The following is a 72,089-nucleotide window of genomic DNA, read 5'->3' on the forward strand; positions in this document are numbered from 1 at the left end:
ACCCCAACAATCCCACCCTATGCCTGGAGCTTTGGCAGCCTTGGGGCCATGACCATTCCCTGGGGAACCTGTTCAGTGCCCTAGCACCCTCTGGGGGAGGAAAATTTCCTAAACAACCTAACCCTTCCCTGAGAGAGCTCCAGCTGTTCCCTGGGTCCTGTCCCTGGTCACACAGAGCAGAGGTCAGGGCCTGCCCCTCCTCTTCCCCTCCTGAAGAAGCTGCAGAACTGCTGTGAGCTCTGACCTCAGTCTGCTCTTCTCCAGATGAACAGACCGAGTGCCCTCAGCTGCTCCTGATGTGGCTTCCCATCCAGGTCCTTCACCATCTTACTGCCCACGGGAGAAAAGCTAAAGAGCAGAACTGGTTGGCTAAAATAGAGATGGAAATCACAGGACAGTGGTTTCCTCACTGAAGTGAACAAAAAGCATCAACAAGCAGGAAAGCTCAAGGACAAAGTCTAAGGGCAGCTCTTCCTGGCACTTCTGTGACACAGAGCTGGCTGAAAGGATGAAGCTCCCACCTCAGTCAATATTTTGTCTGCCTTCTGAGCTTAAGAGGATCTTCACCTCCACAAGGGGAAACAATTCTGGGTACGTCAGGTTAGGAAGGACGTTGAGACCCTTGAGCACATCCAGAGGAGGCAAGGAGGCTGGAGAGGGGCTTGGAACACAAACCCAGTGGGGAATGACTGAGGCAGCTGGGGGTGTTTAGCCTGGAGAAAAGGAGACTCAGGGGTGACCTTGTCACTCTCTACAGCTGAGAGGTGTACTCTCTACCTGAAAGGTGGCTGTAGCCAGGTGGGGGTTGGTCTCTTTCTCCAGGCAGCAACTGACAGAACCAGAGGACACAGTCTTAGGCTGTGCCAAGGGAAATATAGGTTGGATATTAGGAGAAAAGTTTTTCACTGAAAGAGTCATAAAGTTCTGGAATGGCCTGCCCAGGGATGTGGTGAAATCACCATTCCTGGATGAATTTTAAAAAAGACTGGATGTGGCATTTGTGCCATGGTTTAGCTGAGGTGTTAGGGCATGGGTTGGACTTGATGATCTTTAAAGTCTCTTCCAACCTAGTGGTTCTGTGAATTCTATGATTTGAGAGAGGTGAGAGAGGGAAGAGTGGAAACGTGAAATTTTGTTCTGTGTCAGAACAGTGCATGCAATAGGAAATGATTCTGCTCATCTCTTCAGGCCAGAGTGGCCATTGGGATCAGCTGCTCTGACCTCCTGCCCAACAATGCTGCTCGCCACAAGTCCCTGACAGGAGGGTGTCAGCCTCTTCTCCAGGGGAAGAAGGGACACAACTGGATTAGAAAAAAAAATTACTGAAAGAGCAGTTAATCATTAGGGCAGACTGCCCAAGAGACTGCTGGAGTCACCAGCCCTGGAACTATTCAAAGAATGAGTGGACATAGCACTTCATCATGTGGTTTTCTGGGCATTGTGATATTCCACTGAAGGCTAGACTTGATGATCTTGGAGGTATTTTCCAACCTCAATGATTCTGTGAGCAGCAGTTGTTGAAGACCATGCATCACTGCTCATTTCTGTGACAAACCACAGAATCACAGACTGATTTGGGTTGGAAAGGACATTAAAGATCACCTAATTCCAATACTCCTGTCAGAGGGGCAGGAACACCTTCCACCAGGGCAGGTTGCTCAAATCAGATAACCTAACTGAGCTGCAGCAGAGCTGGTTCAAGGCTTTTCTCAACATTAGATGCAATGCACTGTTCCAATGATTCCAGGGAGCTCATGGGAGTGAGGAATGACCACAGATTCCAGGAAGAAGGAAGGTCAGCAAAGATCTGGAGAGCTCTGGATAGGGAGAAAGGACTGGACAAGGTGAGCAGCCATTCCAGGCTGAGGGGGAGAGCAGTAACAGAGTTTGGTGGGGTTTTTTAAAGGGTGTGAATTTGCTCTCTCCAGACCAGCTTCTGGAGGGATATGGTATCCTCTGTGCCGTTCTACCCCACTCCTAGGACTTCCTTCTCTCTCCTCAGTCCCACAGAGGAAAAAACCTCCCAAGACTCACAGCTCCTCTCCTAGCTCTCCCTCCAACCCACAAAACCCAAGTATTTAGTAGTAAAATCACCAGGATTTGGCGTTTTGCACGTAAACATGCAGTATGGCAACTGATCTGGAGACAAGATATGTGTGAAGATCTTACAATTTCTCATATTTTTCCTCTTTTTTGGTTACTTTGCCCCCGGTACTTTCCCAACTACAGGTCTTGTCAGTCTTTTGCTGGCCTAGAAAAGTCAGACTCTTCCAGCTTCCACTAGCAAAGCACATTCCATCCACCTGATCATTCTTGCTGTTCTTCTATGCATCCTGCCTGACCAAATTTAGGTCACCAACAATACACACAGCATCCAGATGAGGCCTTGCAGAATTAACATTTTCCAGGTGTTACTGAACATTCTTGTCCTGAGATTTTCCAAGACTTCCACCTGTTTTGTTTTTTTTTTTAACTGAGCCGCTCTGGTGGCTCAGTGGGATTGTTCAGCCTGGAGAAGAGAGGGCTTTGAGGTGACCTCATTGTGCCCTTCCAGTGCCTGAAGGGAGCCCACAGGAAAGATGGAGAGAGGCAAGGGCCTGGAGTGACAGGACAAGGGGGAATGGCTTCACACTGACAGAGAGCAGGTTTAGATTGGATATTGGGAAGAAATTCTTCCCTGTGAGGGTGGCGAGGCCTTGGAACAGATTTCCCAGAGCAGCTGTAGCTGCCCCATCCCTGGAGATATTCAAGACCAGGCTGGATAGGGCTCTGAGCAATCAAGGTGTCCCTGCCCACGGCAGGGTGTTGAATGAGATGGTCTTTAGATCCCTTCTAACCCTGGCCATTCCATGATTCCACAACCATTCCTTCTACTCACCCTCATCTGTCCCAACTCCAGTGGTATTTTCCCTTACAGCAAACTGGTGATTTTACACAAAGCTTTCTGTCCAGTTTCAGGGATGGCAGGACTGACATCAGAAGAGTTAGATCATGTAAGTCCCATTTTTTCCAACCTAGTACTTCCTGTAAATGGAGACTTTGAAACCAGCAGATGTAAAGCCAACCTACCAGGACTACAATGATTTTCACATAGCCCTATCAGCAAAAAAATGTAGGAGGCGAAGAGCTTGTGTCCACATCTACCTCTGCCACCCTTCTGTTGTTCTGTTACTTATGAATTGCAACTGCATTTCTTCATCTTAAAAAGTTCTGTCTCCTTGGGAAACATATCCAGGGAAGAGGAAGCTAAGCTGGAGAGTGGTCAGGAATCCAGAGCCAGAAAAGGCTACATTCAACACCAGGAATTTGGTGGCCATGCATGCCCCAGGCCAGCCTGGCTCCTGCTCCAGCCAGGCACGTGAGTGGGGGGTGTCAAGAACACAAAAATGCCAAGCACAGCACGGCAGACAGGCACTCGCCCTCACCTTCTGTTGTGGCAGTGACACACCTTCCCCAGAACTCCAGAGCAAAAAGGGAGACAAAGAGACTCTGGTCCAATTCTGCTTTTGCTGGGGATAAATTTGGAGTCACTTCACTGACGTCAGTGGAGTTATTCCAGAATTGCACCAGTGTAAAAGAGGGCAGCATCTGCTTTCTGAAAATGGATGCCATCAAGCTAATTGAAAACAACAGATGCATCAAGGAGCAGCAAGAAGGGATGGTAATGTTCCAGTTTCCTTGTAAAATACCATTTAATTTCCCTCCAGAGAATGTAAGAGAATAAACCAATATGCACTCTAAAAGCTAGACCTTTTGTTGGTGTAAAATTTTATACAACCTTTTAGGTGAATGGACCAACATGCACCTACAGCACCCCAAAGAGATCCAGCCTAGTCATGTGCACTTACAGCCCTCTTCTTTGAGCCTGATTCTTCCCTCACACTCATTTAAATCAGGAGTCATACAATCCACCATCCTATGGAAACGTTTATCTAACCTTGGGTAGAGAGCAGAATTGAGGGCCCTCATTTTGTTAAACAGACAGTGGCTAGATTTGGTAATTAAATCAATAAATTTGTGACTTAAGTCACTTTTGGACTAAGGGTGTTCCAAAATATACCACTGAATAAATATCTTCATATTAATTTAGTGAAAATGAAGCCAAAGAAGGACTTGCTGAATTTTCTTTGTGCGAAGACAAAAGTTTCCCCTAATTATCATCTCCAGTGAGTAGTCAACAGAGCTTCACTATTTATGGTGACCACAAAAATGGATGAGCACTTTCCCACCTGCAAATCCTTTCTTTCTTTTCACTAAGAAGAAGTTTTACACAGCAAAGCTCAATTATTTCTTGGGCCTCCTCTTATTAATTGGCACTATGGACAACCTTGATATGTTCAGTGGTGAGGGCTCACCATTGAATGTTTTAGGACAGTACAACCCACACTGACCTCAGCTATGAGTTTCCCAAAATATAAAGCCATGTTATGACATTCAAACTCCTTGTGCCAGCCAACAAGCCCCAGACAGACTTCCCTGGAGCAAGGGAAAACCCACCCAAAGAGGGAAAAGCATGTGGAATTAACATGTACTGACTGCATATGCTGCACTGTTAATTAGCACAGTCGCTGTCTGCTTTCCCCAAAAACATTTTTCTGGATTTATCTCCCTGGGTAGGGTCTTGCAGGACCCCAGCCTGAACAAGAAGAGCTCCTTGAAACTGGCAGGCAGTTTCCTCAGGCACTGTCTTCGGTGGCAGCTAAGGACACACCGCAGCCCCTGGTTCCTCTCATCAGGGGATAAGTCTTTTCATCATGCCAACACTGCTCCCCTCCTTGTGCCTAAAGCAGGTGCCTGCAATTCAGGCATTCTCCTGCAAACCTGCTGATAACATGGCTTCAAATCTCTTCAGAAGGGATCTGCCTCTAGTGCAAGCTTCAAAGAGCAACCCTGAAGGGCTCAAGGCTGTGGTCTTGGTCACAGCAGCAGCAACAGAGATATCTTGTGCTCACAGGGCTGCCATGGAGGGCAGTATCTTCCAATTCCCCATGAATCTGTCCACATCTTTCCACCAGTGAGGAAAAAAATGCATAAAATGCTGCTGCTCCTAATTTCTGTCAATATAAATTAAGTTTAACTTAGCTCTGGTGAGTTTGGTAGGACTTACCTAGACTCGAGTCAGGTGGAAGCTTTTGGGAAAGCTGTGGTTGACTACTGCTGTAATCTGCAGATCTTTCCCTGATGTAAACAGGACCTCAAGAAAAGAACAAACAAAAAGAAGCAGTTTAACAAACAGTACATACACTTGGATTTGATGCAGAAGATTGAAGATGGAGCCCGATATAATCCAAGGCAGTTGTACTAAAAGGAATTTTGCCAGCTTGAATCACCAGATGGTGAGGATCTGGCTCATACTATATTTCTGTAGTTTATAATTATCTTTCTTTCTTCACCTAGAACCAGATTCTCCCTTTAGGCTGCAAATCTTGATTAGGAAATTCTTCCTCACTAATTTCAAAAAACTCTTGGTCATTAATTTCCCAGAACAGAAAGAAACCTTACCTATTTCTGCTATAGCAGCAGATGCTGGAGCTGTTTGTTCCTTTGCTTTTAGGGTTGATGCTGCTCTTTCCATCACCATGTGGAAGACACTTCAGTCCTTACCCTGCCTCTTGCTGCCCTGAATTTTCTTTACACTCACTCTTCTTTATCCCATAGAGACCTTGGGATGAGAGGACCCAGGAGAGAAGACCAAGTTCAGTCACCTTCACCCCCGCAGCTGCTGTAGCAGTGAATTTTTATCCATGGAAGCTGGATCAAAAGGCCCAAAATTACTAAAAAATCCCAAATTCCAACATTTTCCAAGGAGCAGAACAGGAATTTCATCTTGGAGGTAAGAGCAGGAGTCCAACAGTAAAACACCTCAGAACAGGTCTTCACGCCTTTCATGCTTCCAGACCTTTGTGTGGATAAAAAAATGGTGCCCTCAGTAAAATTCTTCCTTTCCTTCCTTCCTTCCCCACCTCCAAGGAGATGATTTCTGCCCTGTCCTGCTATGGTGAAAAGCATCCTGTGGGAAAATGATCAGGGGAACCAACTGTCCTAAACCAGCCAGGGGATCTGGAAGGAGCAATAGTCTCTTCCACGATAAAACTATTTCCTAGTGAGATTGCTGCAAGAGGAATTTCTGGATCTTTAATGTATTTAGCCTGTATTCCTTGTCACCAGGCACCCAGATGACTCTGCATCAGACCAGGTGCCCCTCAGCTCCCTGGCTGAGTGCTAGATTGTCCTTCACACATCCTCAAGCTCTCTGTGTGCAAGGATGGACAAATAAAATCTCTTCCCATCTCCAGGTTTACAGTCTCTGCTTTCAAAGGCTGAAAACTGCCCACCTGAAGTTGGACAGGGCAGCTGTCCTTACACGATATAAGGTGATGGGATCAGCTCCATTAGGCGAAGAAAACATCTGTAAAGATAAGGTGCTGATATCTGAACACATAATATCCAACGAGTGCTTTTGCTTGTAGCCACAATCACAGCACGGAGAGAAACAGTCCGGGAGGTTGTTATGGAAACAAGTCCCTGGAGGTGCCTACTTGGCTTCACAGGGATGTGCTCTACCCTCAGAAGGAAACTGATTCGCATTTTGAGCAGCTGGGGGGAAGTGCCAAGGGCTGAGAACTTGAGGTAAGGTTTTCGAAAGCATCTCTGTGCACGATTCAGTGGCATGAGACCTCTGGTAAAGTCAATTGGTGCCACTGTGTCATTTCAGTCACATGAAAAAAAAAAATCTGAAGGCCCCTTTAAAAAGGACAGATTCTACAAGTTCTGTAACATATAGCATTACTGATGACTCTGGGACTTCACTGCTTTTCAGGAGGTGCTTTGAGAAGGATTTACATGCCTCAAATGAGTCCAAGGTTACAGTTTCCATGCTTCTGTTGGTGGTCTGTATTTCTCTTAGAGCCAACACAGAAAACCCAGGGAGAAAATACCACTCCTGCTTGACACATTTTCATGTGCCCTTTTCTTTTCAGAACTGACTAACGTGGCTCACAAAAACTGCACAGAGCTGCCTTGCTCACCACAAAATTCCTTCATAGCTTAGGTGCAATCTGCGGGAGGGAGAATGCAATACCCACTAGAAACTCACTGCTGGATTCCACCTGGAAACACTGCTGGATCCCACCCAAGGGCAGGACACCTCTTTCCAGGAGGGTCTGTAAAAAACACACTGTGATTGTGCTACCAGTGATCTTTTTCTCTTGCTAGAGTCTCCATGTCCAGCTGTCTGTCCTGCTGGTCAGGAGAACAACCTGTTCTGGGCAGGGAGGGCCAACAGGGCCAGGCCCAGGGGGAGAAACGAGCACAGGAATTTTCTGACGTAGGCTCAGCGTGTCTCATGACTCCTCCTGAACTTGCGTTCAACCTGAGTTTTTTATATCTTACTTTGGGGGAACTTTTATCAGCTGATAGACTGAGGCATAAAATATCCCCAAACATGGGCATTCTGCTGCAGCCTCAAAACATCCCTCTTAAATAGCAGCTTCTTTTGCTAGTTTATAGCAATACAAAATTTGAAGACCAGTCCCTCTCTTGCCTCACAGTAAAGATTTCATTAAGGTGACCCCGAAACACAACTAACAACACCACCAAGACTAAGACACACTAAGAACTGGACAACTTTTACACAAAAATCAACAGAGATGCCACCATGCCCCTCAGTCCCATTTATTCACCAGGACAATTTACCCACCAGCTGATGACAGGTGTCAAGGGATGCAGAACGGTCCCCAAGGCTCAGACCTTCACAAATCTTTGCCTCAGTCCCATGAAGCGAAGAGAAATTAGGCTTTATTCAGGTAAACCCCTCTGAGCTATGAGCCCTCACCACATCTGATGTTGCTGACTTAGGGATGGAAAGAAAGATTTTAGTTTTCAGGTGGATTAGAAGGTTAATTTTAATGAAAGTAGCAGGTATTTTTATAATGTGATTTGTTAAGGTGATACTTGATTGGTTTTAAAGTAGAAACACCTCACACTATTGGTGCACTATGAATAGCACACTGTGGCAAACCATAACTATAAACAATGGTTACAGAAAGAGAGATAATAATGGTTTTAATTCTTTCCTCTAAGATTCCTAAGCTCAGCCTGGGAGAAATTATCTCTATTCTTTCTTTGACTGAACTGAGAATCTCCACACACATCAAACTTGTGTCTCCCAGACTTAGAGAAGTGGCATTTTCCTACTGATTTCAGCGAGAGAGAGAGAGCAGAGGTTTTAATATAATGGTTGTGTGCTGACCCCAAGGGAGATCCCTCCACACTAAAAACATTTGAGAAGGCAACAGCACTCTGGAGAAATGGAGTAGCTAGGATTTGCACAAACAACTTCTACCATATGAGCAGGGCCAGGATGGAGACAGGCCACAGTAAAAGCACTCTAGGCATGGAGCCATATCTCAAGAAAACTGAAAACAGGTAGAGTAATGAAGATGCAAGCAGATCCCACCTCATAACCAGTTCTATAGCCAGTTTTGACTATATTAAAGGGTAGGGCTCTGAGCAACCTGGTCTAGTGAAAGGCATCCCTCGTTGGAAAGAGATGACCTTTAAGGTCCCTTCCAACCCAGGTCATTCTGATTCTATGATATTCTTTAGCATTCTTAGTCTCATGGCTGAAAAGCACAGTATATATACAAAATCTATTCTCCATATTTTTGCACCTAGGCATTATGTCTGGTTTATGTATTACACGTGTCCCATGCAATATGTAGTACATTCCAATATGCATTTCATACAGTGTAATGCAAGACATTAAAGGCTGCCTTTGCTTTCATACACATGCAGACGTGTGAATGCAGAATAAACACTTAGAATTCAAACAAGAAGGATTTTTCCTTGCAGGAAAATCTGCTAGTGGAATCTGAAAGCATACATTTCCCTTTCTCACCTGCTGGCAGAGCTTGAAAGATTTTAAAAGTTAGGTGTAAGGCAGAGCTGACTGAAACTAATGAAATTATCTGGGAAGCAAAATGAGTATTTGAAGACAGAAATCTCCGGTCCCTTGGCAAACCTGGCACTGCAGGCCAAGCTATGCATATTATGCATGGCTGGCACAAACTGCCCTCATAAAACAATTACAAAAACACTGCTGTTGCTCCTATCCATGAAATACCAGGAACTGGCTAGGCCCGCAATACAGCAAGAGCATCTCTTCAGGTCTCGCTGTTTCTCCCCTCATTTAAAGGGTCTGGAGAATACTGCTGGCTTTGTGCAGACAGTTTAGGGAAGTTTGTATCTGTGCCAGTCTCAGTTTCAAATGTTGACACACTTGCCCTGGAGCATTTTATGCCTGTGACTTGCTAAACCAGCACGATCCTCACACAGCACAGGTGCAGAGCTCTCTGTGGTCGGGATTTTCCTGCCACATCAACATAACGTCAACATGCAAACTTCCCTCAGCTACACAAATGCTCAATTAAAAAAAGGAGAGGAGTCTACTGTTCTCACATGCCCAATAGGAGCTGGGTATCTAAAGCACAAAGCACATCTCATTAAACGCTAATGTGTGAAGATGATCTCTGCAGATAACAAATGAATTTACTCAAACACGCCTTGTATCAGAAGGCACTTACCACTATGAAGATTAAGTTGGTACTATAAAAGCCAATTAACATCAGGGCACTGGCATAAATAAGGCTGAGATAAGCTCAAAACACAGAGAATCTTCACCAAGTTTTTTGACTGCTTTAAGCCTGTTTTTGATACATGATGTATGGTCAAAAGTAGCAAAGAGCTTTTAGATTTATGCACCTTTTTTCTTTTTTTGAAACACAAACCAGGAGGATCTTTTAGCATGCCAAGGGTTGCAAAGAAGGCAGGCATCTGCTTGCTGGCTTTCCCCTACAGCTGCAGAGCTCCCTGTGATCCTGGCTGCAGCATTTCCATTATTCAAAGGCAATGGCATGGCAGGCGTGACTGATTCCACAGCCAAGGGCACCGCACTGGCACAGAGACTGAGAGCACAGCTCGAGCCAGATGTTTGTAGCCCCTTTAACTGTTTACACTGCAGAATGCTTCTGCTGAAGCAGTGGCAAGGACTTCTCTGCTAGTGGAGTTACAAGACTTGGTCTCGGAGCAAATGTTGGATTAAAGCAGTCATCAAAAGCAGAGAAAGAAATGCACAAGGGAGTGGGGATGACAGCTAGCACTCCACGGAATAAAGCAAGAAAATTTCTGGCTGCACACAGTAATGAGAAACAGCAAATCAGGCCAGAAGAGCCCATTATCACAATCATTCTGTTTACGGTATCACAATTCACAGTCTGGCATGTAAATGCTGAATAGATCCAGCTGCTTGTAGGAAGACAACTGTAACAGCGGCTTGAAGCTCCGTGTCTGGACCCAGGACAACAAAACCCATCACACCTCTGTCAGCATTTTCTTCTCTTTATATCCCTGGTTATTGGGAGGAATGAAGTTGGCATATTTCATGGACTCCAGGTCTTCTGCTTCCAGGAATTCAGATTTGCTGAGGGACTGATTACTGTCCCCTTTCTTGGGCTCAGAGAAGGGTGACTGTTGCTGGCCACATGTGACGTGGGTGTACTGGCACTGCTCCTCATGGTCAGTCTCTCGGTGGTAGAAGTAGTTGAAGTTGGACACGATGACAGGGACAGGGAGGGCAATGGTGAGCACACCAGCAATGGCACACAAGGAGCCCACAATCTTGCCACCAATTGTCATGGGATACATGTCCCCATAGCCCACAGTGGTCATGGACACCACTGCCCACCAGAAAGCATCAGGGATGCTGGTGAACAGCGAGTCAGGGTCATCAGTCTCTGCAAAGTAGACAGCGCTGGAGAAAAGGATCACCCCGATGAAGAGGAAGAATATGAGGAGGCCCAGCTCCCTCATGCTGGCCTGAAGAGTCTTCCCTAAGATCTGCAGCCCCTTGGAGTGCCTGGAGAGCTTGAAGATCCGGAAGACTCTGACCAGGCGGATGACTCTGAGGATGGCCAGGGACATGGCTTGCTGCTGGCCCCCATTGTTGCTGCTGCTCCCGGGCTGCTGCTTCTGCTGCTGCTGCTGGGCCAGCTCGGTGCCCAGGGTGATGAAGTAGGGGATGATGGCCACGATGTCGATGATGTTCATGATGTTGCGGGAGAACTCGGGCTTGCTGGGGCAGGCAAAGAAGCGCACGAGGAGCTCAAAGGAGAACCAGATGATGCACAGGGTCTCGATGAGGAAAAAGGGGTCTGTGAAGAACGGGCCGGAGCCAGCGGCGGGGCGCAGGGGCGGGGGGGTGCCGCTTGGCGGGGGCAGCGGCGGCAGCAGCAGCGCCTCGTCCCCGAGAGGTGCAGCCTCCCCGAAGCCAGGCTGGGGTCCCTTGGGCTCCTGGCGGAACTCGGGCAGGGTCTCCAGGCAGAAGATGACGATGGATATAAGAATGACCAGCACGGAGACGATGGCGATGGCCCGGGCTGGCCCGGAGCTCTCGGGGTACTCAAAGAGCAGCCAGACCTGGCGTTGGAAGTGGTGCTGGGGCAGAGGCTTCTCCTCCTCTGGGATGAAGCCCTCATCCTCCCGGAATGTCTCGATAGCCTCCTGGCCCAGCTGGTAGAAGCGGATCTCCTCCAGGAAGATGTCGAGGGGCACATGGACCGGCCGGCGGAGCCGCCCCCCGGACTGGTAGTAGTAGAGGATGGCGTCGAAGCTGGGTCGGTTGCGGTCGAAGAAGTACTCGTTGCGGAGCGGGTCGAAGTAGCGCACCCGGCGGCTGGGGTCGCCCAGCAGCGTGTCGGGGAAGATGGAGAGGGTCCGCAGCTGCGTCTCGAAGCGCAGCCCCGAGATGTTGATCACCAGGCGCTCGCTGCTGCAGCAGCTGCCGCCGCTCCGCTCCTCTCCGGGCGCCTCCGCCTCCGCCTCGCCGCCCGCCCGCGGGGCCGCCAGCGCCAGCGGCTCCTCCGCCCGCATCCCGCCCGCTCTGCCCGGCGCTGCCCTTCCTCGCCCGCCCTTCCCTGCCCCTCCGCCTCGCCCCGCTCGCCTTCAGCGCCCGCCGCCCGCCGCCATCCGCCTGTTGCGCCTCGGTGCAGCCGCGCTCGCCCGGCGGCTCCGCGGGGCTCCCGGCGCGGCTCCTCCTCCGGCCGCGGGGCTCGGGTCACCGTGCCGCCGCTGCTGCCGTCTCTGCTGCCGCGCCCGGCTCCGCGCTGCGCTCCCCGCGCACACACAGGGACACACAAACACACGCGAGAGAGAGAGCAGGAGAGGGAGGTGTGCGAGCACACACGCACGGTGTCACACACGGGAGAAGGGCACACGCAGACACAGGCAGGCATCCGCACGGAGACAGACACAGACACGCACGCCGCGCCAGCGCCGACACGCTCAGCTACAGACGGATGCGCGCACCCGCCAACGGGGGATGCTTGCCCCACCTCTCCCCTCGCCGCGGAGGACGCGGCCGCCCCAGCCCAGGGGCGCCGGCTTTTCGGGGGAGACCCTCGAGAGGAAGCCGCTGGGGGACCAGCTCTCCGGCCAGGAGCTTCGCAACAGCTGGTCCAAAGGGCGGGACCGCCGCCGCCCCTCTTTCGCCCACCCCCACCCTGGAGTCCTGCCCTTGTCCCCGCAGGCAAACCCCTGGCGGGGCTGTCCGACACCGCCGGCTTCGAGCAGGACTCGGAGCTCAGCCGTGGGACCGGGCTGACCTCGGTGTTGTTCCCGTCCCCGCCGCAGGCTGGACTTGACCTTGAGCCAGTCACTCCATGCCTGTGGCTCGTGGACCTCCATTTATAAATGTCATTGCCATGATGCAAGCACGACGGTGGTATCGGACCATCTACAGATGGAGACAACCTGTCACGGTGAACAGTGCAGTCGGGGAAAGATACAGGTAAATGCAGCTCCTCTCTTCATTTGGGGTGATTCGAGTTTGCCTCTTTTCCCACATACCAAACACGTGAGCTTGCTTTTTTTTTTTTTTTTTTTTTGTCCATCACCACACAGCCAGCATTAAGTCTTCCGAAAATCAGAATCTGCATTTCACAAGCAATCAGACTACCAGCTCTTTTTGTCTTTAGAAACCTGTGGTTTTGCCCTGTCCCTGTCACACTCGGCATTTGAAAGCGCAGAGAAACTCATGACACTGTACTTTCTCCTGAAAGAGAGAAAATGGGCTAACAGGTGACTCTGGTTCCATCCTTCCCAGGACAAAAGTCTGTCTTTCCCTTGAAAGCCCTTTGTCGGTGCTAAATGTTATTAACCAAGCTTTTATCTTCGCAGCATCTGATGCCTTTGCTGGCTGCAAGCCATGTGCTTAGCCTACATCATCTCTTAGCAGCACGGATCTAGAGGAAAACATTCCCCTTTTTATGCCTCCCTCCTCCCAGTCCCTCCTAACTAGCTGGCAATTCCTGGTTCAGGCTCTGGACATTTTGACCAGCTGACTGTGGCTGCTTTCTTTGTCTCTGTTCTCAGGAAGGAGGTGAATATGAATTAAATGTCACTTAATCCCCTTTCCTTTCCTGCTCATTAGCATTGAAGATGGCTGTTGCAAAAGAAAGCATGTTATTTCATTTATGGGGAGATGGCTGTCACACAAGGAAGTGTATTTTTACTTCTTATTAAATGTAATTGGGATATGGCAGCCAGATGAAATAGACTTTGCTGGAGAATATACCAATATACCTATTCTTTGTGAAAAAATAAAAAAAGCATCAATGTTTGCCTTTGTAATAGTAAAATGCTTCTTGCTGAAATTTCTTTTTTCAATTATTACAATGAATTATTCATTCCTGGGATTATTTGAATCATAATTATGATTTATTCATTTGCAGGGTTAACTGTTGAGAAATCCTTTCAAAACAGCTTTCAGGAGGGATGGGAAAGCTCCCGAGGTTTCTTAGAGGACATGCAGGGCATGTCTACATGACGAAGCTCACCCTGTGCTGGGTTTGAAGGAGCAAGCTTCAGTCAGCAGAGCAGAGTCAGCGTGGAGCTCCAGGACGGTTTGCAGGATCACACAGCCCACACAGACATTCCATGCTGCCACTGCTCTGGGCTCCCCGATACCTGGGCGAGCAGCGCTCCAGGCAGCCGAGGTGCTCCCGCATCCCATCCCTTCCCACCCTTCTGCCACAGCCCAGCTCCGAGCAGCTTTGGCAGCTCTGCACACCTGGGCTGCTCCTGACAGCCCTTCAGCAGCCGCTGTCCCTCTGGTGCGCTCACGGTGCGCTCGGGCTTGGTGTTAAAGCCAGAAGCCCTTGCGGTGTGCAACACAACTCTCCTCAGCACGCAGCCTGCTCCCGAGCCTGTGCAGCCACACCCTCCCTCACTTCTATATTGAGAGGCAATACCAGCTGCCACAATTCAGCCTCCCTCCGTGCAGATCCTGCTGGGCCAGCAGCTCCCAATGGCACAAAATTCGCAGAGCTGAAGACAAGGGAGACCCGGAAATGTCAGGAGGGACAAGAGCAGTGTCCCCAAAAGCCACGCTGCTGTACCATAACGCTCCCTGGAGACAGATTTGGGTGCTGGCTCTGAACACCACAAGGCCAGTGCTGCCTCAGGGTGCCATTAAGCTCCTCTTTGAGGCAGTAGCTGTGATCACATCTCCAGCACAGGTCTGGCTCCTCACTATGGTTCAAGAGTTTGTGATGACCACATCCTCACGCAAGCTGTATTGGTCATTAATGCCAAGGTGCACAAAAATCCCTTCAGAGATTCATGGGGAAAATCGTTCTGGCTTGCACAGGACACCCAGTTCTGGGCTCTCATCCTGCTCCAAAAACTGGAGGGACATGGTCCTTCCAGGCCTGATCCATACAGGCACTGTCAATTTGCAGCATAGGAGTTCAGTTTCAACCATTCCTTTGGATGCATCCGCAAACGTGGCTCAGCATTTTGGGTAACACTGCCACCCTTTGGATTTCCTTTAGCTCCGTTTTGCAGGATTGGATGTGATCAGCATTGCAGCCGCCAAAAAATTGTGTCTGAGTAGCATATTCTCAGGAAAGCCAAACCCAGAGACACTCACTCCAAAACCAAGATATCCCAAGTGGGATTCCAGGTTTGAGGTTAGGGCATGCAAAACTTCTTGGCCACTTCCTTGTCTTCCTGCATTTCCCAGTCACCCCATCGTCTCCTGAACTTCCCAATTTCCTCCTCCATGGCTCCTGTGCTACCCCTATCTTCTGCTTCCCACATTCAGGTACTTTTCCCAGTTATGGAGCTTCTCATCCCCATAACCCTAGTACAGTCTCTTCACTTGCTTGCAGCCCAGTAGCAAAATACTTTTCATATCCCTTTTCCAAAACTCCTTTTGGGGCTGAAGGCTGCCCAGTACGTGCTGGGAATGCTGGCTGGCCACTGGGCCTCGAGCAGAACAGCTTGACATGCTTTGCTCATGTGACATCTTGTAACTCTCACCCTCATTAAATGGAGACACAAGAACACCTTCCATGCCTGCAGTATATTTTGGTGATCAATGCACCTCCAAAATCATCCATCAGCACCCTAACGCACAAGCTGGGAGGCACAACAGAACCTCCCACAGGCTGGAGGCCCCGGGGTAGGATTCATTTCCCAGGAGCCAAAATATTCCACATATCAAACAAATCCCCACAGTCTAAAAAGAGCAATAGGCAGGAAAAATGAAAAAAAAAAAGAAAAGCAATAGCTGGCAGAGCATCCCCATTTGAAATGGTAATTTACACTTATGCACAGTACCAATTACAGCCAACTTCATACTTCCCTTCTTACTCAGAACCATAAATCTATAAATGAGAGTGCTGAACAGGGAAGGGAAGCAGAATAAGCTTGAGCCCTGGAGCTGTTAGGCACACCACTAGGAAACAGGAGTTCTGGTTTGTTCTCTCACCAGAAAGCAGGAGAAACCTGAAGGATATTTATTAATGTCCTTCCAGCCATCAACTGCTGTGGCATAAAATGTTCATGGTCAGATCCCTGAGTGCCTTCAGCCTCCTTATTCTAGTCCACGTAAAGGCCTGGGTTTGAAACATTGCATCTCACAGAATGACAGACTCAGGGAAGGAAAGAGCAGTGATTTCACTGCATATGGGCAATGAAACCTTGGCTTTCCTATTTTTATTACACTCCTAGAGAGAAGAAAGTACTCAAAGAGTTCTCAATTCATGTGACAGCAGATCTCAAAGAACCAGACAAGGTGAGGAGGGCTGGGGCATCTAACAATACCCACATATCAATCATGATTTCATGCATCACCACAATGAACAGGGATTTAAAAAATCCAAATTTTCTCAAAATAGAAGTAACCCTGAATATTCTCTGATGGAAAACCCTCCATCCCAGTCTCAGAATCATAGAATGGCCAGGGTTGGAAGGGATCTTAAAGACCATCCTATTCCAAGGCCCTGCCATGGGCAGCGGAGACATCTTCCCTAGCCCCGGTTGCTCAGAGTGCCATGCAGCCAGGCCTTGAGCATCTCTATCTGCCCCATGAAAAGGGTGTTTGTGCCACTGCTCACTGATGGAGGAAGAATTGCACTTCCACGAAGCGAAGGTGACAGTCCCATTCCCTGGATCAACCCAGACTATTCCTGGAATGCTGTCCTTTCTGTTTGTTGGATGAGGACAGGTGCTTGTACTGGCAAAAATAGATCATGACATAACTAAAGATTTTGTCACCATACTGGGATAAATGGGGGAGGGGAAGATGAAATAGGTTGTACCAGAAACTTTCACGCAAATATTTCCAGCTTTCAAGTACTTCTGTTAACCTAAAGTGCCTTCAATAGTGTGTTTATCTTGGGTTCCCCCCCAAAATTCTATCTACAGATGAGTAATTTTTAAACCTTTATTTTTAAGTCCCTTAAGTATTTCCCATGTAAATACATTGGGGTTTTTTCAGATGCCCTTTCCCAGAGAGACACTGTGGATATACTTCAGGGACTTCACATCCCTGTTTATCACAGGAGGAAAAGCATTCTGGCTTGTCATAGTTTTTAGGTTCACAACACAACCCTGAGGTGTGTGAGCAAACAAATGTGTGACAGACAGTGACAGCAGCATGCAGACCCCTCACCAGGGAAAGATGGAGGGTTTCACAGCTCTTTGATAGGCAGCTTAAAATGACTGAGGTGTACACACTGTGTCAGGTTTTGCAGCATCAGATGCAGCTGCTTGGTCAGCTCTGGTCATGTTTCAGCTGGACTTTGTCTTCTTGTGGGTCTGTTCAACCCCTTTTGCTCCTGCACTCCAATATTTAATTTCCATTCTTTTATTTATTTCCATCCTAGAGGCCCCGAGGTGGTCCCAAGTGTTTATCCTTATAACCTGTCCCTCAGCTCCTTTCCATGTCCCATTCTCCTTTCCATTGTCTATCTTCTCCCAGCCTTTTCAGTTTGCTGTTCTATCCTTCCTCATTTCCCAGTTCCTTCTGCTCCAATCCTTTCATTTAACTTTGGCTCACACCAAAACCCCAAAATTTCAATGAAGCCCTGTTTCCATGCAAGAGAAAAGCATTATTTCCAAAATGACAAGAAATTCTTGAGAATTCTGCTGCGGCATTTAGTCCCTCTACACCTGGGTGCCTATCCACTTCTTCCAAACATACAGTGAGAAAAATTATGTTTGCCCAAGTCCAGAATGCCCTTGCAAGGAGTCCTGCCTAAGAGCAGGTTGTACATGCTGCCTGTGGCACCTCTGATGGTTTTAGCTGGCGGTGCAATGTTTTCTTAAGTGTCCAGGAAATGATCAGTGCCTTATATCCTGTGTAAAGCTATGTAGAAGGAGAAACCTTCTGCTTCTTTAAGGCATCCCAGTCAAGGACCCTTTCAATGCAAAGAGAGACTCGTGACAAGGCCTGGAGGGACAGGACAGGGGACATGGCTTTGCACTGACAGAGTCAGTTTAGATGGGATATCAGGAAGAAATTAGAAATTCTTCCCTGTGAGGGTGGTAAGGCCCTGGCACAGGGTGCCCAGAGAAGCTGTGGCTGCCCCATCCCTGGCAGTGTTCCAGGCCAGGTTGGATGGGGCTCTGAGCGAGCTGGGCTAGTGGAAGATGTCCCTGCCCTTGGCAGGGAGTTGGAATTGGATGATCTTTAAGGTCCCTTCCAATCCAAACCATTCTGTGAATCTATGATTCTATGAAAGGTGATAATAAAGGGAAAAAAAAAGAAAAACAGAAAGAGACACAAAGGGATAATTGAGAAAATTCAAACACCAAAATTTTTCAGTAACTAATTTCAGTGGATGAGGGCAAGGAGGAACAGGAGGAGCCATGACAGCTGAGGGAGGGCTGTGAAACTATGGAAAACTTGGGGAGAGTTTAGGAGCTGCTGGCCACTGACAGCATCCCTTAACACCCATCCCTGAGAGCTTGGGATCACCCAGTGGAACTTCCACTGGGGGCATCTCTACAGTCATGTGCACTTGCAGCCTGCTTAAACTTTACTAAAAAGATAAACAAAACCAAAACAGACAGACAAAACCCGAGAGAAAACCAACCAACAGCAGCAAAAGAGCACCTCAGCTATGGAAATCTGCTACATTTAAATTTGTTACTTTGTTAGAACTTGTTTGTCCTTAACAAGTTCCAACAGTCTGTTAGATGTTGCCTGTATCATCGCAAAACTCACTTTATTTTATGCCACTCTCTCCTTTATTAAGAAGGAATAATAAAGAAAGATTTTAGTGAGATTGGTACCACTCTGATGTGAAGGGAACTCTGTTGCAAGAGAAGCCCCCATCCCTTGTGTGTCATGCATCCATCTTGCCCCCTCTGCCTGTCCAGAGTCCCCTGCCACAAAGAGGAGGGAAAGGATTTGGCCTTTCTGTGACTTCAAATTGCCCCTCACAGGGATTTCTGTTCCCCCTGGAATGGAAGTGATGAGACTTCCAGAGGTCACCTGGCTAAAAAAGGTTTAGGTGCACAGCTGTGAGGACACAGCTGACAGCACTGTGTTCCTTCTCTCACCTCAGGCTGCCTCTCCCTTCATCCCATTCTCTGACTTCTGTGCCCTTCCTCTTCCCAGTGTCCTGCCTGCAGGCATGGATGGCCCTGGAGACCCAGCTCTCAGCCTGCCACCTGTTATCTCATCCCTCCCTGCCAGGAGCAGCAGGTCTTGGCCAGCCAGAACAGTTCCCTCCCTGATACAGGAACATCTGGTCTTCACAGAGCTAAGAAATCCTCAGGCACTTCCATAGTAAAGCTCTGACAAGTCTCTGATGAAATAATGTTTTAAAAATGCATTGAGAAAAATTTCTTCAAGGATGGCAGAGAGCGCCATGATATCAGAATAGCCTCCCTGCCAAATTTTCTGGCTCTGCTCAAAAAGTAGGAGAGCTTTGTAGCAAAATGAATGTAATAACTTCTGACAGGCAGAGCAGAACATTTTCCACCAACGTGGTTTCAGAGACAGCCAAATCTTTTATTTTCCCTGGTTTGTTTTAGCAGAAGTTTTCAAAATAAAAACAAACAAGCAAATTAGCTCAGAGGTAGACAAGCAACATGAAACAAATCTCATTTGAGCAGTCTTAAGATCAGCAAGAAACCTTCCAGCTGGGGCAGAGAGGGCTTTACCAGACTCCTGAAAATATAACAGTAGCACGATCAATGAACTTAGTATTTTGGTATTATTATTATTACTGAATATAAACCAAATAGACACCAAATGCAATTAAAGCTCAACCTGATGTACAAAACTCAGTACCAGACCAAATCCATTCACACAGCCTTCCCACCCTTCCTGGCTATAAAGGGCAGAAATTACTTCCCCTCTTCTTGACCACTGGAACACAAAGTCAATCTTCAAATACACAGAAATAAAAACACATGTAAGATTAGCTCTGTAACAAAAGCCATCTCTTCCCCTGCATTAAAATTGCTGGAAAGCAGTGGGGCATTGCAGAGAAGCTGAATAAAAAACGTAAGAGTCACAAATAAGGCGAGGATGAAAAATATCTGACAGAAACCGCCCATGCAAAAATCATCTCTGTCTGCTCTGGGACTTTTTGGAAACCACTGGAGAGCCACAAGTTCTGATTCTTTCAGTCTGAATCAGATTTCAGGGCAAGAGGAACTGGCTCCATAAATAAACAGGCAAAAAAAGAGGAAAGCTAATACATAAATTGCTCAGTGAGGTAGGGAAGATAGAGAAAAAGGACAGGAGAAAATCTGAGGTGCTCACTGCTTTTGGGGGTTTTTCTTTAGTTTCCCCAGCAATGTTGCCTCCCTTGTTTTATCAGGAATACAGTGTTGTCTCATCCTTAATGTCCATTATCTAGAAAACAAAAGCCATTGACTTCCCTGGCTATGCCCTGTGCTAAAACTTAATGGAATCTGAGCAATGTGTTCAACTGCAATGGAAGAGAGCTATACTGCAAATTTGTCAGTTATGAGACCTCCAATTTTAGTTTTTTTCAAGGTTTGGAGCTTGGTAGAAGCACTCTGTGTTAAACTCTACTGTTTAAAGCCTTTTGTGTTAATCTTGGAAGCAGACTGGGGAGAATTTTGCTGTAAAACCTCTTTGAGAGCAAGGGTTTCCAAGGAAAGGGTGTTTTCTCCAAGCTCCAGCTGCTGCTTGCAGAACACACCTACAGCACCAATATATAATTATCTCACTGGGATATGATCAACTTGAGGCATGCAGGAAGGCTCCTCCAAAGGGGAAGAAGAGTTTCAGGATCACCAGGATCCAAGGAAAAAAGCTCTCTGTCCTAGTGTCAGGCCATAGAGATGGAGCTGGCACCTAGCACCAGATTAAACCAAGGATTCAAGCTCTATGCACAGCCCAAAGCGGTGAATCATGCTCTTTCCATGACATCTCTCCTATCAAATCTGTCTTACACACTTATATCCAACAGTTCCCTAATGCCTGCCAAGCCAGGCCTCAGCTCTTGGGAGGAGGAACAACAGCAACAACACTTTCATTATATTCTTTTTAAAAAAACCCACCCTGAACAGGCACAAGCTGCCTGTAAAACAAACCTTCCTAAACCACCCTTTGGAGTTTAATAAGAAATCCATAAAATTAACTTTTTATAGCATTGACTAGGTCAAGGCTTGCTGTGAAGAGTCAGCACCCAATGGATGGTGATTGTAAGGAACAAATACTACACGATCTTGGAGCCAGGAGAAGCCTTTTATAGGAACTTAGGTACTGTTGGAGGGACAGGCATGGGAGCAGTTTTCCTTGGCTGGTGGAATCCCTCTGACCTCTTTTGGGATCACTGGGAGGGAGCCTGGAATGTCAGTGGAGCCAGGCTCTAACGCTGCTGAGGGCTTTTCTGACGAACATTTCTGTAAAATGTTGTTCCAGCACAAGGGTCAAACAAAATTCATTCATTATCATGTTGATGCTCACCTGTTTAGAAAGAAAGGAGTGGGAACACCTCCCTCAGCCTCAGTTCTCTCTCCGAAGACTGACAAAATTTTAACTTTTTACTCTAATAACCAGAACTATAAAAGCCTTTTTCCTCTCAAAATATCGAACATCTCTTTAATGACATGTAATGAAGAGGATGTGGTTGAATAATGCAATTCCTTTGCCCCAGTTCTAATACTTTTTTTTTAGAGTGCTCATCTAAGTCACTAAAAGGGATTAATATTTTATTGCTTTCTATGAAAAATACATAATGCCTTTCCCATAGCAAGGTTTCAAACTCCAGTTGCTTCTGTTCAGACTGGATTTTTTTTCTGATTTTGCTCTCACTGAAGTCAATAATCCTCTGTGGGAAAATACCTAAATTATTTCCTAAAAGATGAAGAGGAGCTTAAATTTATCATGGAAGCTGTTTTTGAATTTGAGCCATAAAGTTCCTATGTTTTAGTTCCACAGCCCTGAAACCCCAGAAATTTCATTTCCTTTTTGTACACATCATCACATGCTAACCTTTTCTAGAACTCTGCTTTGAGTAGCCTCTGATTTTTAGGAAAAGTTTTCTTTACAATACATATCATATCCCAGTCTTTTCCTGTTATAAATCCCTGCCTTTGTGATGGGCCAGTCAAACCCTTGGAACCAAAATATTTGCAAACAAGACTTTATCAGACTGTCAATTAAGCAAACAAAACTAAAACTGACAGGTCTGTGGAATCAAAACTACTCCTGGCATCTTGGTGTTGAAAGAAAAACAAGAAACCTCACTTGAATTTAAGAAGAGCTTAAGCATCCCTAAAGCAACCAGCTTCACTGCCAAACATCTAAAAATAAATGAATTATTCTAGACTTTTAAAAAGAAAACAAAACTCCTCTTCTTTCCCAGTAGGTTCTCAGGAGCAGCTTCTCTAGGATTTTTCCCAAGGGAACCATTTCTCCTGAGGAGAGGGATCCCAATCCTTCAGGTTTTTATCCTGCTGAGAAATGCTCTTTCAGCCATTTCAGCATAAGTAGCACCTAGCTTAAGGAATGGATTCACTAAATGATCAGGAAATGTGGAATTCTGAACTTTGAATAATTTGTGGAGACATTGCTATTAATATTTAAGAATAATAATTTTTAAAAACCCCATAGATCAGCTCAGGACAGAAATAGCATTAACTGCACTTCATTTTGTGAGGCATTTTGAGCTGTCATCAGAGCCAGCTATTGGAATGGAGCCTTAAAGATCATGTCTATTTTTGTAAGCCCAAAATGACCAATAATTCTGCAAATGCTGAGCTAATTCTGCAAATCCTGAGCTCTTTGCAGCACCTGATGCCCAGGCTGTGGAGATCATTGCAGCCCAGTAAAATGCTCCCTGCGTGATCCCAAACAACATAGCAGGGAGGTTACAAAAGAAAAATATTTGCCAAGCCTTCAGAGGAAGACTCTTGCACAGATTTCTTTCTCTGCAGCCAAGCAGTGCTCTCTCCCAAGCACATCCCCCAGGAACACTGGAAGGATCAGGCTGCTTTCCACTGCAGTGGGCCCCTTTGGCAGATGTTTCTGCAAAGGTAATGCAAGAACATGTTCTGAGATAGGAGCTCCAGCCTCCTTGTAGGGGCAACACTGACCTGAGAGTCCTTCCTCTGCTGTACTGTTAGAAGGACATTGCTGCTACTGAAAACCCACTCAAGAGGTTTGCTTCCAGCATTCCTTCAATTACATGTAAGCCTACCCAGCCTGCAGTAACAGATTCAGAGGTTTCTGTGGCCGTGCTGTTCCTGCTCTGAGATGTCTCATCTGCTGATTATATCTGACTTATGGGGACATTGCAGCTGGATCCAGCTGAGCACTGTGGCAACAAAGCAACATCAAACTGCTCGGCCCTCCAGCACCTGAAGGGAGCCTACAAAAAACACGTGGAGAGACTTTTTACAAGGAGATGTAGTGACAGGATAAAGGGGAATGGACTTAAACAGAGTAGGTTTAGATTGGGTATTAGGAAGAAATTCTTCCCTGAGAAGAATTGAGGGTGCTGAGGCCCTGGCACAGGTTGGCCAGAGCAGCTGTGGCTGCCCCATCCCTGGCAGTGTTCCAGGCCAGGTGGGATGGGGCTCTGAGCAACCTGGGATAGTGGATGATGTCCCTGCCCATAGCAGGGGGGTGGGATGAGACAATCTTAAAGGTCTCTTCCAACCCAAACCATTCCATGATTCTATGTCCACTCCTGCCTCATGTCAGATGAATTCACCTGACCTCTGACACCCAAGGAAATGATAACCTAAAGAAATGATAACCTAAAGAAACACCATCTTCCTGTCTTCCACTTTTTATCAGCTCACTGAACCAGAAATACACCTGTGGAAATTCAACATGCTTGTCATTAAGGGTTTGCTGCCTTATGTATACATTTCTTTCTTGCCCCATTTTCCCTGCCTGCTCCTCAGGAGAAAAAGGATCCAACCGTGGCTGTTTGTAAGAACCATAAGACTGAGCAACAGCCTCCTGTGTCTTTCTGCTCCGCCCTTTCCCAGTGCCTGGCTTCCAAGGATGCTGCTGAGTGGAACAGAAAACAAGGTGGCTGCAGTTCATCCCCACCTGGCAGCTGCTCCTGAGTTTCCTCTGAGCAGAGAAGCAAGGATCATTCCCTATATCCATCCTTGAGAGGGGGAAGTAAAAACTTTCTTGTCATTAAATTTCAGCTACTGCTGATGCCTAATAATATGCATTTTCCATCAGAGAACTGTCCTCACAAAGGATTCTCAGACAGCCTTGGTTAAAATGTAATTCCCCAATCTTTGCAAGTAAGGAAGGACTACCATCCTCATTGTTTGAAAGGAGGTTTGTCTGATCACCAATTTTTACAGGAATTAAATTCACAGGAAGACAAGTGGAAGAGCCTCCAGTTATCAATCATTGCTTCTGAGCCCGAAGTATTATTGATTATCCCTGGGTAAACATGCAGACGTTTGCTGGCAGCCATCAGGATTGCATCAAGGTAATTGAGGTCCAAGGGACCCACAGGACACTGGGATCTCACTTCCAGGATGCCAAATGTATGCAGAACTTTGTCCTGGATCAGAAGAGAAAATGAATGGACAAGGACCTTCTAACAGACACAGGTTTAAAATTAAAATATAAACTTGATAGTTATTTAAGCTACAGAGTTGCTCCTTTAAAGGGTATTAAAACAGGTCGAATTTGTGGAAAGAGAAATAAACCTAAATACTGCTGAGGGATGGAATTTGTGCACTCCACAATCTTCTCAGTGGGTGAACTGCACATAAAATCAGAGGCACAGACCATCATGGCAATTCAAATAACTGGGTGAGGAACAAAAAATTAGGGACCAATCAAAAAATGGATTTCTCTCTGCTATTCCCAAGTGATCGCCACTACTTGCACCAAGGACTTCCATGAGCTCCAAGCACTACAGCATGGCAAGTCATCTCATATTGACTTCTTAGGAAGCCAACCATTATCTCCACCTCCTTTCTTTTCCTTCTGTGCTTATTAGAGACACTACGCTCAATCTCAAGTTCAAAATCTTACCCCAGACTCAAAGAATATTGCTTCCAGAGAAACTTGAACTTATGTGCGAGCTTGTTATTTCATTTCCACAAGAAACTGCTATGTTTGTGTGGTTTTGGTCCACCTTGGAAAGAGGAAGGTAATTTTCCGAGCTAGTCAAGATAACACTCTCTGAGGTGCCTGACTGTGGACATTCAATGTTAATGCACTTCTGAATCATTAATCCATTTTTCAAAGGAATGAGGTGCACAGCTCTTCCCCAGCTAACTGACATGAGAAGGAAACGTTCTGCTGAATACAAAGACCTTCAGATTGCATCATAAAGGAGGCAAAACACTTCACTAGCAAAGTGACAGGAGGTGAATGCCTCAGGCTTCATGTAAAACAAAAAGTGCATTGAGCCTGAAGCATTCAGATGAAAGAATCCTTTCATTCCAGGGTGGTTTGGGTACAAATTAAGTGAGTAGGCTCTTACTTAGAACAGAACCATCTTTTCTCTCTTTGTGACATTCAGTGCTGAAACTTTGGTGTCTGCAAGTCCCAACTTTTTAAGGGTCTTCTTCAACAGAATGATTCCACGTTTCAGTAGTGCCTTCCACCCAAACTTCTTGACTCACCCTTAGAATTTTTGTCAGATTCACCTTTACTCTTCCCAGATATGTGGGCAGTTATTAAAGCCAAATAAGTGCAAGCTTTGTACAAATCTTTAGGTATATTTGGGCATGTTTGCATGCATATTTGGTTGCAGGGCTGTGCTTTTTACATAATTATCCCCCGGCTGTAGAAATACACGTCCTTGTAAATTCACATGTGACAATGTTATTGAATCTTTTAAGGAGTTTTTGCATGATGCATCTGAAAATGCACCTTAAAATCTGTTGCATTAACCTTTTTTTTTCCTCATGGATGACTTTCCTGCTTTAGTGGTTTCAGATATTGGAGAACAGGCGACCAATGCACAACAAGAACAGGAAAGGGGGCTAATCTTCAAGCAAATAGTTCAGAGGCACTGCAGAATAACATGAATTTAACATCTGCTTTTCACTGTGAAGTTTCAAATATTTATTTCAAGACAGATCAGGACTGGATTGCTCCAGAGACCAAGGTACTTTTTTCTATAATTTACAGCTCACTGAGATTTAAATCAAGGCTTTAGAAGATGAGCAGCTTTGTTTTTGGTGCAGGGATGCTCAGCACCCTCCATTAATTGGCCCTATGGAATCTTCTCCAGACAAAGCACAAACCCCTAAATCTTTCCCTTAAAAGGGTATGGCTTTGTAACAGGCTTAGTGGTGGGCCCTGTTTTGTAGATGGGGAAGAGGCACAAGCTGAGTGTCCAAAGACACAAAGCCCCAGTGGCAGAGCTGAAGTTATCTTGGAGTTATCTCTGCTCAGTGCAGTGCTTGAACAAGCCCACATCCATGTGTGGCAATGTACCATCCCTCTCTTGATATGCACAACACATCTCAGGTGGTCATTCCTGAATACAGGCAGAGGTTTGTGTCCTCAAAGTGGACTTGTTTCAGAGGAAAACTTATCCCAAAAATATCCTATCACTGATCCTCCCTGCTCTTTCCCTGTCCCAAGTGCCCTATTCTCTTTCTGAAGGTCTCCAACTTGCATCTGGCTGTTGGGAAGGGAGAATGGAAAAAAATTGGAAACCTACAAATAATCTTTTCCAACTGTTAATGCAAGCAGGGAAAGTGAAGAAATGAGCTATTAGACACCAGGTCCTGCCTTGAGGGGGAGATGCAAGGCTTTTCCCATACCACAGAGGACTCCTGCTCAACATCAGGCAGGAGCAACCCACGTGCATTGAGCAGAGCAAGAGCTGAACCCACTGAACACAGGATCAGATCCTGGTGCTCTTTGGAGGACAAACACAATCTATCCCGAGGCTCAGCTCCCATTTCACCGCAGCCGGATGGGAAAGAAAGCCAAGCCGAGCCTGCCTCACTGCTCAGAGCTTCAGACACACTGGAGGGAGGGTGAGAGCACCAAGGAGAGGTTTGTAATTGAATTTCTGTTTATTTTGGTCCAAGGTTGAGGTCAGTGCACAATGAGGAGGTTATCAGATGACTCATATTAGCCCGAGCACTATGCTGGGATAAAGTTAGTACTGTGCCTACTGGGAAGCCAGGGTACAGCCTTATATAGCTCATTTCTATTCCTGAAGTGATTTTCTTGACCAAGTCTGAGAAGAGAAGGAACATTATTTTGTAGTGGCATGAGGGGTTGGAATCCATTTATTCTTAATGTGCTCATCTGAATTGACAGGAAAACTCAATATTAACATACATTACTTGCACTTTTTAACATTTACCATGATAATAAGACGTATGCAGTGATATCCAGGGTCTTTTCTCCTTGAAGAACCACAGATGTGCATTTCTAAGAAGCATTTTCTTGATGTTTTGCCTAATTAATGAGACAAGTAGTAGGAGTAAGACAAATGCTTTTATTTCATTCAAGTCCAAGGCAAAACCTCTGTATTTTCTCTGTGGCACGACTATAGGACTTCTTGGGTGTCATGGGAGAGACACAAAATTAAAGAAATGACCCAGACAGAAGGTCAAGGGGACACAAAACAGATGCTGTGTTCATGTATCTGTGCACAGGTCTGTAGGAAAGCCAGTCAAAATGTTTTAGCCAGGATTATCCATACTTTTGGATGAATCATAAACCACTTCTAAAACATGAACAGCTATTTCAGGGAGTCTTTAAAAGTAACCTGGAATGATTCAGTGGAGTGGCACCAAAGTTGTCCAGCCTTGAGAGTTCGTCCTGTGAGGAGAAGCTGAGGCATTGGAGCTTGATTACACTGAAAATAAAACTCTTGGGACACGTTAAAGCCACCTTCCAGTCCCTGACAGGCTTTTGCCAAGGCCAAAGAGCAGGGATTTCACATGCCAGCTCCAGAAAAACGGATAAGTGTTCTGAATTTAAGCAAGGGGAGCTCTTCCTGAACATGAGGGTGGAGAAAAAAGGCAGAGGAAAATATCAAAGCACAGGAACAGGGTGCCTAGAGATGTGGTGACGGGCAGTCTACAGCGCTAAAGGTTTTTAAGACCCAACTTGACACATTTCTGCACAACCTGACCTCACTTCAGATAGAATTTTGAGCAGCAGGCTGGACTATGGAAAACCAGAAGCACTTGATTAATTTGAGTAATGCTGTCATTCTGCCCTGTGGCCCTGAATTATGCCGTAAGATGGTTGTAGCTCAGAGGCCCGTGCAGCTCTGACTTGTTTTGTGCAAACACACAGAAACTAAAGAAACTAAAGAACAGGATGTGTCACCCTGTCCTCCAAGGCTTCCCCAAACTATCCCCAGGAAAGGCAGAAGATGGAGACCAAGGCGTTTCTTGAAACTGTGAATCCATAGTGGAGAGAGATTCTTGACAAGGGCCTGGGGTGACAGGACAAGGGGGAATGTCTTACACTGACAGAGGAGAGGGTTAGATTGGATATTGGAAAAAAATTGTTCCCCGTGAGGGTGCTGAGGCCCTGGCACAGGGTGCCCAGAGAAGCTGTGGCTGCCCCATCCCTGGCAGTGTTCCAGGCCAGGCTGGATGGGGCTCTGAGCAACCTGGGATAGTGGAAGGGGTCCCTGCCCATGGTAGGGGGGTGGAACTGGATGATCCTAAGGGCCCCTTCCAACCCAAACCATTCTATAACTCTCTGATTCTATGAAAATCTCCTATATTGGGAAAAACAGTTAAGCTTTAGAGCTTTTAAAAGACAGGAAAATATCTGAGCCATTCAGTTTCTGAATAATTAACTCCCCTAACCCATTCTACATGTCCTGATCTCCAATTTGAAGCCTGATTATCCTCAGGATCAGTGGAACAAAAGCCTTTTAATTTTTTCTAGAAGCATAAGTGCTAAATATAGAACCAGCTTAAACTATTAAAATATAATACACCAAATCATTTGAAAGGCAACAAACCAATTAATCTTTATTTCTGCAGCTGTGGGCACATTTTCTCTCCTTTACAGATTCCTGCAAAGCTTTTGTGGGGGATAAGCTAACACAAAGGACAAGGTATCATTTTCAAGGGCTCCTGTGTCACAGAAACTTCATCAACAAAAGCCTCCAAGATCCAGACAGGCAAAGCCGTGGCTGGTGTGACCTGGTGGCAATTTGCCCTTGCAGGAGGATTCCCAGCGGTGCCCTCCAGCCAACACTTCCATGATTTTTCAAAAGCTCCTCAGCAGAACTTTGGCAACTCGCTGGTCATACAGAAGTGCATATAAAAGTCACATTGAACAGACCTCTTAAAACTCTCCAGCCACTCCACTTATCATCCTAATCACAGAGAACCTATTCACCTCGTGAGTTTTCCAGCAGGAAGGTGAGGAATCAAATCTGCATGGAGAAGGATCAGCTCAGGAGTCAAAGGACTGATACCTCCTCATGCAGCCTCTGTTAAAGAGTCAGACAGAAAAATGGCTGTTCATCTCAGCTTGAAAATGGTCTCCTTTTTTTGGCCCAACTTCCTAGCTGTCAATTAAAACCCAAAATTTTTTGGAAAAGCTATTTTAAAAGTCTCTAGGGTACACCTGTTTTGTACAGATTATGCTTCTTTTTTATTAACTTCAGATCAAAGCTCTTTAAGTAGGGAAGCAAAGGGATCAGGTAAAGTAAATATCCTCTTTTCTGCAATTTCATATGCAAACACTGAGTTTTCAGGCTGAGAAGACATAATTTAGTAGTTTTACTGCAAAAGAAAAATCTGCATTTATACTCTGTCTTTCACAGAGATGACTTTGCTCTTTCTCAACCTTTTTTTTTTTTAATGTGATGATTATACCTAACTAGAGAGGTCATATGAATTAGTTCCTGGGTTCAATACAGGAAAAATTAGATAACATCTCTCACCCATCATCATTAGGCATGTTAGATAGTCTATTCTGTGCAAAATGAAGAGAGTGGATACCTTAAATCCCCATTAAAACATTTCCCAAAGGCAGCCTCCAAGCTATATTATGCTGTACAAACACTGCCAGATATTTTTCCTGCCCCAGCCAGTCATTCACATTCAAATCCCATGCAGCTGAGCTCTGTTACACACTTATTTTGAAACTTGTCTGCTGATGAGAGGTGCACAACCAGTTTTGCTCCCATCAGCTGCCTTAAAAATAAGTTTGATCCTGAAGCCAGGCAAACATTTTTGTACCAGTGGCCAACCTTAAATGAACTTTAAGACCAAAACTCTATAATAAGAACTTCATTATGAAATTTTACTCCACCAAGACCTGCGGCTTTTCTCACCTGGAAGTTCTATACAAGTGAATATTTGCACTCTCACACCATCATGAAGAGGCAAATCCAGGGAGCTGGATTTATTAATAGGGGTGGGGGGGGGGAAATAATAAATTTCAGACATATTATCTGTTAGCAAAGTATCTGTTCCTCAACTTTTTACTATTTTAATAATAATCTGCTAAGGAGAGAGAGACTATTTACATGAGCATGTAGTGACAGGAGAAAAGGGAGTGGCTTCACACTGAAAGGAAATTTAGATTAGGTATCAGAAAGAAATTCTTCCCTATGAATGTGGAGAGGCCCTGGCACAGGTTGCCCAGAGCAGCAGTGGCTGCCCCATCCCCAGAAATGTCCAAGGCCAGGCTGGATGGGACTCTGAGCAGCCTGGGGTAGTGGAAAGTGTCCCCGCCCATGGCAGGCTTGGTTTATGTCAGTATAAACTCAGTTAGAGTAACTGAGCCTGTTTATAGTAACATTTGCAAATCAATTTCCCAAACTGAATAGAAGTGTGTGTGAAATTTCCCCTTGTCAAAGAATCTTGAGGTACCAGCCACTGACAGCTGAGCTTCCACAACTTTTCCTACCTGTGAGATGAAAATGACTCCCCAGGAGCACTGATGCTCCCCCAGAGGACACAAAGGTTCCTCTAAGCCACTATCAGCAGCACCTGAATCAAATCAGCCTAAGAAACCCTCACCAGCTCATTCCCTGTCAGCTCACATGCCAGCACATCTATCAAGAGGCTATAAAACACAGCCTCGGAGCAGGACCTGTGCTAAAAGTGTCCAAGAACTGCTCTTTACTCAAGTGCCACCTGATTTCTCTCTGCCCTAGCAGCTGCCCTTGTCTCTCTAGCAGTGCCACCACTGCCTGATTTCAACTAAAAGCACCAGAAAGCCATAAATCTCTGATACAGCAAGTTTCCACAGAGGAGAGAAAGACTAGAGATTCCCCTTCCAAAGGGAAAAAAAACCCCTCAACATTTGTTAACAGAGAAGAATCCTTCCACAATTCATCCCTGTGCAGGAAATAAGATGTGATCAGCTCCAGTGCTCAGGTGTCTCCTGATTTGTGCCCTGGGTGTTTGCACACACATTGCTCAGGAAAATGTCAGGTTTGCTGACACAAGGGCTGCTGAGCAGGGGCAGCAGCACAGAGCCTGCATCTTGATCTGTGTCTGAGAAATTCAGGAAAGGCTCTTCCCAGGGGGTAGCCACATGTTCAGCCTGCTGGGAGCTCGTGCGAGGGCTCTGTTAACATTTTGGAAAGCGAGGGAGACACATCTGGGGCTAAATCCTTGCCTCCTACCTCACTTCATGCTCCTGCCTTTAATCAGGAGGTGAATATAAACAGAAGGAGAAAGTGGGAAGAGATGCAGCTCAACTATTTAGAAATCAGAACCCTTCTCTGATGAATTATGCAGATTTCTCCATTTGCAAAAAGTATTTACAAGGAACAAGTGGAGTTGCATTTCTTCAACTGCAAAGACCTAAGGATTTGGGAAGACGTTGTACCACAGGGGAAACAAGAGCTGAAACCCCCCCAAGACAGGCAGATACTGATTTCAAGGCTGCGGGAATGACTCCTGAAACACAGGATATCACTTGGAAATTTTGTTTTTCTGTAATAAAAGGCTTAGTTTCTCATCTACAGCATTGTTTAGGAGGGAAGAAAGGGGGGATTTGACTTTATTTTAAAATGGTTAAAATGAGATTTGGAAAAGTTTAACAAGGAAAAAAAACTACAAAACTTCATGGAAAATTTGGGGGGAAAGGGCACTTTTGTATGGAAAAAGCAAACAAAGAAATCAGCCCTACCATCAATGAATTTTGAAGCTCATGTGGAATTTCTTGATTGAACATCTCTCCTCAGGGTCCATGCTGGAACTAAGGAGATTTGCCTGGAAGTTCAGCCAGGTGCCTTAAACCTCCAGGATGAAAAAGCACTTCAACACTGAGCAGTCCTAACTCACAGCTCAATCCTTACAAATCTCAAGACAAGCAGCAGCCGAGGCAGAGCAGTCCCAGGGCGGTTTCAAATGATTAAAAAGAAACACAAACAGCCACAGAGAAAAGAAAATCTCTTAAACTGAAGAGGATGGCTGATCAGCTCCTCCTCTCCATCAAATCTGGTTTTCCTTGGAGGGAGCTTGAGAGCCCTTTCAAAGTGCAGCGCTGGTCCTGGCTTCAGGAGGAAGCCAGCAGGCACAGAACTCCAGCTCCTGGGAGAAATTCAGCCCCCTGTACCCCAAAGGCAGGTCCCAAAGCTGTCTAAATTGTGATCTAGAGATATCTTCAGGCTCTTTTTAGACTGGTAACACCTTTGGGTGCACACCACCCACACACAGAGATGGAGAGGACACTGCCTGGTTCCCAGTGATCCAGCATAGTAACCACAGCTTGGACTAGATAATCTTTAATGTTCCCTTCAAAGCCAAGCCATTCTTGATATGATTCCATGAAAAATTACCTAGTTTTGAGACTCTCCAAGGATGAGGACTTCACTGTCTCTTGGAGTTTTACCAACAGTGAACAACTGTCATGATGAAAACCTTTTTCCTTGTATCACATCAGAGAAGATACAGGAGCCCTCATCACAGACCTGAAATTGCAGGCTCAGAACTTTTTACTTCTCACACAACTATATCTAGACTAGAGCTGTGCACAGCTGCAAACCTGGACAAAAATCTAAAATTAGTAATATCTTCTCTAATTTCAAGCCTGCCTGGAGACAAATCTGTAGGTTAGGAAGGAATTCAGGTAATGCAAAACTACCAGAGACACAAAGCAGCAAGGCCTCTGTTTTCTGAATGTTTCCTAAAGTCTTGCAACATTTCAGTGCTTGGCTTTGTGTTTACTGCACTTGCACTGGACTCACCTGGCTGAACCACTGCCTCACATTCAGCTAAACTCACAGTGACCTCAAAACTTGTGTCCCTTTTGGCAACTGGGGGACTCCCCCACTTGGCTGGTAAGAGTCCCCACTCTCACAGCTCCACACTAAGGAATGCATTTACCTTATTTCCCATGTTTCGCCCCTGTGAGCTGGCTTGAGGCTGCCCATTGAGCTGTGCAGCATCCATCTGAGAGCAGCAGCTTCTCACACTGTCCTGAACCTTACCCAGCTCTGAAGGGCCTCATGGTCAAGAACAGCACAGGTTTTCTTCATCCAAAACCTCCCAGGGCTCCTGCTGTGAAGACAGGAATCAGGAAACCCCCTGCCTTTGCTCTGGACATAAGCACAATTTTGGTCCAGAGCCATGCTCTGCAGGAGCCAGACTTCAAGCCTTGAGACTGGGTGGAAGAAAATTTTGCAAAAATCATAATTCCTTCTAAAAATTCTCAGTCCTATTGACAATAAAATGAAATGTCCTTGCCTGTGGACTCCAGAGGCACTTCATTCAACCTTGAAACACACTCTCCCTAAACACCAAAACTGGTTCAGGAAGGTGCCAATTTGTACATTTCCTTAACCTTATTTTCAAAGCTGAGGACCACCCTATATTCCCACCTGAAATGGAGACAAACTTTTTCCTGCCCCTTTTATTCTTTAAGCAGTTACATATTTTCAGGGGTTTTTTTTGTTGTTGTTGTTTGTGCCCCCCCTCTCCCCCAGTGTCTTGCATAAAACATCTATTATTTCAATGGAAAAGACAAGGACATCTGCCTGCTTGGTTTTTCATTCTCATTGCCAGAAATAGTTGATGGTTTCTACTCCAGATATCACTTCTAAAATGCTGCTTATATAGCCATGACAATGAAGAGCCGTATCACTAGTTTGTTAAATCAGATTTTTCCAGAAAGGCTGGGAAATCAGTCAAAAATATTGGGTGACCTAAAGGACTATAATTATAGAAATCACATGAAATACACCAAGTAAACAATGTCTATGCAGAGATTGAACAGAATCTCTCCTCTGTTATGTGTTCAGACTGAAAAAGAATAAAGGCTCCATTTGCTGCTTGATAACAGGATGACTACGAGAGATCAATAGGACAAAACTATGAAGGCAGTTAAGAAAATCCTTTGAATGAAAAGAAACTAAGAAGAAAAAAAAAAAGCTTACTTTGTCTTGCCTAAGAAAATGAAGTTCAAAATTAAATTGCTAAGAAGTTGAAGTTGATGGCTTCTTTTTTGTATTTTTCAGGAGGGAAAAATACAAAGGAGAGAAATTCCTAAGCTAAAAGACAATCCTGGCTTAAGAAGAACATATGGACTTGTTTATCTCCACTCTCTGAGGAAAGATGTGGGTTGAAAATTGGGGAGAAGTTTCTAAGGATCAGAACTATGAAATTCTGGAACAGCCTTCCATGAGCAGGGGGCAAAGGAGCCCTTTTTGGACATAGAGCTTGAGTGGTTCTTCCATTGCAAGATTTATGGGCTGTGTGCACTGTGCTTGCATGAGAAATTACCCTAAACAGCATTATGGGAAACTCCTACAGATCAGAGGTATGAAACAGTTGCACAGGCACTATTATTATTATTAATTTTTTTTCTTTTGGTCAAAGTTTACTGAATCTTTCCTGCTCCTAGCAATCTTTTTTGAAGTGATGAAAACACCAGAGTTAAAATACCCAAGGCAGAGAACTGTCCAACCTGCCGAGGAAAGTTTTTAGCTAAGAATGATGGAGGAGGGAGAGAGGCACCAGCTGTTTGGTGAAGAAATGGTGTATGGGGTTATCAAGCAAAGAGGCTGGGATGGTGTGAACAGAAGGGACCTTACTTGAAGTGAGAGGCCCACAACTGGGCACAGCACTCCAGGTGTGGCCTCACCAGTGCCAAGGGAGAACCACTTTCCTAATTAACAGCATAGGCTCCTAAATCCTGGCATTGCTCAGTGAAATGCAAAACAACCAGCTTCACAGTATTTTAGGAGGGTCTGTGCAAACGCAATCTGCCATAATTGCAGCAGCAAGATGTGAAGGACTCCTCCCTTTCAGAGGGAAATGTTGGCTTATGTTTCTGAACACTTCCAAGTGCGGACAGCTTGACACAGTCCCTGAAATGCTGCACTGTTGCAGCATCCTGCTTACGGAAACAGCCCATCTGTGGAGGCTTTGAGCAGTCAGACACTTCTAAGGTTTCTGTCTTGAAAGGAAGAGGACGAACAGGATGGGAAATAAAATTTTTAATGCCCACTTTTTCATCTCATTTCACAGAGAAGGATGGAAGGATTGCTCTGTGGAGGACTAAGTGACATACTTACAGAATCATAGAATTGCTTGGGTTGGAAGGGTTGAATGATCATCCAGCCCTGCAATTTCAGGGACGCCTTCCACTAGACCATGTTGCTCAGAGCCCCATGGATACCTCCATTCCAAAATATTATATTGTTTAAAATAAATAACGGTAAATTAAGGCTCTTTCATATTTGCTGACACACAAAAGCAGCGCTCATCACAGCTTTAAGGCAGATTAAACATGCATAAGGAAGATACTTTGAAGACAGATATTGTTGCTGTTCATTTGGGGGATCCCTGGGAGGCCCCCTAAGCTGTCTGTTCGCTGGTAGCAGCAGGCTACCCCACGGCTCCTGAGGATGCTAATTAGATGAGGGTTTATTGGGGGTCCCACCTCCGGGAGCAGCATGGTTTCTGAGGGAGAAGGGGAAAAGGGGGAGGGAGGTGTTATAAATGATTGAATCCGCAGCCAAATTAAAAAAAATGGTCAAAGATTTTTTATATTAATTACAAATTATCAAAAATCCGCCACAGCCAAGACAGCGTCAATTCCGGAATTTGGCGCTGGGTGAACCTGGATCCGACTGACAGAGGCCAGCGTTTCCCTGGAGGTTCACCCCGACCATCTCGTACAGCCAGCTTATATACCCTGTATTTTCCCGGAGGCCTCAATAACACAGGATGTCCCTTGTGTTTGTTCATATGTAGAGTTAGAACATAGGGATGCAAAAGTCAGTCCCGGTGTTTCTACAGTCCTCTCTGTCCTTCCTGGATGTTCTTTTCACATGGATAACTGAGTCCACACGGATGCAAAAGGTGTGCCTCGATGTCTGTATAGCTTTCTTTCACATGTACTCGGGTGGTGCCGGTGCTTCGGTGCTTCGGTGCTTCGGGATGACTGATGTAATCTGTTCCTGGCCTGGCGGTCCTTTCTCCTGAATAGCTTAATCATCGCAAAGAAGATCATGTTCATGGCCTGGGAAGGCTTCATTCTTAGGCTGAGGACTTGATATTATCTTTAGCGTGGTCCAGGAACTGATTGAATAGAAATAGGACAATGCTCCCAGCCAGAGTCGTCAAGGGCATGCAGCGGATTCATGTAATATTTTATACGTACACATATTTACTTATAGCATGAATTAGCCATACATCTATAACAGAGGGGAAGACAGGGAGAGCCTAGGGAGCAAAGGGCCAAGAGAGAGTCTCTGGTCTCCCCCGCACAGCCGAACAGGGAGATCCAAAGCGGGCACGGAATGAGCCTTGGGCCGATGGGATTGCAGGCACCTGGTACTGCAGGGGAGGATCCAGGGCTTGGAATGAACCCTATCTTTTCGAGGAGTGAGACAGAGCATACCATTCCAATAAAATGTAACACCACAAGATATTTTGTTAAATAACACATAAGAACATGTTTACCCTGTGCGAAAGTGATTCACCTCATGAGATATTGACCTCATTGTGGCTTTCCAGGGCCTGAAGCTCTTTCCAGGGAGCCTACAGTAAGACGCAGAGGGACTCTTGACAAGGGCCTGGAGTGACAGGACAAGGGGAAATGGCTTCACACTGACAGAAAGGAGGTTTAGGTGGGATAGTGGGAAGAAATTCCTCCCTGTGAGCGTGGTGAGGCCCTGGCACAGGGTGCCCAGAGCAGCTGTGGCTCCCCCAGCCCGGGCAGTGTGCCAGGCCAGGCTGGATAGAGCTCAGAGAAACCTGGGATAGTGGAAGGTGTCCCTGCCCATGGTAGGGGGGTTGGAACTGGATGATCTGTAAGGTTCCTCCCAGACAATCCGTGATGGTCATGTAAGACCTCACAATCACAGGTCCCTCAGAACTCACACACTGAAATTTCTACTCTGCTTACCCCATAGCTCTAAGTGTGTTTGTCATCATCATCGTGTTCTCAGAGCTTTCCCCCTGCAAGCCCAAAGGCTTATTTTAATTGGGGGTGTTCCCCACTGACATTTAATAAACACTAATTACTTGAGCTTTAATCTGTTCTGCAGGTTCTTTTAAGAGGAACTCGAACCTGCAGAGAGAAAATCAACTGTTATGATGCTTTTCTGAGCTATAGGCAGACGAGGTTTTTTTTGCCCTCCCTAAAGAGCAGCAAGCCCTGTCACAGTGTGACATAGGTAGCAAACTGTGAATCTAATTAAGTGTATAATTATGCAGCAGATTGCAGCACAGTGTGCTATTACTTAAACCAATGGACTTGCCTGCCAGTCCCAGAGACATGGAACTCGATGCAGACTGAGCTGAACACATTAGGGAGCATTTCTAGGGTGGGGTAAAGAAGGAGCCAGCCTCAGTTCATCCACACTAATGGCACCTGCACCCCTTCAACAAAAAAAAAAGAAACCCAGCAGACACACAAGTTCAAAGTCTAAAGGAGGTGCAAAACCAAACCTGGGCAACTATGGAGTTGCTCATAAAGGTTTGCAAATAATTGTTTCCACCTTTTTTTGGATGTGGCTGTCAGCGTGGAGCTCTAGCACAGCATCTTGAATTATACTAGTAGCACTACTCCTTGAATTATAGCAAATTGGTAATTCCTCCTCAAACTGCCTGTGTCTGACAAGAATTTCCCCTTTATCAAACTCCCCACAGAAGCAGAGGCTGGAAGAAGTGTGCCATTGCACCATGGAGCTCCCAGGCTTGAGTCCTGACACTTGCATAAATAACACTTCCAGGGAGAATTCCTGTTAAACAATCCACACAGAACTGACCTACATTTGCAAATATTTTTTGAACCACTGCAAGAGGAATACAAATGGAATGAGAAGCCAGCACTGACTTCAGAGCTCCGTGTGCCCGCCACAGCAGGGCTCAGGTAAGGTATGGTGTCAAAGCTGCTGTCATTACCGTTGATCCTTTAGGCACTTGGAAACAGATGGCACATTTCTGGGGAATTCTGCAGGCAAGCACACACTGCCAGGTACCATTTTGCCTTGTCTGGGAGAACTAGGGACTCCAAGTAGATTCACAGTGAACAGATGGAAGAACATGCTCTGAAGTAACGCCGAGTCTCACGAAAAATCAGGAAAAACACGGTTTGAAATCTAATCTGAGATTACAGCCATGACTGATAACTGAAGACAGAATCTGCGGGTGTCAGGGAAGTATGAAACAATTGCTAAAATCACTTTTGCTACAGAAAGTTGAGCTGCACACCCAGGTACTGTCAGTGCTTGGTTTCAAGCAGGGAGCTCCATGCAAAGCCCCAGATTCCAGGAACAGAGGATGGGATATGACCCTGATCTGCTCTGTGGGATTGATGGACCCTCCCTGTCACTGGCAGTGTTTGGTCTTCCACAGTTTACTGAGGGCTTTTGGGTGGCTGACCGTGAGGAGCTCTGCCCTTTAGCCCTCCTAGTGCTGGTAATTAATTGCCAAGCTGGTGGATGTCCTGTCCTCACCCTACCTGGACCTCAGCACAAGGGAAAAAGGCTCCCAGTCTGCTGAATATTCTAAAAATCCCTCAGGTGATGTACCAGAAAATTAATGCAAAATGCACTGCACTGGAAAATGGGTACAGGGAGAGAGATATACAGCAGGTTAAAGAGCATCAGCAAAACCCAGGAACATCAACCAAATTTAAAAAAAAAAAAAAAAAAATTGAATCAGAGAATGAAGGGACCTACCTGTACTTTGTATAGGAATGGAATACTTTATTCTGTGATATGGACAGAAATAGAGACAAACAGGTGAAACCAATAGTAAATTATCTAACTTTCTGAAAACTACCATTTTTCTTCTCTTGCTTTTAACAAGTGACAGATGAAATTCAAATAACAATTTGGTTCAATATTGCCTGCTGGTCCTGACTGGGGCACACTTGATGCAAACAGGGCTCTATACCCCATTGATAACAAGCACACTTGATGTTTCAACAGGGCTGCAGTTTCACAAAGAGGGAGGAAAAGGAAAAGGTAGATCTAAATTTATCTCCTGACTTTAGAGAAGTCAAGCAAAAAAAAAAAAAAAAAAGTGAATGAAAGCAGTGTGGTTTTTTTAAAAAAAATATCTTATGATTGATTATCACAGTTTCACCACACAAGGTTTGACCAGAACTAATCAAATCCCTCGGCAACAGATTAAATGATTGTCTGTTCTCTGAGTTAGTTTTCCCTTAAAGAAACTGACAGTTAATAGGCCCTTAAATAGCTCCTGTCACCAGACCAGCTCTTCTTTCTATTCTGCTGGACACTACTGAATAAAACCTTTTCTTCCTTTTCAAATTCTTCCTTGCAAGGTGGGTTCCTGCTGCACACACAGTAAAACCAAGCAAGCTTGAGCACACAGCCAAGGAGGGAAGCATTTCTGAATGTTTTCCTTTTCAGCAAGAATTTATTCACAGAAAAGGTTATCAAGCATTGGGATAGGCTGCCCAGGAATCATGAGTCTGTGGTTCTAAAATGAAGTCAGTGGCCTGAGTAAGTCAGATTAGGAATTTCAAATAGACTGAAGCCAGTTTTTGAAGACTAGCATGAAAAATTTTAAATATTTAGAGTAAAAGTTAATTAATAGGGAAGGGGATTGTTCTTTAATTTATGCTTTATAACTAGATTTTTCTTGTTTCAAGAAAACACAAAGATGTGAGAGTATCTTCTTTTTCTGGTATAGATTCATAAATGCACTGAAGCTCAGGCTGGGAGAACTCTAAAGGCAGCAAAAGAAAGTAATAAGGTGGTCTGGGCACAACAAAGATGGAAAAATGAGTGGCTCTTTCTTTCCAACCCAAGCCCAACTTAAGGGTATAAAGCATGGGGTGTATGTGGGAGGAAAAGGTTAGAAAAATGCTGGAAAAACTGGAAATGGGCAAACATCTTTTGTTTTCATTTTCACTCAATTGTGTTACTAAATTATTGCTCTGACACATTCTTGGGATACAACCTCCGCTTTGCCCAGGCCGTCCTCAGACTTCAGAGGCTCAAAAAATGCAGTGGCAGCATCGGCTTTATTTTAATTAACAGCAACATTAGCTAGAGGTGAACTTCCTAAGGAAATGGTACCCACAGAATGGGTGTACGTGCTCCTGTTCTCCACCCTTCCCTCAGAAAGTCCTGTTGGCCAAAGATGGGACAAATTCACAGAGAACAAAACCTGCATTTTACCCACTCATAGAAAGACTAGAACATAAATTTAGGCCTTACACACCAGTTAAGTCCATAGCAGAGAGACAACACAAACACCTTAATAGGGACAAAATGAGGCACTGATGCCATTGTAGCCCTGAGAAGCCAAGCACAAGACACAAACCCAGAGGAAACAAGATGTCTCCAGGGGAGAATTCTTCAGCTGCTCACTGAAGCTCCAGCTTGCAATACCATCCATTCTTGAATCTGAAAAGCCCACAACAAATATTTCAGGTAACAAAAAGGCAAAAGAGTGACTTGGCACAGGCACTGCTGGCTGAAGGGAAGCAGCAACTCCCACAACCACCACTGCCAAAGACAAACCAACTCCTTACCACGCACCTACCTCCCTCACCCCCACCTAGGGCTGCTTTAAGCAGTTTGTGGTCACCTTTGCCCCCATTCTTCCCTCCAGCCACACCTGAGCACGCTTGAAAGGCTCCTCAGGTGCTGTAAGGGATTTTAGACAAATCCCTTAGAGCACCTAAGGTGCACCTCTGGCAGAACTGAGACTCTGTTTCTTGGTAGTCCAGACTGCTTTGCCCAGGGAGATGAAGCTGAGAGGCATCTCCTCCATGTAGAGGGTGTTTGCAATAGTAGGGTTCAGGGATAATCTCAAGACAAGTGAACTCAATGGTTTTAAAGCAAGGAACATGCACCTCCGTTGGCAAAATCACAGAATGGTTGGGGTTGGAAGGGTAAAGATCATCTTGTTCCAATCCCCTGCCATGGGCAGGGACACATGTCACTATCCCAGGTTGCTCAGAGCCCCATCCAGCCTGGTCTGGAACGCTTCCAGGGATGGGGCAGCCACAGCTTCTCTGGGCAACCTGTGCCAGGTCCCTCTGGATGGTGTCCTGTCCTCAGGCGTGACAACTTTGCTTTAGTGTCATCTGTAAACTTCCTGAGGGTACACTCGATCCCTTTGGCTACATCATTAAAAAAGGTAATGAAAAAGTATTAACTAACACAGGTCCCAGCATGAACTCCTGAGGGACACCACTTGTCCCCGATGTCCATCAGGAGAGTGAGCTGTTGACCACTCCCCTTTGGATGTGTATACACAAGAAACTTTGGAGGAAGGTATTTAATGGCTTTTTAATCAGTTGTATCAGCCCAGAGAATAATTGTTGGGGAAGGAGGTACCCGAAAAGGTAAATGGAAAACTGGGATCAGGATTTGCTAAGCAGCAGCTCCGACTACTGGCGATTCAGTGCAAGCCAGGTCTGTGTTGCTAGAGATGTTTTCCCAGCTGTGGATTCCATGTGCTGCTTCAAACCAGAATCTCGACAACAAAATACCTAACATGCCCTAGTGACAATGGGAAAGGCAATTTCCATTCTGTAGTTTGCAACATGCCCAACTGATGTTAAGCTTTTCCAAGAAGGAATGGTGTTCAGGGAGTAAGTTGCCGGAAAGAAACCCTACAGCAGCACACCATCACTGTTCTCAGTGATGTTCTCTCTGCCACCAGCTTCCCTTTGCTTTTTTGTCAGTGCTCTTCACCTTCTGCTCCCCTATCTCAAAGAAGCTGCAATAATATTGTCATTAATTACTCAAAATTTGAATTGCTTTAAATATATTAGTCCTCTGATCTCATCTCACGGAATTGCATCCACATGCATTTCTTAGGGCAGAGGGAAAAGAATAACAGCAGGGAAAGAGAACTACAGAATAATTACTGCCAGCATGAATGCTCCTCTGAGTCATTAAAATCTACCCTCTCAGCAACTGGAGAAACCCTTAAGCATTTCTCAGCCTGGAGAAAAAAAAGGCTTGGGTGGACTTCCTGGCTCTCAACAACTCCCTGACAGGAGGGAGCAGCCAGGGTGGGGATAAGGCTCTGCTCCCAGTAAGAGGACAATAGGAAACAGCCTCAAGCTGTGCCAAAGGAGGTTCAGGTTGGATGTCAGCAGGAATTTCTTCATGGAAAAGCTGCTTAGGCATTGAAAGGGGCTGCCCAGGGACACTGTGGAATTCCTAGAGGTGTTCAAGAAACCACTGGGTGTGGCACTCAGTGCTCTGTTCCAGTTGCCAAGGTGGTAACCCAAGACTGGACTCAACAATTTTGGAGGTCTTTTCCAACCTTAGCAATTCTATGGATTACAGCAATTCTGTACTCAGAGCTGTATTACAAAATAAAGGAATTGCTTCAGGAAGGCAACTAAGGAGAAATCACAGAGTAGTTTCTGCAAGGTGGGAAGGGGAAGCGCTGTGTAAGGCAAAGTATTGTGGTGTGATGCTCCACTTTACCCATATTCCCGATGTGGAACAGCTGCTTCAAGTAAATTTCTCAAGGATATTCATCCCTATCCCACCCTCTAATGGCTGTCTGAATTAAGATCCTGCAGGAAAGCTCAGTGGTGCAACTGGAAAAGCTGTGCTTTGAATGAGGGGAAAATAAATCACTGCACCAAGAAAAACATTTCCAGAACTGGCACCTCACATTCCAACACTGCCTTTGCCAGCTTTTCCTGCAGCACTTTGCTATCTGAAAATGGAAATTGCTTGTTAGCTGTGCAGGGCTATATGATAATTGCATCTCTCTGTACTCTTCTGAAGCAGCTCAGGAACACGAGTGCTTTGACAGCAAGATGTGAGCAACGTGCAATAAATCAAGATCAGGGCCGCACTTAGCAAATGAGTGCTAATGAGACTAGAGAGTTAAGAGTCTGATAGAGAAAAGTTGGCAGTCAAAAATAATAAAAGTTTATGCTCAAATTACTAACAATATGCACTTCACTTCCAGTTTACCCTAGCTTTTGAACTTATCAAAAGAAAAATAAACAATCCATCAGAGAGCCAAATTTAATACTTCCTTCAAAGACAGGACCAAAAAACTCACAAGAGCCCACCTCTTTCTCACAGAATAAACATTAGCAGCAGCAGTTTTGATGTGGAAGCTCTTGAAATCTGAGAAACACTTTGCCCAGGAGTTTCATTGTACTTTGGCAATACAGGAGTGAGAGATTCTGTTCTCTGTGTACAGCAATCAGCTGAAGGAGCTGGGGGTGTTTAACCTGGAGAAAAGGAGGCTCAGTGACTTTGCGTCTCTCTACAACTCCCTGGAAGGAGGCTGACGGTTTCTTTAAGAGCCGTGTTCAGTGGAAAAAACCTAGCTCCTAAGAGTCAAAAGCTTAAAACCAGGGCTTTGTCTGAGATCTCGCAGTCTGAATAGGCAGCATTCCCAGCAATTCCTACTGGAAAGGGCATGTTCTGGATTACCTAGTCCCAAACTGCAACACTCTTGAAACTATCTGAGCACCTAAAGCTCAGTGATACATTTTCTTTGAGAGCCAAGGGAGAAAGGGCCAAGTGTTATGGCATATTCCCTCTAGTCCCAACCTTCTAAACATTACAAGGCTCACCAGCTAAGCAACTAAGTTATTTTCTTCTGTGGCAGAGAGAAAATCCACATTGCAGTGACAGTCCCCCCTTAACTGAAAAGACAACACTGGTGAAATACAGTTTACATGATTAATACATTTTACTCAGTATGTACACAGTTCTCCAAAGAAGTTGGGTCATCCAAATGCAGTTTACGAAGCTTTAAGTATCCCTCTTGCCAGCTGTTACATGGGCTGTGTTTTTGGCTTTGCTTCCTCCAGCTCAGCGTCCAACCAGCGGAACCTGCGGTGACGGCGCAGGACTTCGATGGCTTTTTGTTCCAGGGGGGTTGGTTCAATCCCCAGCTCTTCAAAACCAGGAAGGTCAGGAAATGTCATGTCTGTTGTGTGAAACTTCAACAAAAATGGGGAGGGTAAGGAAAAAAAAGATAATTCATTTGAAATGAACAGCTTTACACCCAATGCAATTATTCTCCTGCCAAAAGAAGTAGAGGAAGAAGAAAGATTCAAAGAGAACTGTGGCATAATTACACAAGGTCTTGAGTACCAAGACTTTCAACAGGAGGTATTCTGCATCCAGCAAGGAGTCTTCCAGGCTTTAATTCAGGAATAAATACCTTGCAGAAAGTGCCTTCCTTTATTCTCCATACATTATCAGGGAGGTTACTGCATCACAACAGCAAAATTAAGTGGAACTCCAAGACTATACTTGAACTCCAATTATGGATATTATGATTTGTCAAGAAAATGCATTGAATTATCATCTCTGGTAGATGATTTTGCTCTATTTATGGTTTAGAACATGGCTCTGGACAAATAGTTGATTCTATTACCATAGTTAATTCTTATTACCATGTATGCAACCCATAGAAAACAGAGATTTCTCTTTGGCTGGTGTTCCTTGAAAAGGTCTTTTGAATCAAACACATCTAATATTGTACAGATTATTTAAGGAAGAAAAGCTTGGAAAGAGGAACAATCAGACCCAGAAGTGACATGGAAAAACTCCCTCTTACACTACCTATGTTACAGCTGACTTGCAGCAGTTTTAGTGATTTAGTGCAGGCTTATTTTATGAAATGTAATGGAAGAAACTATGAAGGCAGCTGAAGAAAGGCTTCTGGAGATGTTATAATTATATCCTGGGGGACAATCAGGTTAAGTAGGCTATTGATATTGTGCTGTAACAAAATATATTGAAATTCCAATGCTGCAAAACAGGTGGAAGAGTCACTCCATAATTCAGAAAGCAGAAGGTTTAGGAAATGTACATGACTATCTTTAATACTTGCCAATTCCTACTTTTTCCTTGCTTGCAGTCTGTTTTTTGAAACTTATTTCTCCACCCCCAATGAAATACTCTGAGAAGTCAGGAATAAAGATGAAGCAGCAACGTTCTCCCAGGAAACACACTTCAATGTTAAGTGAGATTTTGAAATGTGTGCGGGGTGTCAGTTCAACTTCAGTTGTTAAAAACACCATTCCCTGGATGATGGTAGTGATTTTAGTGCATCTAGAGGTACATAAACTGACAAAGAGTGGGGAGCACTGCCCCCCTCACTTTGTTCATCCAACCTCTACTTTTGGCTGTTTTCAATTCCATGTGGTTTTGGGGAATGCAACACTGCAAGTGGGAGTTACAAATGCACAATGAAACATTTCCCAAGAGGGATTTTTGGCTGGTTCCACACTTACCCGATCCACCTTGTCCCGTGTCAACCATGGTTCAAAAGGATTCATCTCAAAGAATCTTGCAACTAAACTGTGAACAGAAGAAATATTGTAAAAGTGTGGTCATTTATTCAGATCCACAGAAATCTGGTAAAAATTATTTCAGACTTAATAGATGGTGAGCAACAGCTTGTTCTGAAGCTGTTCTTGCAAGCTCTGAGTTCATTAAAGCACTACATGTGCCAGCCACCAAGTTCTTAGTTGTGTTTTTGGTAATTAACTGTTCCTGAATTATTGGATCTTGAATTATTTTACTTTGGATGGACTGGAGAAGAAGATCTCTAGAAGTTAAAATAAGCATTAGTGGGTGGGGAAAGTAACCCCTATCCAAATCCCCCCACACCAGAGGGCTGAGTCTTGCCCCTGCCTTTCATTCAAACTCTGTTCCCTGCCGGTGTAGGCAGCAATCCAATTAGTCACGATGTTGGATTCAATGCCTCCAGGAGAAAATACACTTGCTGACAATTAAATGAGTTATCAGCAACACAAACAAGCTGGTGGAATCTGGAGCAATCTATAAAAAGGATGAGGATTCGGGTATCGGCAGTTTTCACAAATGAAGTTTCCCTTGAAATAAAGGAAATCTGAGAGGGAAAAGAAAACAATGCTACAGTTCTTGCTCAGTGTCTTGGACGAACAGCAGACTCTCTCAGTGAACAGGCAGGACCTCTTGCTGAAGTGCTCACCTGGCAGATTAGGGTGTTACTGAGTTATTGCACATAAACACAATCAGGCTCATCTGCCTTTTAGGTGCATTCTTTTTTCAAAAATATGAACTATCACTTAGTTTAGCCCATACATAAAAAAGCATAACATGGACTGCAGCAAATGTGAATGAAACTAAGAAGCACCCACACAGCACCTTTCTAACAAGCTGCTCTGTGTCACCAGAGCTGTGCGCCTGGTGCCTCTTGCAGCCAATACAGAAACAGCCACAACAGTTTAGGATGTTCTAATGTTCTAAGTGTTATCCATCAGCATTTCCATGGATCCAATGCTGAGTCGTACTGCTAAGAGGGTTCTAACTCTGGTGACTGACTAAGCTTGGTAATTTCCATTGTACTAAAAATGAGGAGGACCAGTATGCCAAATAATAACAAAGCCCCATTGTGCTGAGGGCAACTTCTGAAGCAGCATTTATTGTTTGGGGTAACTCTTCAAAAAGATGTGATTACTCCCTAAGGATCAGGCCCAGGCTCAGCAGCAGATCCTTAAGATTGTGCCAAAAAAAATCTGTCAGGGCCTGCAGTCAGCAACATACACACAGATTTTCCTTATGGTATTGTTAAAAATCATTTGGTTTGCTACTAATTTTATTGAATTTTATTGAACCTTTTGCTACTTCTTGGCTCAGCAAAGACATTCAATCACAGAATGACTTAGGAGAAAACCTCCAGGATGATCAAGTTGAACCTTTGCTGATCACCACCTTGTCAACCAGACCAGACCACTGAATGCCATGTCCAGTTGTTTCTTCAACACCTCCCTGGGCAGCCCATTCCAATGTCCAACCACCCTTTCTGTGAAGAAATTCTTCCTGATGTCCAACCTGAGCATTCCCTGGTGCAGCTTGAGGCTATGTCCTCTCATCCTGTCCCTAGATGTCAGGGAGAAATGACTCTGGAATGAACAGTTAAGCTCACTACAAGCATGCATTTTATGTACCAGCATGCCTGTCCCCAAGCTGAAGGCTCAAAACTGGCTAACAAGTACCTCAGGAAAGGCAACTTCTGCAGTCCCACCACTTTAATAACAACTGGGCAGATTAAATAACCCATGCAACAGGAACTTATGCTTCTGTGCTGCCAAGAGCTTTTTGAATTAGGGTCCCACTTACTGATAGAGAGGCCGTGGCAGTGGGTAGGGAATGAAGGGATGGTGGGCAACGGCGTAGATGTACTCGACCATGTCGTACAGGAGGTACCGGTGAGGGCTGGAAGGGAACGCAGCAAACATCACACCTCAGTCAGCTACACTGCAACATTAGCACCAAAGAAAAACAATTTTAAACCCTCCACCTCCAAGGCTACAAAGAGCCTGTTTCTTCAATCCAAATAATTTGCCGCAGAGATTCCCCTGTGGCTCACAGGGAGGAGGTTTATCCTGGAGGACTGCAGCCTATGGAAGGGCCTGGAGCTGGGGAAAAGCACCGAAAAGATTCGGCAGAAAGGAACAGTGCGCATTTGGCTGCTGGCCAAGGCTAACCCACCACAACCGCACTGGATGAAGTGTTTCTGAGTGCTTTGAAAGCACACCTGAATATGCCTCCTTTCATGCTGGCTCCAATTCTGAACTGAAACACTTCCAGCACTGTGACCAGAGTTTGTTCAAGCCCACTTGGAAGCCAGAAATCAAATGGAGAATTAAGGATGCCTTATTAACAAGACATCCCATCTTTGGTAGGAAATGGCTGCAGGGAGATTGAATCACTTGCCTTTACTTGACTAAAGAGTATCTTGTTCTGTTTAAAAGCAAGATGAACTGTCCAAAAAATGCATTCCCCCTCTCTCAAGACAGAGAGAATGAAGCAGTCAGTCTTCCATCCACTTGCCTGAGAGTAACACAAACCACTAGGAATTCTGATTCCTTTCTTGTTCAGATCCTGTCTTGGCATTTTAGGCTCTCTAGATGTGCTCAGACTGAGCTGTCAGGTATCTCCCCTGGCCTTCCAGGCAATTTGCTGCCATTCCAAGACATTCTGAAAAGCTCCATGACACCACAATAGCACACTGCTGAACAGTTTGAGAAATGCAGGACCTTACAGATGACAAGGTCCAATGTTACAAGCATGAAAACTGAAACTTCAACTGACATGTTCTCCAGAAAAGTTCCAAGAGATCAGAGAGCTATAAAATAGTTTGGGTTGAAAGGGACCTTAAAAACCATCTCATTCCAGCCTCACCTTCCACTGTCCCAGGTTGCTCAGAGTCCTGTCTAACCTGGCCTTGAATGCTTCCAGGGATGGGGCAGTCACAGCTTCTCTGTAAATCCAGTTTCTAATTGTAGATCCACTGCCTCTAAGCCATTTCAATTCCAGGTGGTTTCCACACAACTTCACCAGAATTTTCCCCAAATCCATACTGTCTAGCATGTTTCCTGAGCTGCCTACTTCTTTGTGTGCACATACATCACATGACATGCAGTGGGGCCCAGATTAGGATTTTCAAAGTACTCACAGTAAGAGCTTGAGCCATTTTTCCTCCCAAAAAGGAGGTGGAATTTATTGCAGCTCAAACTGTGTGCATGGATGGAGAAATTAAATGTACTGTGCAGCATGCCAAAAAATGACACCAAAAAGATGTACTACTGTGTTAATTAGAATCAGAAAAATTACTTACCCAGCCAAGGCATATGTTTTTCCTTTTGCATCAGGATTCTTAATTGCATTAATAATTGCCTTTGCTACATCAACCACCTGTGAGGAATAAATTCTGACAAGTTACCAAGAGAAAACAGGAATACATGCACACACTCTTCTTCAGAGGTGGTTTACAGACCAACACATCTGCCCACTGAGGATCTGGGATTGGGATTTCATTAAAAACTTACATAGACTGGTTGCTTCACTGTTTTTTTGCCCAGAGAAACAAGAGGGACGCCACCAAACCAGCGCATGTCTGATGGAAAAAAAGAGAAACTGGGAATTCTTTCAGTACCAGAACAACCAAGACATTGGACACCACACTTAGTGTGGATCTCTTCTGAAAATTATCTCCTCTTTAAAATAAAGAGGATTGGGAAGAATTCCCAGCCAATTGCAGCAGCATTTTTTTTTCAAGACACATTTAGTTTTCGTATTAACAGTAATGAGAGGGCTGCATTTGCTGTTTCCCTAGAGTGGGTCAGTACACACCCCCCCCCAAAATAAAATGATTACAAAATTAAAAACAAAGACTAACATCTAACTAGATTGAGAAAGAATTCTGTCAAGAGGTGAGAATTTAGTATGTTGCTGTATATTCCACACATTGCTGATAAGAACACACCTGTCTGCTTTTCAGAAGCAAATGCCATTTTCTCTCTGTTCTCTACAGGCAGCTACACAAATTATACATGGGCTTATTATTCTAAGAGTACCTACTTGCATAATGATTGAGAAATCGGTCCTCTCTCCCAAACATCTCAGAGGGCTTCAAAATTACAGCATCTGGAAATTCTTCCCTCACAGCCTTCTCTCCAACAGCCTATCAATTAAAACACACGCATTCATTACATCCATGCTGAACCAAGCAGAAGTGGATGCCTTTCATAACAGAAGGCATCCTTGACTACAGAACTGAAAGAAATGATGCCATCAGTCGCACAAAAATTATTTATATCTCAGCCATTTGATCCTCAAGATGCTGCACTAAGATAAAGATCTCACAGAAAGCCCAAACATTTCTCAGCTGCCAGAAAACAGCCTGTAATAAATTCATACATTGATATCCTTCACACAGCCTCAGCTGGGGAAAAAAAAAACCCAAAAAAACCCAAAAAAAAAAAAAACCCCCAAAAACCCCAAAACCAAATTAAACACAAAGTACGTTCTCAGGAAATACATTTAAGTGGACTCCAGACTTACTTTGCTCCTGAGGTATTTGGAGGGACTCTTCATGCTAGCATTCAGGTGAGAGATATGAATGAATTTTTCCACACCAGCTTCCTTACTTATCTGTGCAATACTTTGAGGAATATTTACAAATTCATCTTCAAATCTGAAGTTTCTAAAGCAAGGCAAGACCCAAACGTTACTTTAAGAGCTATCAACAATAGCTGCCACTCAGACAAAAAGCAATTATTACATATTACTCGAATATATTATCAAAAATGTACACTGACATTCTTTGTTAGAAACAAAATTTCCCTTCATGATGGAGTCTTCATATAATAAAAATTAGAGGAAAGTGAAATTGGAGATGTAATCTTCAATTTTAACTTCTCTGCCCTTTCACCTGATAAGATTAAATCAGTATGAAAAATCCTCTTGCCCACTTGTCTGTGACAAATAGAAAACTCCCAGTAGAAGTCAAAACAGGTTATTTTTATTAAAAGAAGGATTCCCGCATCTTGAACTCTGAATAAGGTTATGTTTTTACAAATCCTGTTCAAAATTTGCCTTGATTTGACACACCTAATTACACTACAAAGAAGCCCAAAATTTCTGAGCGGCACAAATCAGGGCAGATGCTTGGCAGAGGGATGAAGACAAAAACAAGTCAGAGAACACAGAGGTCATCATGCAAATGGAAAAACAATTTGTCAGAGCATTTAGAACCATTTTAGAGCTGAAAGGGACTTCCAGGAGAAGCAAGAAATCCTCCGCTCACTGTATGACATTCAAGGGGCCTAATTTAGAGGGTTATACTGTCAACCAGTTTGGTATCTCATCAAGATCAATACAGAAGCTCTGCCTCCATGCAGAACTGCCAACAATTCCAAAATCGCAAGAAAGAGAACTGGCTTCTCACGTTGTTGTATTGTCCCTGTAGGCACCCCTGCATCTTGACCATTTGCTCTGGGTAACAAACATCTTACCCAAACACCTCCCTCTGTGTCCTTATATCCTCCCACAGCTCTTCAGATCCCACTGGAGCCCAAAGAAAGCCTTAAAAATACAAAGTTATTTTTGAGCCTTCAATAGCTAATCTGATCCTGGGAACCATCACTCCTTTTCTGCTCACCAAAATAGATTTAGAAACACAGGAGAACAACATCCCTCCTGTAACCATGGAGTTTCAAACAACACAGTACACACAGAGGAGCTTGGACACAAGTACAAAGCAAGGAAGAAAATATTTCATGGTAGGCTTTGCTTTTTTTGACTGATCTCTCCATCTAATCTTACTTTTCTTCCTGCCCAAGTACTTCACAGGCTCTGGGATGATTACAATGGTTACTCTGACCTTGTGTTTAACAAACCAGAGAACTTGATCTCAGGGTTTTAGGACCCCCACTGATACCCACATGTACAAATAATGTAAATAAAACATTTGTGCCACACAGTGGTTAAGTTCTGTAATGTCCAATAGTTCCAAACATGGACCAAGACTTGTCTGTTATCTATGGAAACTGCACAGAGAACAAGGTTTGGCGATTTTCAAACAGAATGAAACTTTCTGTTGTCCTCACACTTCCTTTTAATAATAAAATAAACTGTCTTTTCTATAATCACACTTTTAACACAAGAGCAGAAATTTTGGGCTGTTCATAAAAAAAAGGGCAATAAAAGCATTAGGTTTAAAAAGAGAGATGAAACTCTCTTTTTGATATCTACATTTGTTTTGGTCTACGACCAGAGCAAAAATTATGCACCATACAAAGGCAGATCTCACCATTAAATTTTTGTCTGGCAGTTCTGCACAAGGCTTTAAATAAAATGGACATAATTACATAAACACACACACACACACTGAAGATGGCTGTTATAGGTATTTTTAACCTAAAATATGGGAAATTTCAAATGTATTTCATAAAGAAACTATTCTTAGAAATTATTATCAAGAATGCTTCTGTAGCTAATATTGTCTGTGCCAAAATTCTACCAAGGAATGAAGTTATTAGTCATAATCTCAATGATCAACTTAATAATCAACTCTCCATTAGCTATTCCTGTCATCACTATGTCCAAGTGACAGGATGAAATCTTACTTCTGTGATAATGTAAATGCAAATATAATGTAAGTATGAGTTAAATATAAAAAAGTGTCAATGTAAATATAAACATAAAGTGGTGAGGCTCTGCCATCTATAGGAAGGCACTCAGGGAACACCCATTAGGTATGTGAAAGCAGCACATTTGATTTTTCTGACAGAACAAAAGTTGTACATTGGAAAATTGTGGAAGGAATGCACTTTTACAAAGCAGATCTCAACCAGGATTGGAGTTAACCTTTAAAAGAAATTTTATATGCAAAATGTTGGGGTTGCCTTTTCACAGAAGCCAAGAACAATGGCAACATCACTGCACACACACTGCTGTAAAATGTGGCTACAATAACTGATGCAAATCTATCACAGGTAAGAAAAGAAAGAAAAAGAAAATTACTTTGTTTCCCATTCCTTTCCAATGAGATTAATGACCACATTGCTGTGTTCCACGGCTCTTCGGATGGAATCTTTGTCCCTACAGTCCCACTCCTGCAAGCAGAGCACCAAATGGGGAAAAGATGAGATAATGTAAATAGGCATCACCAAAGCAAGCTCTTTCACACCATTTCCATTTAGAGGCTAAACAACAGCTGAAGCTGTGTCTTTGAGAAGGATTATTTGGTGCCTTGTACAGCCAGGGCTCTGTGATTGATCTCAAGCCAGACTCACCACAAAGAGAAGCTGCCCCAGGTCACCCATGGGCCGCAGATACATCAGGTCATACTGATCACAGCGATAGGGGATGATGACTTGAGAGCCAATGCGACCTAAAGGGCCACAAAAACACCAAAGTTTCAAACAAATACATCCCTTTAAGTAGATGAATTTCTGAATAAACAAAGCTCCCTTTTCCCCCTGGTATTAAAGCACTACAATTAGACATAGGTATCTTGAATGCATATCTGCAAAGCTAAAAGAAGAACAGAACTAAGGTTCTTCTTGAACCTACATAATTCAAATTCTTCAGTAGGATTTTTCCTTAATATTTAGGCTTGTAAGACAAAATGCCAAAGCTCATTAACAAACAACAACAAAAATGGTGTATCCTATAAACACAGCACAATACCTTAGAATTGGAACATTTACAAGGATATTTACATTTTGTAAGCTGCATGAAAAGAAGGGGGGAAAAAAACAGCATGGGTTATCTTCCAAAATTAAAATTCAAAAGGGCAATTTTAAAGAATTCCAATCAAACTCCAAATGCAAACTTTTAGTAAAATGTACTAATAAGGCTAAAACCAGAATCAAGTACATGCTGTAGCTTTCCTCAGACTTGTGTTCTACCGAGGGGTAGGATTTCATTTAATGACCTTAATCTTCCAAAACTCCAAGATTTCCTTGGTTAAAATATTTTTTACTACTTGTCACATGCTGGAACTTATGCAGACTGCAAAACACTTTTAAGAACCACAATACCAGAGACCTCTCCATCACCCTGCAACCTAGAGACTAATTGGTTTCGTTAAACGTTTCTTTTGGGTAGTTTTCTTAATCAGTACTCCAGTGAGCATTACCTAAGCGGTTGACAACATATCGTCCCAGGAAACCTGTGGCTCCAAAGACAGTGGCCACAATGCCACTGACAGAGGATCTTCCACTTCTCCCATGAGGGATCACAGCGTGATGGACCTGCCGGTGCTGCTGCAACACCGATGGTGCTGCAGTCAGGACAGAAATTCCATGGCCTGCAACACGGAACAGGAGAGAGTTTCGAACATTAATTGGGATGCAGCACTGCTAACTCACAGCTTAAATTGGTTTTCTCATCCCAGATCCTTCTTCTCTAATATCCCATGCCAAGGCTCCTTATGGGCTGTTTCAGAGATATTTGGAAAGGTCAAAGGGGAGCAGGCCTGGGAAGTTGCTGGTAAAGTGAAGGACCACACTGAGACAGGGAAGGAACAAGCAAAGGTTATCAGTTCTTAAACAGCCAGTAAAACTCCTATGAGTTTAAGGTGAAACAAGTAAAGAATACTTAGTAAAAACATAAAATAGAGTAGAGGAAGGAATCCTCCTGTATCACAGCTCTGAAGCGAGGAGAGAGGGAGACATGCAAAGAGCCAGATCCATGATACATGGCAAACTGCCTCAAAGCTGTTCCTTTCCTCAAGGAGCTAGGAAAACTTGGGAGCCATGGAGGCAGGACATCATCAGGACACTGATATACAAGAGCATGTGGTGACAGGAAAAGAGAGAATGGTCTCACACTGACAGAGAAGAGGTATAGGATAGGATATCAGGAAGAAATTCTTCCGTGTAAGGGTGCTGAGGCCTTGGCACAGGTTGCCCAGAGAAGCTGTGGCTGCCCTATCCCTAGAAGTGTCCAAGGCCAGACTAGATGGGATTGGGAGCAACCTGACATGTGCGAACTGAAGAAGGTTTTATCCCAACTGGTTAGGAAATACCAGTTATACAGGGGCACTGACACTGCAGCCACAATGTTCAGAAGATCAAAAGGATAGGGCGTGTTGAGGCATAAATTATATTCTGTTACCTCAGCTGGCAGGGCTCAAACCAGAAAGTCCAACCAGATTTCAGCACCTGACGGAGATCTTTCACTACCCAAAAGTCTGTCTATCCCTGTTCTCTCCATATTCCACAAACTGGAAAAAGATATTGCATCTCAAATTTTGTTCAGAAAGACAGTTTGAGAGCCACTGAAAGTTAAAAAACCATTAATAATTTATAGCTTTCAACTACTCAGTGGCTTCCTTGCTGTTACTTCTGCAAAAATTATTGGTGGCGGGCTCTTCATAATGCTTCTTCACTACCAAACTAACAAATAGTATCTAATTACTGTTTTGTATTCTCCCACTTTTGTGTTCTCCCCTGCTGTGCTTACCGTATGTATAAGGTGTTTAGTGATGAGCAACTTTCCTTGTTCCATAACTCTATGAGGTCTGGCCACCCTAAATTATCACCAACTATGGTTATATGCCCAGTCATTGCTTCAAATTGCATTTCCCAGAGAAGCTGTGGCTGCCCCATCCCTGGCAGTGTTCCAGGCCAGGTTGGATGGGGCTCTGAGCAACATGGAATAGTGGAAGGTGTCCCTGCCCATGGCAGGGGGTTGGAACCAGATGATCCTTAAGGTCCCTTCCAATCCAAATAATTCTGTCATTCTATGAATTAAAGCTCAACTATCTGCAGCAAACCCAAAGCACCTTTTTCTCTACTCAAAAGTTTATCTATCCCCATTCTTTCCCAACCCCACAAACTGGAAAAAGTTTTGTCCTGGAAGGCAGACTGACAGCCACTTAGGTAAATAAAGAACACACTGCTCCCTTTAAAAGGATATTAAATTCCTCCCTGCCCGTTACCAAGAAAATCCGTTTGCCATCACCCATGTTAATCAATCTAAGACTGTGGGCAGAATCAGTTTAAACAGAATCATAGGCCCAAATGCACGCTTTAAATATAATATTGGTAGCTGAACTTTACCATTGATCATAGCCCAAAGGTCAGAGTAACCTAAGAAACCGCAAAAGGAATCCAAGCTTTTAGCTTTAGGGCAGTGACAGCCCCAGCGCGACACCCGCAGCTACATCCCGAGCCCTTTGCGCCGCAGGGCCCATCTCCCCAAGGAGAAGGGAAGCACATTCACGAGCATTTCCGCGCTCCCGGAAAAATTCTGGCAGCTCCTCTCCAGCCGCTGCGGTGCGAGCTCTCCTCGCGCAGAACCGGGAGCGGAGCGTGTTCCGGGCCGGGGCAGAGCCGCACGGGCGAGCGGAGCCGGCTGAGGGCAGGAGGCGCAGCGGGGGCCATGAGGGGCCCGGCGGGGCTGACACTCACCTGCCCTTGGCAGCCGCAGCCCGCGCGTCGCCGCCGCCATCTTGTGCCTTCCTGGGGCGGGGCGGCGCGTGCGCGGGGCCGCGAGCGCAGCGCGGCTGCGCAGGGCGGGACCGCGGGGCCCCTCAGGGGCTGCCGGGTGATGGAAGTCACCGAGCCCGTTAGCGTGGCGGCCTTTGTGGGGGGCTCTGGGGCAGGTCTGTGACCCGATAGCCGTGTCAGCCGGGCTGTGGCACTGAGTGGTACCTCTGGTGTTTCCTTCAAAACCTCAGGGTATAACAGTAACTCCATCGCCAGCCTGGGCAGCCTATTCCAATGTCCAAGAAAAAGTTCTTAAAAGTGCAGGAATTCTTTGTGGTGTCCAACGCGAGTCTCTCCTGGCACAGCTTGAGGCCGTTTGCTCTTGTCCAGTGCCTTGTTTCTTGGGAGCAGAGCCTGGCTCTCACCTGGACAGTTTCAGATTAGCGGTGGATGTTATGCTGTGTTTGGCCTGTTAGCAGACGGCAAGGGGAGGATGAAGGCCTGGCTTTCACCTTGGCACTCTCAGCGCTCATAAAACTGACCATACGGTGGCGATGTGGGCTTGCAAAAAAAGGAACCGCTTCTGGCCTTGCTCTAAACCACACCAAGTGCAGTGCCAAGCTGAAAACGTCATGCTTTCCAGTCCACTGTGTCAGGACTAAAAGATCTCGCTGACCTTCCCTTTCCAAGTACAAACTCTGATTTGCACCACACTCAAACGGCAACATTAGCTCCTCTGTGCTAGTAAATCTTTTCACTCTGGAAGAGTCCGGCTACAAACTTGAAACCATCCAGCAAAAACATAGCTCACAAAAGTGCCAGCTGAGAAAGCTCTTGCTGCTTTCAACTTCCATTGCACCCACAGAACTACCAGTACACACCCTACTATCTGTGCTTTCTTCTCAGCTCTGTGAACCACCATAACCCTTTTGTCTCAGAGAGCCAGGATCCAAATGGAACTGCTCACACACTAAACATACCAGGACAGAAAGCTCATCAACAGCTTAGCTTTTGCATTCCCAGAACAGTTCAACAGCTCTCACTGACAGAGCTGCCTATTAGGAAAAGTCATTAAATTTCACCAAGATTACCCACCCAATCTACGGATCCAAAATTGCTTTCTTTGCCAAAGAGAGGAACTATAAGCCCATATCAAAAGAAATGGCATTCCGTCCTCCGGTATAAACAGCATCCACGAAATGAGCTTCTACAAAGGTGCCAGAACACTGTCACTGGGCATTACCTGCCCGGGGCACTTAGCAGCTGCACACCAATCCTGAGCAGAGGACCTTGTCTAAAATAAGGCCAAAATTTCTGAAGGCTGCGTCTGAGAAGTGGAAACCACGTGCCAAATTGAGCAGTGTGAGGAGCAGTTCTTTGGGTGCAGCTGAAGTTGTAAGGCATTCTCAGCTGACACTTTCATGAGCTTTGCTTTTGCCAGATGGTTTCAAGTTTGTAGCCGATCTCTGCGAGAGTGAAAAAATGTACTAGCGTAAAGGAGTTCATGTTTCCGCTTGAGTGTGGGGCAGATAAGAGTTTGTACTCGGGAGAGCAGCGAAATCCTTTTGTGCTGACTGTTGATTTGAGCATAGTGGCGATTTCAGCCTGGATCTGCACTTCAGGTATTTCACACAGGCGAGGCGCATTTTCTTCTTTGGCGAGTCCACACCGCCATCGTGTGGTTCATTCTGTCAGTGCCCAGGAAAGAGCGGAGCGCTTTTCTGTCCTGGCACCATTCGTGTCAAAACCGGCGGTGTGGGGGTTTTGTTGTGGATGCTCTAGTCCAGACTGAAAGCATGTGTTCCTGCATAGAAGGAAGGGACGTGTGATTCTGCATGCGAAGGAAGACGAATTGCCTCACTGTTGGCTGTGCAGTTCATAAGGCTGCAAAAGGAAAGTGAACTCCAGCACTGCCTCTTTCTCCTAGAATTTCTCCTGTGGGACCAGTTGCTGAATGTTCTTAGCTTCTGAGACTCTGAGACTGACAGTGCATGAGGGTCCCATGAGCTGAGCGTGCATTCCTGGGTGTGCTGCACAAGGACAAAGTGAAGGCCAGCACTTACTTTTTGTTCTAGGAGCTTTGGATTGGGAGCAATAGCTGGACATAGCAAGTTCTGGAGCTGGACTTTGCAAGAGTGAAGGAATGTGATGGTCCATGGTCATAAGTCCAGGGTGTGTGTTGCTTTTTACAGGATGTGAGTTAAATGCAGAGACAACAGCAGCTTCTTGAGCGGGCACATTTTGTGACCAATAGTTCCACTTGATACACTTCAGGTTCAGGAACTCTGCATGATCAAAAGAAGGAATGGGGTAGTCCATTTAGTTTGAAAGGAAACCTAGCCTCAATTCGCAGGGTATTGTTAATGGCCTTCAAAAGGAATGTTTTCTTCAGAGCAACTGTTTTCTCCTCTTTTGATTCCAGATTAAAATGATCCGGCTGGGCTCAGCGAGAGAGCCTAAGTGTCAAGGTACATGCAGCTGAAAAAAAAGAAGCCCAATACAAATGTGTGTTGTGGCGTTTAAAGCTGCGCAGGAAAAGGGATGCCCAGCACTGTCTCTTTTGTTCCAGGATCTTTTCTTTAAGGCAGCTGATGATCCTGGAAGTCTTTAGGCGAAACTGAAAGGATAGGATTCCACATGCAGTTTAGAAGAAATTTGACCTTCCATTTGAAACCCCAATGAGACCCTTCATTAGTATGGCAATCAAGGGGCACTCTGACTTCATGTGCCAGGGAAAGAAACAGTTGCTAGCCAACCCCTTCTTGCAGCTTTCCAACGAACACCTCAGTGTCTGTTTATATGCGTTCCTTCTCAAGTTTCTTTAACTCTTTTCTAAAGCTTTCCTGAATTCTGTATAATAGTTTTCCCTAAAACATTTGCATTTCACCTCTACTCATCAATATTGGTGTCAAAATCTTTCAGAATCTCTCAGGATGTTGCAGATTTTAGGGACAACAGAACTTGCAATACCTTTAGTAAATTCTCCTTTACCTCTTTTCCTTTGTTATCTCTGTTCCCCACAAGAACAGTCTTAGAATAGAACTAAAAGAAAGGCAAATAATTAACAGCATTCTTTTTGCTTTTCTTAGCCCTCCCTGCAGTGGAATACAAAGGTGTTAAGGCCATAACTCCCTTTGTTCCTGCTTTGACTTAGTTTGAGATATGTATGTGACATAAAAAGAGAGATAATAGGGACTTTGAAAAGAGAAGCTCTAGGTGTTCTTTTTTTTTTTTTTTTTTTTTTTGTCGCAGCTGTGTTGCCTTCTCATCTTTTCTAATCAGAAATCTCTTTTTAAAATTCCTAAATACCAGCTGGTTTTTGCTCCATCACATATAGTGATGGTTTGTTTTATCTGGTTTCTTGTGGTGCAGAGGAACTTTTCCCACTTGGCTAGTTAAAAAAAAAAAAAAATCACTGTCTTTATGTAGGCAGATATTTAGGTCTTCAACTCTACCTGTCTGTAATTATACAGAAAGACAGAATAAGCTCAGTTCCTTATGGCTTCACTAGGGTCTGGAACCTTTCCTATAGAGTTCTTTTCTTCATGGAAGACATTTTATCCCCCTTTTCAACTCTTATACTCCTGCTGCATAGCTGAGTGTGCTAATAGACTCTGCCTGGATTTTAAAAGGAACTTCAATGCAATATTTACAACAATGAAAAAAGAAGCAATAGTATAAACTTGGCCAACATGCACCCCAAACCCCTGTGAAGTTACAGGGAATTTTGTCTGCCCTGTTAGAACATAATTTCTAACTTAGCTTTTACAAAGACATTTCCAACACTGCTCTTCAGAATACAAGGAAAAACTGTTGGTAGCTCTTGAGATTGTAATCTCATTTGATTTTTAAAAAGAGACTTAAAATTCACCTAGATGGCAATATCAGCAAGAGGAGGTTTTGTAGAAAGTCACATATTTAACTTCACCTTTTTATGTGTCTTTAATTATGCAAAAGTTAATTTTCTATTTTGCAAGACAAGTCAACTCAGTACACTGTGGAGGTATTTTGCCATAATGTCTAGTTTGCTCTGGAGATTGTTTGGAAATTGTCAAGTCTGGAAAAGATCAGTGTGAAAACAAGTAGAATCCTGAGATTTGTGTCTTTTCCTCCAGAAATACTTCTCTCCTGAGTATCCACCTGACAGCCTTTGCTTTGAGTACTTTTCTAGGGAGAGGATCCAAGCTACACTTTTGTACTTTTCCCTGGAGCCTCCTGTCTTATGGCAGGAATGTCATAGTCAGAAGAATGTTCCTGCATTTCCATAAGGACAGAAATGAAGACTATAGCATTTATGGAACATCTGCTGCCCAAGTTGCTCAAAGTTAATGTTAAAGACATTCCATTCTGTGTGCTGAAAATCAGGCCCCTTCATGAAAGCCCGTGGTAAGAAATAATTCACAAGGAACCATGGTTGTCTTCAGCAGATGATAGACTGAGTAGGCAGTCTGAAGGAAGCTGAAGAAAATCAAAATAAATACCCTACAAAGAGAAAATATTAATATTTCTTCTGCTGTTCACTCTGCCATTCAGGCAAAGATAAGGGGGAAAACAATATTTCCTGCTATTTTTACACATACCTTGACCATAGGTATTCTTACTGAGGACGACAGTGTTTTCCTAGGACCAGAGATAAATTGATTAGCAGTAGAGAATGTGAATATACAGAAAAATATCAGGAACTGCTCTTTGTGATTTAGGCATGCTCTTTAATGGATTCTTTCTTTGTAGGACTGAAAATATTAACAATAAAATCCTGAGGTTGCTATATGTTTTCTTGCACTGACAGATACCACCAGCACTTTAAAGAAGTGTTCACTTATGTCCATGAAGGCTTCTTAGTACAATGTGCAAGTGCAGTGTACAATCAACACTTCCTCAGCAAGCAACTTAATTGGGTTTTTTCCCCTCTTCTTTCAAAGAAAGGTAAATACTGTGACAGGAGGTGAGTAATTAGGAAAAAAAAGGCATCCTGTTGTCCCAAACTGGCACTCACAGGCACTTTTTAAATATACTTTGGATGAAAAGGCAGACATTTTAGCAGCTTTGTAGGGTTTCAGAGGTTTTTAGCTATTCTTTGCACGGGTACTACAGCTTTCCCCATGCATTGCAATTTAGGTGGTTGCTCCTTGAAGTTTCCAAAAAGCTTTTGTACTTTAATCTCCTCCCTCAGAGCTTCCCACTGGTGAGGACAGGAGACATAGCAGCACTGTGCCATTGAGTGCTGGCAAAAACACTGTACACACTCAAAACATGTATCTAAGATATTCCATCTTAAGCTATAACACTGAAGGCGTGTTAAATAGCCAAGACATTCAAGCAGGACATTAGCTCCTTTGTGTTTGATGGAACTATTTATGTTACTAAGATAATAGCCTTAATTGCTTTTCATCTTTGTACAGTTGCACTAAATTCAGCTGTGAAAGTGAAAGGAGTTTATTTAGGTTCAAGTTCCAGCTATACTGCAATAGGAAAATGCTGAAATGTTTACATTGCAAGCAGAGTAGAAAATATGTACATAGGGAAAATATGCATAAAGTTCATAGGAATTATGAATAAATTTCTATTAAAAATTCCATTTTGGATCCTGAGCGGAAGATAAATTTCTACTGTGACAATCAACACAATAACCCCACATACACACAGCTTCTTTTCTCTATTTTTTGGAAAGAAGACCTGAGTAAAAGCAGAATCCTTTTATCCTGAGGTTAGGAAATGTAGTTAAGACCAGGTCTTGAAAATGGGCCTTTTACATGGATTTCCTAAGGAAAACCTCGTCTGGGAAGGGAACTTGGCAAATATTATGTTATCTTTGGCCAGAGGAAGATGTGGTGTTTTGGGCTGAAATATGTACAATTATTTTATATTTCATCATTTGAAAGGAACATTTATTTCTGTATTTTTCAGTACAGGTACTAATTTTTCATCTCTACCCACACACATATATAGCTTCTCTAAAAAATGATTTTAAAATTATTTCTTCTCATTCTAAAACACTTGGAGGTTTCCAAAAAATATTGCCAATAAAAAAATCTTGGAATATAGAGACAAGAAGTAATTTCCGTGGCTGGTTGGTTTTGGGTTTTGTCTGTTTGTTTGTTTGTTTGTTTTTTGTTTGGTTGGTTTTTTAAGATTTTTTTTTTTTTTAGTGCTTAGATTTATCTGTAAAATCTCAGGTGCAGGAACCTTGTCTTACACTGTTTCTTTTAAAGAACCATCTCATAATTAACACCCTCGACTTAAAACTCAGGAATAAAAAGAAAAATTTGCGTGTACCTGTCTTCAACAGTACTGATATTGCCTCACATTTAAATTACCTTGGCAATTATTTTGGGAAGAGCTCAGCTGGGACAATCATCTGAAGGATTTTAGTTGCAGGCCAATTGTTTCTCTGCTTTCTGCCAGCTCTTCTCACCCTATACAAAAGCCATAAATCCTGCTTACAGGACACTGGTATATATGGCCAGCAGCTTCAAATAAGCTGCTCCAGGCAGACAAGCAGGATTTGGCCTGGATCATGGATAACAAAGCCGGCAGAGTGTTCTCAACTGGCACTCAATTTTCAAAGACAAAACACCACCCTCCCTACCTTCCCATGTCTAGGATTGACACAGAAACCCTTTGTGTTGGTGTGATTCACCAAAAGATGTCTGAACAGGCTTCTGTCCCTTCCAAGTGTGGAACCCTTGCTGTAAAAAGAGTTCAGGAGTTTCCTTTGGTGTTTATATGGAATCAAAATGCTGTCCCCACTCACTAGGGTAAGATGCCTGGGAGTACTTGCAGCTCATATTGACACCTTAAGATTTTATCTTTTACATTTCTCAGATTCTCTACTGCATTAGTATGTAGCTCTGAACTCCATATAGACTGTCAGTAAGCTCTCTTCACATTTTGGTCAGACAAAACAATCCTTTTAGGCCTGAGAACCAAGAACACCCTGTAGCTCAGGCCTTGAAAATATAAAAAAAAGTGAATGGGAGGGAAAAGCAAACTGGGGTTACATGACTTCATTACCTGAATCTGTAATTAAAGAATTAACCCCTGATAATACAAGTTATATCTGTCTGAAAAACCCATGGCCATCATCCATCTGGGACTTAGCCCCTGGAAGGCTTTTGGCTGTGTTAGGAAAATTAATCCACAAACATCAGAGGTTAATGTTGAAAAGGAGACAGAGTCCTTTTTCTTTATTAGAATAAAGGCAGAGACCATGGGGCATTCCCCTGGGATCTCTCCAACTTTTGGACGACGCAGCCTCCCTTTTTATCATAATTTCCCGGCCGTATTTCCCTTCTCTCTTTCCCCATGGCTGAGGTACTTGAGAGGTACAGACTTCCCAATACACCTGATACTGAAGATTTCCCTCTAATATTATAACCCTCCCTTTTAATTTTTAATTGATTTGGAATTATGGGTTTTTCTTCTCCATTGTTTCTTTCATCTTTCAATGTCTAATTTCATTTATCAGCAAATCTAAAGTTTTTTTGTAAAAGCAAACATCCTTTTCCATTCATCAATCAGTGGAATCCTTCCCATTGTTTATCTCCCAGTGCTAGTTTTATCTACCAGCAGACTCACAGCTTGTTTGTAAATCTACTATTCCTCTCAACTGCCCCAGGTGTACCTATTGAAGGCCTTTAATAATTACCCACTTTATTCACTTAACTCTGCTGAACCTCTGTTCTAGGTAGCCACTCCAGGGCATCAATATAAAAAAGAAACAGCACAGCAGAGAGAGGTTTTCCCCAGATGCTACCAAGATGTGCCTGCTGCCTGGGAACTGAGGACAAAGGTACACGTGAAGATTCACAGGCTTCAAAATAATTTCACAAGAGCACAAGAACCATCTCAGTACTTGCTGCCAACAGGATTCCAAACCTGTGTCCTGGATTCCTGTCTGAAAGATCTGTCCCTTGATTTGAAGGAGATTTTCTGGAATCACAGCACGTTATTCCATCAGCCAGATTCTCAGCTCAGGGATGAGAAAGCTGCAATTCCATTTCCCCTTAATTGGGTGCATTTTCAGCATATTGATTCCACTGCAGCCTCATCACCCACCCAGACCTCCTCTAGCAACCTCACCACGGAGGAGAGAAGGGCAGGGAGGAGAGAGAGTGCTCCTGGCAGTGCCATGAGGTGTTAATGAAAACAGAAACCAACTTAATAGCAAACAGTAATGGTGTTTTCCTCCAGCCTGATTTGTGATAGGAAGCAATTGTGTGAAATATGTTCCAAAGAAACAAAAGAAATGCTATTAAAATGAAAAACGCTTAAAATGGAGACACGTAAGAGGAGAAGCCATGAAATCTTTCTATTAGTTATGTTGTCTGTAAAAGTGGAATACCAAAAACTATGGCTTGTTTCAATGATCTAGGTATGGATAATATAATTTCATATTTCTCACTTAATAATAACTTTTGGCTTAGCTACTTTAAAAACAATATCCTAAATTTAAAGAACAGCCAAATAATTCTTTTAGGGCAAAAAGGAATTTGCCCTAATTTTTTCACAATTTAACTTTTCAAAATTATCAGTTAAAAATGAACTGAAAAAATACTAACAGTGCTTTGTGTTCCTAGGCACAAGTAAAAGCTTCCAAAATAAAAAAAGAATGTTTATGCAATGAATGAGGTATGGACATTTTAAAATTCCCCACATTGCCAGGAGCAACTGTGAAAATTAATCCAGGGGAGGAGACGCTGCATTGTGGCACTGATCTGATAATAAAAGGACATCAGCAGCTCTGTGTGGGTGGTTGTCTGTGCTCCCACAAGCTTTCCAATACTCTTCCCATTGTGTTTTAATACTTCTGTACTGTGTATTTCCTAGGGATTCTGATTGATGCAATGGGAGCAGGATTGCATGGCAGGAAATATCAGTGTACTCAGCATATCGACCACATCTGAAGCTCCACTTGGCCTGAATTAAGATTTCCTTAGAATCTAACAAAAGATAGCTTTTTAAAATAAATTAAAAACAGAAAATGTAAAAACTTAAAGAAAAAAGAGGTGAGAAGAGGGGAGGGGAGAGCAAAGAAGAACACCAAGGATTTGCTCTTTTACTGTTCTCCTGAGGGCACACTTTTAAAAGGTTTCTGTGGTATCCTTACAGCCACGTCATGTTTTCCAGTCAGGTACAGTCTGAGTTACTCAAAACTTTGAAGGCATTTGTCTTTGACAGTCTAGAACTGGTTTTATTTAGTGACTTTTCACAACCTTTTGGCTTTCTTATTTGCTCAAGACTGGCTTTGTGCTGCTTCCTCTCAGAGGTGCATCATAAAGGGAGGCAGAACTGAGGTGTGTTTTAAATTACCTTAGAACTGACAAAGGCCACAATAAAAATAATTTTCCATATTCCTCACACAGATATTAGAAAATCAACAGCCTTTAAATAATGGCAATAATATTTATATTTTATTACTGTTTGACAATATATTTATACACAATTACACCATAAGATTTTGTTTTAAAATTTGCCTTTTTAACACTAATTTAATTTCTAGTTTAAATTTAATTTTCTAATAGAAACAGCTTCAAGAACTTTATAAATATTGAAAAACGACTTGCAATATCATCTAGCATTCTTACTTCATGCAGCTATGTACAGATCTGCAGTCTTCACACAAAAGAAAGTATTTACACTACAGTTAGAACAGAGATAACTGGCATAGCAACAAAACTGGAAACCTAGGATAGCTGGAGTTACAGCATTTCTACGTCCCTGCCATGTACTGAAGAGTAGTTATGTGAAATTGCTGATTTTTAGGAGCACATCATATGGCACTCACTGTATCTTTCTGACTCTTACAGTTGTAACAAAAAGTCAGAAGCTCTTGAGTATTTTGTGGAATTATTTCTGAGGTTTTGATCCTTCATTTGGGTTATTTAGTAATTTTACCTTCTCTTATTGTTAAATGGGGAAGGGAAGATGCTGAGGCTATAGGGATTGTCTCATTTTTAGATTTGGGTTTTATTTAGGGCTTCATAGGTCACTGTGGCTAGATTAATTTCTAGAATTTGCCAATCTAGATTTTTATCTCAAGATACATATTTTTACGTTAGAAAGATTATCAAGATTTCACATATGAGAAACTTAAAACATATGTAAAAATTGCAGGAAAAGAAAAATCTCAGCTTTTTCTAAAGAAGTAAGTATCAGCAAAATGTTACAGGCCATGCTACTGTGCAACGTGCCTCCTCAAAAATAATTGCAAAAAATGTCTAAGCACTCCCTGTGCTTTTATTTCTAGTTCTGTTTTTCTTATGCAGAGCAGCATGTCACATCTCCTGTAATCTGTTTTCCAAAAACTGAAAGCTTGGAAGTTTGCTTTACTCTATTAAATCTACTCATTAAGATATAGAGACTTTGCACTCCGCAGAGACCTCTGTTTAGTTATTGAGTGAATTATTTATAATGCACTTAAAGGCAGTATTGCTGTAAAATATTTAAATGTAGTTTAGCCTCTGAATCAAAGTCAATATAAAACAGTCTGGTTTTGCCAAAGGGAATTCCATATTACACAGATTCCCTTTCTATACAAAAATTTTTCTGTTAGGATAATTTTTTAGGACAATGTTTATCTCAGAAGAGTATTCAATACAAGAGTATTTTATTTTGAAAAAAAACCCACAGCTATGTTAATAAAAATGCAAACACAAATCCCAACAAAACCTCTTTACACCCACACAGCCTTTCACTGTTTCACAAACAAGTTCCACAAAGCATTTTAATTTTTGTAGATTTATTTAAAATGGCCTATCTTCCAGCAAATTATGTTTCATATTTGAGGCTTATTTGGGATAATGACTATGTACTTTATTATTATATATATGAAAGAAGAGAATGTCCTGAACTGTAAAAATCCAAAATGTTTCATGGAAAATGTGTGCTTCCATGCTCACCACTTTAATCACTTAAGGTATCAAATTATTTATGTGAATAGTGACAGCAAATTATTAGCAAAAGCAGTTTTTAGAAATGTTCACTTTCCTGATGGCAACTATGAAGACTTCAAGGTGGAAATCAAAGGCCTGAGTAATTGAGGATGACAGCAAAATGATATTTAACCTATTTCATACATGTGAAAATTTAGTGTTTCTTTTCTTTAAAAATTTAAAATCACCAACTAGACAGTAAAACCCTACATTTCTTTTTCTTGCAGGTGATTTTTCTGACCTCAGGCACTCAGAGTGCCAAGTCCACCCTAAGAATGATCAATCTGACCTTGTCACCCAGCCCTGAACACTGGGTGCCTCGTCAGTCGTTCCTTGGACATCTCTAGGGCTGGAGACTCCACTGCCTCCCTGGGCAGCCCCTTCCAGTGCCTGACAGCCCTTTCCAGCCCCTCTGCCCCAGCCTGGAGCTGCAGGGAGGTGGTGTGACCCAAGGGCAGGACCCAGCACTTGGCCCTATGAACCTCAGACCAAATGTGTGACTTTGCACAACCATGCCTGGCTTAAAGGGCTAAAGGGAGAGGAGCTGGATTAGAGCAAGGACCACATATTCTGATGATGCCTTCTCGTGTCCATTGCTGCAAACACTTCTGTGTTTGTGCTGTGCTAATCACAGAGCCAAGTGGGATATCGTTTCCTCATAGGAAAGGCAATTTTTTCCCTGATTTAAGACAAGAACCTGGAAGAGTTCCCAGTGAGTGGACAGCAATAGATACTTTGGTCCCTCTCTTACAAGCCTTTCCCCAGTGCTCATTATGCACATACTGAGCTAAACTGTACAGTTGTTTGCAAATGATTAGCAAATGTACAAGACAGACTTGCTGATAATGTGCATATACTCTCACCCAGAGGTGCACAGGGTTTGGCAGTGATGTCATTGCTGATAAGAATGTAAGGAAGAAAGGAGGCAAGTGAAACCCTGCCAAGTGGAAAGTGAATAGCACACCATTTTAGCATGACCAGAGGGGCTTTGGATGCAGGGAATGGTGGTTGAGCAGGGACCACCAACTCTTCTTTGTCAGGCTCAAACTGAATAGGAAGTGAGAGCTGAGCACAAAACAGCTCCTGAGCTGATTTATATTTAATAATTTTAATTATACCTGGAGCTAATAATTGTGTGAACAAATGCAGTTTTAGCATGTAACATACAGTTCCTCCTTCCCATTTTCCTTCTGTCAGCATAGCTGACACCTAAGGTTTATCAGCATTTATCACAGCAAAATCCTCTGCACACAGAGGAGAAACACAATGAGAAACTGCCAGAAATTTCCCTCCTGAGCTTTTAACCCTGCAGATGAACTTCCGACTTGCATCATTTGTAGTGATAATGCCCTGGGAGCCGCTGTGACAAGCCAAGAGGCAAGGAGTTACTGCTGAGAGTAGATTTACCTCAAGAATGTTCATCCCAGCATACTCCATTTGTTCAGCATATTTACATTATTAGACACACTGTGTGTTTGCTTTTTTGGGTAGTTTACAGTCTTACATGAAAACAGCATGCTGAATTGAAATTCAAAGGGAGAGAGGTGTGCAGGAAATGGATTGAGACATCAGGATTTGCAAGTGTGAGAGAAAGAAAGGGGTGTCTATCATGCCCAGTCCAAATTCTTCCAGCTGCACAAGATAAGCAATTGACTTCATAGAAAGTGTGCATTTTCTCTTTGCAGAGAAAATTGTTTGAAAAGTTGGCATCAATTTAAATATCTGCCACAAAGAGATAACATACTTACATGATGCATTTTGCCATAAAATATCTAATAAATATGCCTACAGTGAACCTCAACAGCTAGAATAGACAACTCTATTGCTTGCCAGCATTATTTTAGTGATGCAAAATATATCAAATATCTTCTATTTGGTGATATTAAACCAAGCCCAGAAATATTGTGAAATTGTGTATGAATATTGACTTAGCCTATGGCAACATCCATAGCAATGGCCAAAGCCAACTGCTTATGGCTGCATTAAGTAAAACTCATACCACATAGGACTTGAGCAGTAGAAAACAATCCTGGTACTGGATACTCAAAAAAAAAAAACCCAGAAATGTAGAGTTAAAAATATTCTCACATTACATAGAATTACTCATTTATAGTTCAGATGTATTCCTGAACAGGATGAAGTCAATTTAAAGCAGAGTAATTAGGGATAAACAGCTACAAATGATGGAGTGGAATCTCTTCAACAGGAAAAATTATATGAGAGGCTGGTTGGCTGCGAGAAACACAATTGTCACCAGTTGCCATTTGTCTGTGTGGGAAATGCTGCAAGAATGAGTGAAAATTAGAAGCAGAATAAAGATGGGTGCTACAGCCCTGGATGATGAAAGCCCCAGATGTGAACAACCTGGATAGAGAGCTCACCTTGTTTAACAATGCAGCCTCCATATTCCAACCTGGGTGAGTCAGAAATATGTCAAAAGGTTTTAGTAACAAAAACATCAACTCCAAATACTTAAATGTTTAAGATACCCAGAGGAATAAAATTGAATTCTTACAGAATACTGCTTGTTGGAGTCCAGACCTATGCTTTGCAATGTTAAAAGCCCTGGAAGAAAAGAGCTTCTGGAGGCAAAGAAACTCATTCTGGAAAAAGAAAGCAGACTGTGCTTATGGGAAAGAAATAAATTCAGGAAAGGATTGAAAGACTTTATCTGTTGACTCATGGGGTTTGCTTTAATTTCTTCAACCACTGACCAATATAATCTGGTTATTTATGCTCCTGAACAAGGTGGAGGCTAGGTGAAGCATAGGACATTTAAAAGAAACAAAGGGATATTTTAAACTGGCTCGCATGAATGAAGTACAAAGCAAATACACCATCTAGCCCCCAAGGCAGATGCTGGATTGACCATCCAGATGCTGGTAACTCATCCTGCTCATATCCCTCTTCTGCATTTCACACAGCTGGAAGACAGAAGAGAATAGATTCTGACTGCTGTATTGGTGCACAGTAAAATACACAAAATAAACTCCTTTTCCAAGAGTCGATCTGCTACAATCATATATTGGGAATATTCTTTGTTTCCTTCACAATGAATAGTAACTGTTTCTAAAACAGACAAATCCCTGCATCTGGAAGGTAGAGGATTTACCAGGCTCAATGCCAGTGCTTCAGACCTTGCCTGTAGTATCTTTACTTACCCAAACATGTTAAAGACAGATTTAGCAGAAACATTCAATCTTCTTATTGCTGGCCAGCCTTCATTACTTCTGAAACAAGCAAACGTGCAGGATCAAACAATATGTTGGCGATGAGATGAGTCCAGCTCCTTCAGAAGGAACTAGATTTTCTTGGAAATACAACTTGTCCTCTGCTCCTTTACTGGGTGAGTTAATACATCTACAGCTGGCTGTCTCATTTCCACAGACCAGGGGATAGGTGCTCCAGGCCTGTGGTGTGTTACTGAAGATATTTACCTGCCCAGTGTGGAATATGAATGCAGAAATGTTCATGAAAACAACAGCTGCCTCGAAAGAATGTAATCTCCAGAGTGCTCAGAGAAACCAAAGGCTTATAAATGCACACAGCTTGTTTCCAGCAAAGCTGGTAAGGACCAGGCCTCCTTGACTGTGCTGGACCTGGGGCATCCAGAGATAGGATCAATATCCCAGTTTGGGAAGTACTAGGAAGATTCATGAAGCTGGAGCTCTGGGGAGGTCACAGAGTAAGCATTTTTCTCCAAATACATGGTTACAAATATGTTTCAGAGGAGCCCTTCCAATTATTTCCAACATTGCTTACAGACCCCACAGATCATACAATTGCATTCATAGCAATTTCAGCATTTATTCTGGAGACAAGCTAGAGCTACTTTTTAGACTTAATGTAATTATTACATTTATGGAGATGTGCTACCTCATCCTGTGAGATGTATATGAAGTCTGAGAAAAACACTAAACACAGACAAATAAGCTGAATCCTGAAGTCCTATGAATGTCCTTGGTACTTTGTATGAATGAGAAAATATCCATATTAATGTCCTCTCCATCAGCAATGCAAGTGCAGGTTCAACACTGGGAAGGAAAATTCAAAGTGTCTCCTGAGGTCATAACCTGGACAATTGTGGTGATTTGATGGGTAATTTTTATCTACTGCAAGTCCCATATAGGTTCTGCTTTCATGTGGGTCCTATTGTTCAGATATTTAAGAGTGGTTTAAATTGGATGTGGTATTATGTGGGAGATTTTAAGTTCAGCATCCTCTGGGGAAGGAGCCACTGATCTTTCTAAGGATTATGATGCCTAAATAATTCTATGGATGGCATTGGTGTAGGCTGCTTCCCTTGCCATATAAAAGCTCATCAGAAGCCTCAGTGATTTGTAGTTTATGTTCTTGGAGTGCCATCTAACTTACATAAACTGCTTACAGTTTTCTGATATTTTAATAAAACCTTTTGGCATAGTACTGGTAATTTATTTCATTTTAAGAAACATAAATGCTAAACACAGGCACAACAAGGAGAACAGAAATTGCCAAACAAAACTTTGCTAAACACACAGTTATATTTAGGGAATAAAAATTTGTGTAGTGAGCTGAGTTGGCTGCCTAGCCTTGTTAAACAGCCAAAGAATTGTGCAGTGTCACATAAAGTGCAATAAATAAAATTGAAATGCAAATTACAGTCAGACAAAGAATTCCGAAGGTCTGCATGCAATTTCAAAGTACTTAGTATAGGATCTTTGCCCCTTCTGTCTTCCTTTTGGGAGTCTTTTCTTCTCCTGGTGGCCCAGGTACACTTGAGGCCCAAATTGAAACATCCTGCCTTCCAGATCCCTGCAAAGACATCTTCCTTGAAGGAAAGAAAAATAAATTATTTCCTCCTGCTTCATTTTTACATTGCAAGGTGTCCTAGGGTGACGTTACCATGCTTGTATCCCCATTTGTGTGTTCTGTTTATGCTGGATATTATGTTCTGTGCCTTCAAGACTGGATCTGAAGAGCAAATGTTTTGTTTTGGTTTTGTTATCAGCCTGCTCCCCCACGACTGGTGCAGCGCATAGTGCAGCTTTTGCTTTTTGCTTGGCTTTTTGCTTTGCTCTTGCTTTTTGCTTCTGCTCATTAGTTAGTTTAGCTAAGCAGTCCGAATTTTTCCCTGGACTGTTTTTCCTTTCCCTTTTTTGGAACTACTCAAACCTGCTCTGGATTGGGACCCGGGAAACACCAAGAGTTTGCATCTTGTGGCTGCAGCCGCCATTTCC

At 43.7% G+C, this 72,089-nt stretch overlaps 2 protein-coding genes across 2 annotated transcripts; both read right to left on the reverse strand.

The window, feature by feature from the left end:
- Positions 1-9,364: 9,364 nt before the first annotated feature.
- On the reverse strand, positions 9,365-11,928 carry LOC311153877 (potassium voltage-gated channel subfamily A member 6-like; the record flags this gene model as incomplete). Its single annotated transcript, XM_084205955.1, has 1 exon — positions 9,365-11,928. One exon carries the CDS (start codon positions 11,926-11,928, stop codon positions 10,372-10,374), a length of 1,557 nt encoding a protein of 518 aa, XP_084062081.1. The 3' UTR covers positions 9,365-10,371.
- Positions 11,929-43,883: 31,955 nt separating this feature from the next.
- On the reverse strand, positions 43,884-55,981 carry NDUFA9 (NADH:ubiquinone oxidoreductase subunit A9). Its single transcript, XM_084205782.1, has 11 exons — positions 55,919-55,981; positions 53,641-53,811; positions 52,793-52,890; positions 52,521-52,612; positions 50,058-50,199; positions 49,575-49,677; positions 49,043-49,110; positions 48,832-48,908; positions 47,331-47,426; positions 45,458-45,524; positions 43,884-44,155 (listed from the first exon to the last, which is right to left on the reverse strand). The coding sequence occupies exons 1-11, from the start codon at positions 55,956-55,958 to the stop codon at positions 43,988-43,990; spliced, it is 1,122 nt and encodes a 373-aa protein (XP_084061908.1). The 5' UTR covers positions 55,959-55,981; the 3' UTR covers positions 43,884-43,987.
- Positions 55,982-72,089: the final 16,108 nt, after the last annotated feature.

The sequence above is a fragment of the Fringilla coelebs genome (genome assembly GCF_963513975.1).
Source record: "Fringilla coelebs genome assembly, chromosome: 5".
Lineage (NCBI taxonomy): Eukaryota > Metazoa > Chordata > Aves > Passeriformes > Fringillidae > Fringilla > Fringilla coelebs.

Bases quoted from the DNA above. Each gene is read 5' to 3' on its own strand.
- NDUFA9 (XM_084205782.1), bottom strand. From the start codon at position 55,958: ATGGCGGCGGCGACGCGCGGGCTGCGGCTGCCAAGGGCAG. The intron at 50,200-52,520 runs GTAATTTTCTTT...GCCTTGCTTTAG, and splicing joins GGAAAGGAATGGGAAACAAA to AAACTTCAGATTTGAAGATG. The intron at 49,111-49,574 runs GTAGGTACTCTT...TTTTTCCATCAG, and splicing joins ATTTCTCAATCATTATGCAA to ACATGCGCTGGTTTGGTGGC.